Raw genomic sequence first — 72,089 nt, 5'->3', positions numbered from 1 at the left:
TCAAAGCCCCCACCCTCCCCACACTAAAGGCCACCCTGAGATTCAAGGGACAAACTCAAGGTGAGATCTTACACTGGAAATTCTCCTTCTATCTTTCGATTTTCTTCTCTCAGTTCTGGATGAGGCCTCATGGGGGAGCTGCTATCTCACTGTAGATAAGTATACTGTTGTTTCCAACAGGGACTGACCTTTACAGGTTGGAATGAAGCATGACTTTTGCTACAGAGAAAAGGGTTCCCAATTGTTATTTTCCTGCAGGTGTCTTTATTTCCTTCCCTACAAGAGCCCATAAACACGTTTTAATCAAGTTTAGAGCTCCATATTGCCTTAGCAAAATAAAATCTCAAAATACAAAAATAAGATGTTCATTGTGGAAAGATTTTACTTGTTGAACATTCAAATCAAAGGTAATTTCAAGCATTTTTTTTCTTCCACAGAGGGGTTTCACATGTAACGTCCTCAATAGAAAGAGTTCATTGTATATTAATTTTGTTGTTGTAGCTACATCAGATACGTAAATCTTAAAAAAATATCCAGGATAAGAAAATGAAAATGAATTATATGGGCATACCTTGCAAATTAATTTACAAATACAAATCTTGTCAATTTATTTTTTAAAAAACAAGTTCCAGGATAAAGTAAATGAAAGTGATTGCTGCAGAACATTTATTTGATGTATTTGATGTTCAGTCACTTGGGAATTCCTACAAATCCACATTTTCATGCAGCTCCAGTACATGAGCATTGATGTTCCTATTGATGATCCACAGGCACTGGAGATCGTCTCCTGAAGCATCAGAGAAGAAACAGTTTCATCTGGTAGAGCTTCATTGTTAAGCAGTGTTTTTTTTCCCCTGTGTCTGTATTTTTAAAATTTTTGATTAACCAGAACATTTGACAAGATTGGAGATTATTTAGTTCATGTTCCTCATCTTGTGTTTGAGGAAACTGAAGTCCAGGAAGGGAAAGGGACCTCCTCAGGGTTGCACAGTTGCTGTCCTTTTCCAACTGTGTTCCATGGAGTCCTTGTAAGTCCTGGGCATACATTCAGGGCCACCAGTAAGAGAGGGGTACTGATTGGCCGTCCCCTGGGTCTATTCTGTTTTTGTACCAGAGCATCTCTGTTTTTATCTGTGAGGTAGCCAATAAACTTGCCTCCTTGCTAATCTCTAGTTCACAGCCATCCCAAGATTTCTGAATCAAGAGCCATGCCTGACCAACACGGATCATAGGGTTTCTGCCATAATATGTGTAGGTTGTTTCTTCCACCATTAAGGCTTAGTCATTAGCCTTAGTGCCCACTGAAAAGGGAGTTGGCTATGACCTAAGGGAAATCTCTACCACAAAAGGAAAGGGAAAAGAAAGCCCAATCCTTCTGCCTAAGTAGACTTTGGGAAGAGAAAGAAGGCTGATGTAGAAGGTGGTGTGAGACAAACAAGTCCTGACCACCCTCTATAGGATCAAGTGCTGGAGTTGGGAGGTTATTACACAGGGAAAACTAAAAGCAAAGAGGCTTTTTCCTCACACCCTCTTTAGAGCCCTAGTGAGTGATGGAGAAAGGTGGCTAGATACATGATTTTGGCTCTCCATGGCCTGCACATGGTAGGCAGCAGATTCAGAGATTTCCAGGTGCCTCACCCACGAGAAGATCAATAGAAGCCTGGGGTCAGGCCAAGGAAATGGTTGTAGGTAGGGACTTCTCAGATTGTGACAAACGGGCTCCAGGGGTGAGTACATAAACCCCAAAGGCCAGATGGGACTGGTTACATCTTAGTGATCACCAGTTCGAGGACCAGACCAATGCAGCCATTCTCCTGCAGAGGCTAAAAAAGCATGAGAAGAGCCCAGGGAGATCTGAGGTCCCACTTCTCTCCCTTCACTGTTGACATGAAGTAAGACACCCCTTCTCAACAGGAGGAGGATCAAAGGTGTAAGGAAAAAATACAAAAGAACAAGAATTTACCCGGAAGAGACTGTTATCCCAAACAGATTCCTTATCCTTAAATTGGCCCTGTTTCAGGGGTTGGAAAAAGGCCCAGGGCTTGCAGGCCCTCATGGTTACTTCTTTCTTCTTTGTTCCCTCTCAACTGTGTTCAGGGTTCCATCACTCAGAGCAGCTGTGCACAGGAGGCAGTGTGATGAGGTGGAGAACCAGGAGAGTTTTGTTTCTGTTGTTTGTTTTAAAGTAAGCTGTACACTCAACATGGGGCTTGAACTGACGACCCCAGATCAAGAGGTGCATACTCTACTGACTGAGCCAGCGAGGCACCCCAGAGCTGAGTTTAAGTACTGGCTCTGCAGTTAGGTCCCTGTGACTCTGGGGAAGTCACATCACTTTTGTAGGCTGCAAATTCGTATCTATAAAATTGGGATGAATCGTCCTGTGAAATTCCTTCTAGCATTTGCATTCAATATTATAGAAATCCCAATGTTTCCTTTGGTGGAGCCCAAGAGCCCCTTCTAAATTCCTCCTCTGGTAGGTAAGAATAAATTTCAAGAGAGAGCCTCATGGGTGGCATTCCATGGCAGGGTCACCATAGCTCTGGTCTGGTTCCTAGCCTTACCTGTTCAGTACTTTGATGGGGTCAGTGAATGTGGAAGGAATTGAGCTGTGGGGACTGACTGACAGTTAACCAAATTCACAAGAGACTGATGGGGTTCTCAGTCTTTTCAGTGATCTTGACCCTTGGGGTCTAGAGGAAGCTTAAAAGAAAATAAATAACTGCCTGCTTTCCCAGTCTTTTCAAAAAGTCTGTGGATGTCACAGTGCCTTTAGCACCAGAGGAGTTTGGGTATTAATGCTTCCTACCTAACTCCAGAGTGATGTTTAATAATTGAAAGACATTTTTGTCGGGTGCTGTCATCTTGTGATGCTCTTCAGGTAGGGAACTGAGAGGAATAGGGCTTTCTCGGTCACCCTGGTGATCTATGTGGGCCCTTCCCCTTTATCCAGCATCAATTAGCCAAATTCCCAGGATTTTAGAATTCTTACATATCAAATGGAAGGGAAACTATTTTAGGACAAAAAAGCCACGGATAGTCACCCAGTGGCAATTGATTAGACAAAGAAATGCAAGAGTCCAGGAACAACAGGCAAGAAATAGTAACTAGGCTGGCTTTGAGTCAAGATTGTCAAGAATTAAGTGTGGAGCCCGAAGCAGAAATCTAATTCTCGCTGAAGAGACCCAACAGTATAGATCACAGTGCGACAGTGTCATTTAAATGGAAATACAACTGCGTCCTGTGCCCTTTAGGAAACCATACATGAGGAAGCAAAGCTTCTATCAGGAGATGTCTTGGTGGACGTGGACTCAGAGTAGAGGAAACCTGCTGTCCTCCATGGTCAGTGTCATTAGCTATCATGTCCTGATGACACTAGGACTGAGATGAGAATTGGTTTTTCAATGATCAGAACCCTGGGCTCGGGCAAAGCTGCAGACCTGGGAGTCAGTCCAACTCTGGCTTCTTTGGCTGGACTCCAAGCAGGCCTCACCCATCTGTTGCCACATGGTTGCTTCAGACAGTCCAGTTACCATGCAGTAGAGTAAATTACATCTTCACATCAGTTACATTCTAGTTCCCAGGAAATAGTCTGTGCTTTTATGGATGCTTTAGAAATCCCCCAAGCTTTAAGCAAGATATGTCTTCTCCTTGTGTCTTATCTCCTCTACCACATGCCGATTTGTAGTAGCTTCACCCTCAAAGGGTGGGGCTTGTTTTGTGGCTCCCTGTTCATAGAACTGTAGCTACCACTGCCTTTCTCCCTACCAGCAGCAGCCAGCTCCTAGATTCCCTTTCTTTACCGCATGCCAAAAGAACACCTCTTGTCAGGTAGTTGGCATGTGTTTGAGGTAGAAAATAGTCCATTTGGCTCTGCTGGGAATATGACTAAGTCTGAGATGTGACTGTAAAGGGCACATCCTAGATAGAATCCCCTTTAGCCCTCTTTTCATTGAGTATTCTTCTTATGTAAATAGGAAAGCAAGGTTCAGAGAGGTTAAGTAGCCATCTAAGGGTAATGTCCAGTGTTGACTGATGAATAGTCCTTTCCTGTCTGGGAGAATTGTTTTCTTTGAGCTCTTGATGGAGCTTCCAGTAGGATGCAAATGGTGTGGAAAAGGAGGAAGGCAGTATTTTGCCAGTTGGATCTGACACCTCTACCCTCATGGCCAGTGGCGTGAAAGAAAGAATAGCCAGCACTAGTGCACTAGCAGGTGGCAGAATGTGAACTAGAACCCCAGTCAGCCCGACTCTAAAGCCCAAGCTTTCCATACCATCCCATACTGCTAGTTACGCTCATTCTCAGGTCTAAGCATTCACTGCTTTTCCCTAGAGGCATCCATTTATTCTTGTGAGGATTGTTGCCAGCTGGCAACCACGTGACTAGGTCTTTGCTTTGCTGCAGAGGAATCCACTCCTAGCGTTGCCTTTTTATCCTTTTCCACTCCATTTGGATCCCACTGGAAACTTCATGGATAGGTTAGTGAAGGTATTTATTCCAGATACAGGGGAACCATTCATCAGTGAAGATCAGGGCAGCAGAAGTCATGCCTGTGATACGACCTCAGCCTTCAAAGGGAATCCTGAGCAAATTTATCTCCAGCACTGGTCTGATTCTGCCACATGGCATCATTAATCTCTTGTCCTCTGAATCTCCACTTGTGAAATAGAGGTTTTGGACATGATTGCAAGCTTTACTTTCCTCTTGAATCCCTCTGTCCCTTTACATTGTTCTTGAGGAACTATGCTTGTAAGCAGGATGGGAGACGTCAGCTGCTTAAGGAAGTTGAAGTGCAGTGAGAGTCTCCTGCACCCTCTTAGCAGCTTTGTGTGGTCCAAGGGGTTTGCAGTGCTCAGCTGCAGAGAGAAACTTCCTCACTGATCATTCATAAACAATAACCAGGCCACAGACTAACTGAAACCTTCCCTGACTGCCCTGTGTCTGAATGTGGGAAATAGACCTTCTTCCTTCTAGTGCCAGAAAGAAACACAGGGTGAGCAGTAGCTAATTATATCAGTTACCAGTTCAGGCATAGTCAGGCATGAGGACTCCCAAATTCATTCCCACAGAAGCATGGAATTTAATTGGGGGACTTGGAGGGACAGGTCAGAATGTAGTCAGCAGACAGATCAGGTAACTAACGTGTGGCCTCTTGGAGGTTTTTGGTCACCTTGACACCCTGTCCCTAGCCAACTAGTAGGTCTCAGTGGTATGTTCAAAGCAGAGGACCCATGCAAGCCCTGTCACCAAGCTAGACAGGGAGACTCATGGTGCCTTGTCTAGGCAAGGTGACTAAGAAGAAGAATCTAGGTCAGGAACCAGCACACACAGACTGTTTCTGACTTCTCCCTGTATGTGCACTTGTAATTTCTTTAAAAATTAAAAACGAACATCCTTAATGGTATTTACATATAACCAACAAATGATAGGAATGTTAATCATGGTTCCTAAGAAAGTGACAAGACAATGGCAACTGATGGAATAGAATGAAGGCAATGAGATTTCAAGCTTCCTTTTTTTTTTTTCTGGTCCCTTGAAAATTTCCCCCATTGAACAGACACTGGTGGGACGTGTGGTATACCACATATCTACCAGTTCCTTAGAGGGAAAAATTTTTGTTAGGGAGTTGCATTTATTCCTTTAAAATAGGAGGCACTATGGCAACTGAAAACATGATTTGCAATAACCTTCTGCCTTTGACTATTCATATAAAAGCACCAGGCAATAAAAATAGAGAAGAAAATATGGGGAGTGCTATAACACATTTGGACCCTAATGTGTATCCACCTCAACATTTTGTGAGAATATCTCTTCAGTTTGAGTCGCATTTCTGTATATTTCTTAACAGTGTGAAGTTGAAGGACAAACTCAGCAACTTGGTCAAGGCCTTAGGTTGAGCAGTGAACAATCACGAACAGTTTTCTCTATAATCTCATAATAACCCTCTGCCTGTACCCATATCAGGCACATTGTAAACTCTCTACAGAAAACAGTCTGTTTGCAAATTCTAGCGATTGTGGGTAATAGCAACAGTTTAGTAACAGTAACAGCTACTTTGAGAGTCAGTAAAATGTTATTTTAAAAAATCCCATCCTGTGCCTTCTTCAAAACCTATAGTTGCTGTCTACAAGTGTTTCTGAATTAGTATTGGGATTCTATTGTTGCAGCAAAATAAGTCTGCTCTGTTCTTCCTGGGCACTGATTTCTTTCTTGGTTAGAGCCTTGCTTGATGAACTGTCTCTTCAGGCCACAAAGGTATAGTTTAGGGTGAAGGTTTCCAGAGTGTGAATATGGACTATTGGGGAGGGGGGGTCCCTGTTTCTGTTGATGGGGCTTCCAGTCTGGCACTGACAGGTTTAAGGCTCCTGAGAGACCAAAAACATGTGAGACATTCTCACTAAGCATGTTTTCATTCCTAAGCCATGTTTTTTCCACGAAACCCCATTTTCTTTTCTTTGATGGGTTGGGATGGGCAACCTAGAGGGAAAACTTGTATTTCTCTCCTCTGTCTTCTTTAGAACCTGTACTCAGTCTGAGGGATCCAGCTCCCCACCATCTGCTATCTGGGCCCTGTCTTATTCTCTCTCGGCCAAAGACACCTCTCAGAAGATGACTTCCAAACAAAGCTCAGAAACACAAAGGGGAAAAAGACCCTTCACAACGTCCTTTTGGCTTTTAAAAAGTCTTTGCTTTAGTCTTCCCTGGAGAGGCTCCATCTAATCAAGCACTGTGATACCCTGTACTAGTGGGACTGTGAGAGCACGACAGAGCCCTTTTTTAAAAAATTGATGTAAAATTTTTCTTTTACACTTATTTATTTTTGAGAGACAGAGCACATGCGGGGGAGGGGCAGAGAGAGAAGGAGACACAGAATCTGAAGCAGGCTCCAGGCTCTGAGCTGTCAGCAGAGAGCCCGATGTGGGGCTTGAACCCACAAACTGCGAGATCATGACCTGAGCTGAAGTCGGACGCTCAACCGACTAAGCCACCCAGGCGCCCTGACAGAGCCCTTTACTCTACCCAGGGTGGGGCTATCCACAACCCCGGTCCAAGTGTTATCATTCTCTAGTTTAGGACCATGGTGCCCGCTCTCGAAAGAAGCTGGGATGGGACATGGGATTTGCCAAGGGCTCTTCTAATCATTCCTGGTCATTCTTATTTGACTATCCTCTGCATAGACTTTCTGAACTTCCAAATGGAGAGGAGATTGCCCAGTTGGATTTTAATGTGACAGTTGATTCTTGCCCTATCCTTGGGAGATGAAGAGCAGCTTCTCATGCATTTCTTGAAGGGACTGAAATAAGTATTTTGAAAAATATCATCTTTTAATTAATTTTCCCATAATTCTGCTCAGCATTGGAAAATAGAGAGTGTTACTTAAAGCATTTAATAAAGATAAATATGGAAACATCCAGTTGAGAAACTGCCTTAATGCAGGGAAAAAAAAAATGTCTGTATTAGCACAATCTACTGCCTTCAAGAGGTTGAAGCAAAACCAATATTATTGGCTCTATATATCAGTTCCACTCAATAATGGCCAAGGCCTGCCCAAGATACACAGTAATGTTTGCCTATGAAAGCATATCACTATGTACAAAATTTCCTCATCACTGTAGCATGGGGTGGAGTTGAGACTTGGATGGAAGACTAAGCTGGAGGCAGGTCAACAGAATGTCATTGCCAGGAGTGGTGTTGGTGGGTCTTATCCTTTAGAGTTTTTAAGATATAGCAGCAGGCTTTGGGGGTGCTTTTTGCCAAATAAACTGTGAAATGCAGCTTATTTTAATGTGTGGATGCTTGATAAAGGTCTTGTGGATTTTCTACCCTAATTTCTAGCCTAGGCCATCCTATTCTTCCTCCTTGAAGGTTATGCTTAGAGTGTTAATTGGAAACATTGGATCAGAGAAACCTTCAGATAGCAGAGCTGTTTTGCTACCAGACAGTCCTGTATTCTCTCCTAAAGTCTGTCCATAATAGTTTTGGCTCTAGGCCCCATATCTAAGTTCTTTCCACCTTTTCTTTTTACCCTGAGAAAGAAAGCCTTGCTGATGTTCTCCTGGGTTTTATATAATTTGAATCAATTTAACAGGCATGATATTTTCCTTGCTGTGCCATTTCAATTAGTTCAATTTAAGAGAATTAGGTCCACTCTGGTGTTTGTTATGCAGCCCTAAAAACATGTCACTGAAATGCTTAAAATCAAAATCTATTTTGTGTTCTATGGAACTGTCCTAAGGGATATATCTTTCCTTGTGGTGCGAGTGATTATTAGAATCAAACTAATACTTGATGTTGATATCTAACTTTCCACTGAGAATTAGATATTAAGAGCTATGGCAGTTCTTTCTGTTTGATGAAGAGAGAAACATTCAGAGCATCCAGTGCTGAGTACACTTTGTGAACTTGACCACTTGAGGACTTCTAGCCAAATGTAGATGCCATGGTTGTTTGCTCTCCAAATAGATTATAGTGAGCTGGAAATCTTTTCAAACTGGCATATCTTGAATGGATCTTTTACTCAGTGAGTAATATAGTTTCGCACTCAGTTTGTTTAGCTTCTGGAAGTCCTGTGGAAGTAAGTCTGCTATTGTTTACAGGTACTAATTATGAAAATTTATCAGGTAAAATTACACATGAAAGTATTTAAGGAATAACTTATTGATTTTCATGTAATTCACAATCATGTTTGCTTATTTGCTCTACATTTGTGGTATTCCTAGAATAAACAATAATATGTTCATGTTTAAAAGAAAGCGCATTGGGGGCACCTGGGGGCTCAGTCAGTTGTGTCCAACTCTTGATTTTGGCTCAGGTCATGATCTCATGGTTCGTGAGCCCGAGCCCCACATCAGGCTGTGCACTGACAGTGCAGAGCCTGCTTGGGATTCTTTCTCTTGGATTCTCTCTCTCTCCCTCTGTCTTTGCCTTTACCCTGCTCTCTCTCTCTCTCTCTCTCTCTCTCTCCCCCTCTCTCTCTCTCTCTCAAAATAAATAAAGAAATAAAAAGAAAAGAAAGCACATTGGAAACATAAGCAGTAGGAAAAAAGGAATTCACAATATAGACAAAATTGTACAGTCATTACATTCACCTGAAAGCAAAATGTCTCTCCTTTGCCCGTTACATTCTGTAGGCTCGCTGTCAATATTGGGGAACCTAGTGCTGGGTATGATATTTAGTTCCATGATGTATGGGATAAATCAGGTGAAATATTTTGGGCTCATCAACAATGCCACGTATGTGTTTTAATGTGAGCACCCTCTAGAGTCCTGGCTTATGAACTTCACAAGTCATGTCTTTTAGTGTGCTTTGATTTTTGGTCCTTGAAAACTGACAGCACATTTAATGTCCCACATTTCAAAGCCTGTTGAGATAGTGACTGCAGGGCAGAGCATTGTAGGTAGAGGGAACAGTATCAAAAAAGGCATGGGGTTGAGAAAGTATGTTCAGGGAGCTATAATATACATATAGCTTGTTTAGAAAATAGGGTTTATGTTGGTAAGGCTATAGATTTACGGTAGAGTTTTAATGCCAAACTTCTGGAAAGTGAATTTAACAGTTTCTCATTAAAATTTTTTTTTAATGTTTATTTATTTTTGAGAGAGAGAGAGAGAGAGAGAGAGTGAGTGGGGGAGGGGCAGAGAGAGAAGGAGACACAGAATCTGCAGCAGGCTCCAGGCTCTGAGCTGTCAACACCAGAGCCCAACGTGGGGCTTGAACTCACGAACTGTGAGATCATGACCTGAGCCGAAGTCAGAGGCTTAACCGACTGAGCCACCCAGGTGCCCCTTTTTTTCATTTTTTAAAATGTTTATTCATTTTTGACAGAGAGAGAGAGAGAGAGAGAGAGAGAGAGCGCGAGCATGAGTATGGGAAGGGCAGAGACAGGAAGACACAGAATCCGAAGCAGGCCCCAAGCTCTGAGATGGCAGCACAGAGCTACATGCATAGCTTGAACCCATGAACTGTGAGATCATGACCTGAGCCAAAGTTGGATGCCTAGCCAACTGAGCCACCTAGGCACCCCTGGAAAGTGAATTTATTCAGTCTAGGCCGGGGGTAGGCAAATTATGGCCCTTGAGTCAAATCTAGTTGGCTGCTTGTCTTTGCAAATAAAATTGTATGAGAACACTATAAGGCTCATTTGTTTATGAATTGTTTATAGCTGCTTTCATGCTACAAGAGCATAGTTGAGTGGTTGCAACATGTACCTGTATTGAGGCAGAAACTTCAACTTCATAATGTACCTTATGAACATAGCTTTTGCTACACAGATCAAGTGCAGAAGGCACTGGAAAATGAGCTTGTGCAAAAGAGTGCCAGTCCCTACAAGCATCCCCCTCTTTCCCAAGTGACTGCTGCATTTTGGGAATCTGAAACCTTGCTCACTTTGCAATTTTGGAAAGTGTTGCTTGTGGGCTCCATGTGTATTGTACCTACTGGAAAGAAGTGATTTTCTAGTCTGCCTTGTCCAAAGGCCAACTGGGTCAGATTGTATTACACTGGTCACTTGAGACCAGGAAAGTATCCGTTGGGCCATAGCAAAGCAGACAGCACAAACTGTCATTATGCAGCATAAATTAAAGTTGCAGAAGTTATGAGGAAATGAACACATGGGAGGCATAAGACAGCTAAATTTATATCCCAAACTCAGATATTTTCCTGGCTTTAAAATTGGAATGTCTGAAGAATGTCTGAATATGTCTGCAGAGAGTCAAACCAGGACTGATGGGGAGGGAGTTTGAGGGAAGCAGAATTCCACCTCGACATATGGAAGAGCTTTTAGACTCCTAGGATGCACGATTCCAGGAATTGTTGTTTAAGCATACAATTGGAAATCTAGTGGCAACTTACCTTTTGGCGTGCACCTGGAGAACATGCACAGGAAGAGCACTGCCCTGGGACTGGGGTTTATTCACCATGCGGGATCATCCACCCTTCTCTAGGCCTGTTTCCCTGTTTGTGAATTGAAAATGGACTAATAACCCTAGAGAGCCTTTTAGCTCTACTATTCCTAAATTCAGTGTTCTGGGTAAGACGCAGAGGTACGGTGCCTTTTTCCTCTTTTTTCTTTTCTTTTCTTTTTTGCTGGGGGAGGAATCTGATATTCCAATAACTTTTGTTTTTAAGGGTAGCCTTCATGAGGCAGACCTTGTAACCCTGTCTTTTCCCATTAAAGCTTAAAAAAAAACCCAGGGATCTGAGATACTGTCGTTTAATTAAGACTTCTTTTCATGTCTGTGAAGAACAAAGAACGACTAAAACCGTGTCAGATGGTTAAGAGCATAGACTCGGAAGTAGAAATGGGTTAGAATCCTAACTCTGATTCCTAATAGCTGTGGAGCCTTGGGAAACCTGCCTACTCTTCATGAGCCTCAGTTTACTTGTCTGAAAAACTGGGATGGGAATAGTAACTATATCTTAGAGTATTGTTGGAAGAATCAGACAAGGTCACATCGTTTTTAGGAGGGCTTTGGAGTGTGGGCAAAGACCATACAAGTCCATTTGTTCCCAGTGAGGTCATTTCCTGAAGGATCCAAAATCTCACAGGATGTGCAGTGGGTACACAGAGAAGGAGAGGAGCCCAAAGCCTGCTGCTATATCTTAAAAACTCTAAAGGATAAGACCCACCAACACCACTCCTGGCAATGACATTCTGTTGACCTGCCTCCAGCTTAGTCTTCCATCCAAGTCTCAACTCTACCCCATGCTACAGTGATGAGGAAATTTTGTACATAGTGATACGCTTTCATAGGCAAACATTATTTGTATGTTGTGACCGTGCTGAATTTGTTAGTTTTAGAACGTATTTTTTTTTCTAGATTCCTTGGGATTTTCTATATAAGACTATCATGTCATTTGCTAATAGTGATGTATTTAAGTTTATTTCAGCCTTTAAGATCTGTGTGACTATTATTTTCTTTCCTTATTACACTGGCTGGAGCCTTCAGCATTATGTTGAATCAGAGTCCTTTTATATTTGGGAGTCATTCCTAAAGAACTACCTCAAATAGTCTACCTACTAAATTTGCCCATTTCAAGGAAGGTTTGGAGACTTCTGGCCTTTCCTGGTCCTCAGGCCAAAACCAGGTAACAGCTTTTCAAACCTGGCTTATAACACAGAAATAGGCTCTCTGAGCTTCCTGAGCATTGTGTCCACGTCTAGCTCTCTTAGCATTCAGGAAAGCCCATTTCACCACAGGAAAATGTGTGGGGACCACTTAGCACAGAGCCCAGCAAGACTAAGCACTAAATAAATGTTGGTTGCTAGTATTATTACTATTAGACCAGGGCTTCTCAGACTTTAATGTGCATACAGGTCACCAGGGGATCTTGATAAAATGCAGGTCTGGGGAGCATTTTGCGTTTCTTTTCTTTTTTTTTTTTAAAGGTTTTTAAAAATGTTTTTTATTTACTTTGAGAGAGAGAGAGAGAGAGAGAGAGAGAGAGCGCGCGTGCGCGAGCAAGTGGGGGAGGGACAGAGAGAGAGGGAGAGAGAGAATCAAGCAGGCTCCGCACCATCAGCAGCACAGATCCTGACATGGGGCTCCATCCCCCGCAACGGTGAGATCATGACCTGAGCCAAAATCAAGGATTGTGTGCTCAACTGACTGACTCAGCCACCTAGGCGCCCCTCATTTTGCACTTCTTACAAGCTCCCAGGTGATACCAAGTCTTCTAGCCTGAGGACCAGACGGGGAGTAACAGGATATCAATTATTCAGCACCCTCCTTCTTGGGGAAACTACTTCTCACTTGGTGGCTATGACTCAGAACTCTCACAGGGTCCATGTCACCTGAGCTAGTTAAGCAAGAGACAAGAAGGGACCTATTTCTTATTGCCCTATTTATGCCTAAGACCTGCTCAGAGAAGTTATCTCAGCCACTTTATCTTGCACAGGGAGACCAAGTTAACTAATATGATGAAGCCAAGCTTTGGTGGCCAGACCTTATTGACCAGGACATTTGAAACTGAGATGTGGTCGGTACGATTTGTTTTCCCCATGGTCAGGGTAAAATAAACACCAGTATAATTTGAAGAAGTGTCTCATGGACCATTACTGAAATCAGAACAAAGCAATAAACAAGCTACTGTAGAGTTCTCATTTTCTAAGTTGACCCTTGGATCCACACATCTGTCTGATGAACACAGCCACAGCATCTGACGAGACAGGCATTGCGTGTGGCCTACTTGCCTCCTTTAAGTGCCACCGTCTGCGCTAGGACACAAACTAACCACTGACAGGAGGACAGTTTCAGACCATGCCCATCCTCCCAGGCTTAGCTCTGAACCACTTCCTAAATCTGCTGGATTTTATCCAGCTTCGGATCTTCTGGGGCTATTGACTTTTCAAGTTTCCTTTCCCATTTCCACCTTTGTTTTGCTCCTGGACTTGTGGGTTGAAATGCCCTGCAAGGCAGGCACTTACGGGAGTAGGGAGTATGTCGTCGAGTGTGTGAATGTTCGGGAGCTTGGTTGGGAGGCAGGGCTCAGCCCCGGGGCAGCATATTCCAGGTGAGACTTGCAGAGATAGGCTTCCAAGAAGTATACAAAGGGGAGCGGGGAGCAGTAGTAAGTAATTTTCCTTCTAACGACCTTGAGAATAATTGCAGGCATGTATTCACCTCGTCTTTTTGTGTTGGCTGGGCCTTAAGCTCCAAATGGGAGTTAAAAAGAGCAAACTGGGTGTCTGGAGTTCTGGGCTGGAGTCCCAACCCTTGCACGTAGCTCAAGGACCTGGAGTCTGCTAGTTTCCTTTCTCTGGGTCTTATTCCCCCATCTCCAAAATGAGATGAAGTGCTTGTGGACTCTGTCTCTGTGGGCTTGTTCAGCAGCGATAGTCTAGGATTTTATGTGCTACCTGGCCACAGAGCCTAAACCCAGTCAGCTCAGTACTTAAACTGCTAATCTGTTTTTTTTTTTCTTTTTATCACATTTCCTTAGGTGGCTTGACTTTTAAGTGAGTAATGGTGCTTGGGCTTACCCCAGGTCTATTAGCTTTGGTAATCTGCCAGAGCACCCACCGGGCAATAGATAGATTGATTTTTCTTTCTGAACTTTGGTGAAGACTGTTTTAAAGGCAAGTGCTCTGTGGGTCTCTGTATCATCATTTACCAACCACTTTCTTGTTGAAACTTGTTAAATTCAAAAACTATTTCTGCAGCCATTTAATTTCTTCCATTAATTCAAATATTGATTTTGCTTTTCCTAGACACATGAAATAGATGACATGTGTTTTTATCTGAGAGATTTAGAATGCTTTACACTTTCTCAATTAGAGCCCTCTCTATTAATTAAAAAGTACTTACACTAAGTTGGGTAGGGTAGATTTATGGAGCTAAACTCCTTCCCTACCTCCCTCTTTCCTTCCAAGTATAGAGAACAGACATATATATTGAGCACCTACTATGAATCAGCCCTTGTGCTAGAAGATGGCTTTCACATGCATTTAGTCATCACAAAATATTTTTAGGTAGGACTTATCACTATGTTGCAGATGATAAGACTGAGGATCCCTGAGGTTAAGTGATCCACTCAAGGTTATATGACTAGTGTGTCTGCTCCCCACATGCCTGCTCTCTCTCGTGTGCCAAACCCAAATCAGTTTCCCTACCCCAAAACTATTTCGCTGGATTCCCGAATCCAATTTATTAAATAGAAGCAATGTCTACTATTTGCATCGTATTTTCTAAGAGCATGTTCTTTTCCTCTCTAGCTTTCTGTGGAAATCTCGGAAGTCTACATGAGCATAGTGAAGAACGTAAAAAAAAAAAAAAAAAAAAAGAAATTATAGTCCCATTATGCAGAAATAACCTCTGCTATTATTACAGTCAATGCCCTTCCGATGTAAAACACATTCACACACATCATTTGTGCTTCTCAGCAACCCCATGCAACATCATCCCCACTAAACAGCAGAGGAAGCTGAAGCTCAGAGAAATAAGGAGCTTGCCCAAGGTATACAGCTGGAATGTGCTTGAGCCCACAATCACCCCGACGGTTGACATGAGTCCAGGGCTGGTTTTTACCACATAAACGATTAATGTTAAGGGAGAAGAAAGGAGAGTGTTTCAGGAATCATTTATCCTTCTCGTTTGAGCAGATGTCAATATTTGGTAAAATGCAAATTCTGGCAGAGCCCCACTAGTGATTATTTACTAAGCACTCAAATGAAGCCAGTCGTACTCATTTGAAGTTCTAGCAGGAGATCGAAGGATGGCCTCTGATAAAGGTGCTTCATTAGTGGTTACCAACAGACAGGACTCTAATGCCTTGTTTGTTCTGTAGCCTTTTGTCATACCTTGGCTGGCCACCAACTTGGAAGATGTCTGCCCTCATAGGAGTTTGGAAAACCCACTGGAGATCTGAATCCAAGCTGTGGTTTCCTCTAGGCATATGTAAACACTCATTTGAATACTTATGAATGGCAGGTACTTGAAGGTACCACCACAGTCTGACGGCTGTGAACAGAAGTCCTTTAAAAATGGGTATTTCGGCATCAGAGACTACCATTTACATGTGCCTCAAGCCAAGGCAGAAGGAGGGGCCTTATAAGCCCATGCACCTCCTCCACCTAGCTAAGGATTTTGCCCTTTGGGGAAAGTATCTGAGGGCAGGTGCTCTCTGAATTAAGTTTGAATAGAATTCAGGATTTTTTTGTAATGTTTATTTATTTTTGAGAGAGAGAGAGAGACAGCGAGCACATGAATAGGGGAGGGGCAGAGAGAAGGAGACAAAGAATACAAAGTGGACTCCAGGCTCTGAGCTGTCAGCACAGAGCCTGACATGGAGCTCGAACTCACGGACCACGAGATCGTGACCTGAGCCAAAGTCAGACGTTTAACCAACTAAGCCACCCAGCCGCCCCTGATCCCTGGCTACTTTTAAAGATCTTTTTAAGAAAGTAATGGAAGGTATATATGTTAATTTGAAAAGTTAAAAATGATGTTGAGGCTAAAAAAGTATAAGAAAGCGCCTTTTCATTCTACCCCCTCTCCAGTCTAACTCCCCAAGGGTAACCTCTGTTGACGGTCTGATGTGTATACTTAAAAACTTTCATCAGTGCACAGACTAAGTATAAATATACATATATATATTACTTTTTATTGAGATATATAAAGAAAAGTGCACAGGTATTAAGTATATGTTCCCTTTTTTTTCTATATTTGTATACACCTATATAACCATTATCTAGATTAAGAGAGAAATCACTGGTGTAGTTTTAAAAAAATACTAAAATAGGATAGTAGCATGCATGTAACTTTGTGACATTATTTTATCACTTGTAATATCACTATATGCAAAACTACCAACTCAGTGGACATAACGTTCCATAGTGTGGATGTATCACAATTTATTTAATCATTTGCCTGTTGATAAGCACTTAGATTGTCTCCCTAGATTTTGCTATTAGTAGCAATGTTTTGGTGACTGTCCTTATGTATACATTTTTGTGCACATGGCTCCAGACTTTTGCATGAAAGAATTTGAGGCAGTGAATGTAATAATCCCTAACATATGCACAGTGTTTCCTACGTTCCAAGAATGGCCACAGTTATTATCCTTTTGGCTGCTATTAACAACTCTGAGAGGCAGTTCTGGTTATTTGTATCCCTTCATGGAGTCAGAGACTGAAGTCAGAGAAGTTACAAATCTTTGGCACCTATAAGTCACATCGTCTTGAGTGGAGGCAAGAACAGAAGCCAAGCACAGATGTGTGATTCCAGATTCCATGATCCCTTCCATTGCTTCTCAAGTGCCTTCTAATAGAGATCTCCATTTGTGTCTGGACTCACTCCCCAGATTGTGTTACCAAGTTGCCTCTCTGATCAGAAGAGTTTACTCAGTTCAGTAAAGAGAGGAAGGGAAAGAGAGGACTCTGGTGCCAGGCTCACTGGGTTTGAATCTGAGGTCCACTGCTGATTAGCCAGGTGATATGGGATCAGTTCTAAGCTACAACTTCCTTTAACTATAAAATGGAATAAAACACAGCATCTGCTTATAAGGTTATAGTCAGACTTAAGTGAGAAGATGGGTGTAAATAATTTAGCAAAGTTCCTGCCATTAGAAGAGTTCAAGAAGATATTTTAAATAATAGCTTTATTTGAGATATAATTCACATATCACACAATTGACCATTTAAAAGTGTATAATTCAGTGGTTTTTAGTATATTCACAGAGCTGTGCAACCATCACCCTGATACAACTTTAGAATATTTTCATCATCCCAAATAGAAACCCTCTATCTACTGTCACCCTCCAGTTCCCCCCAACAACCCCAGCCCTAGGCAGCCACTCATCTACTTTTGGTCTCTATAGATTTGTCTCTTTGGACTATTTCATATGAATGGAATCATACTCTACTTGTCCATTTGTGTGGGGCTTATTTCCCTGTGCATAACATTTTCAAGGTTTATCCATGTTGTAACATGTATCAGGACTTTGTTCCTTTTTGTTGCAGTCATATTCATTATACGGCTCTACTACCTTTGTTTATCCATTCATCATTTGATGGATAAATAGATTGTTTCTACTTTTCAGCTATCATGAATAAGGCTACATTCATGTACAAGTTTTTGTTTGAATGTCTGTTTTTAATTCTTTGGGGGTATATATATATATACACACACACGCACCTAGGAGTATATATATAGCATTACTGCATATACTCCATAATTCATGTACTTTATTAAATGAACTTTAATAAATTCCACCAGGACTGGAATTGCTAGGTCATCTGGTTAATCTTTTGGGGAAACTATATTCCAAAGTGGCTACATCATTTTATAATGCTGTCAACAATGTGTGAAGATTCTAGTTCCTCTACATTCTTACTAACACTTGTTGTTTTCCATTTTTTGAAATTATAGCCATTCTGGTAGGTGTGAGTGGTATCACACTGTCTTTTAAAAAAAAAACTATATGTTTTTATTCATTTTTGAGAGATAGATAGAGTGTGACCAGGGGAGGGGCAGAGAGAGGGGGAGACAGAATCTGAAGCAGGCTCCAGGCTCTGAGCTGTCAACACAGAGGGCTCAAACTCATGAACTGCGAGATCATGACCTGAGTCAAAGTTGGACGCTTAACTGACTGAAGCCGCTCAGGCACCCCTCACACTGTGGTTCTGATTTGCATTTCCATTATGACTAATGATGTTTAGCATCTTTTCACGTGTTTCCATTGTGATTCTAACTATTGTTTATTCAACAGATATTTACTAATTCCTACTTTGGGCAACTCACCCTTATCCTCTTACATGGCTTAGAATTACCCAACTAGACCATGAGCTTTTTGATAACAAAGACATGACATGCCTCCAATGTCTTGCTCAGGGATGGCCACTTGAAAATACCTAACATACATATTGAGTAAATAAATGAATAAATCATCATTGGATATGGGAATTCATTGGTGAAGTCGAAAGAGACACAGATCAGAGGCAGGCTCCAGGCTCTGAGCTGTTAGCACAGAGCCCAACACGGGGCTTAAACTCATGAACCACGAAATCATGACCTGAGCCGAAGTTGGACGCCTAACCAACTGAGCCACCCAGGCGCCCCAAAGTGACACCATTTTAGGCCTGTGGTTTTCTTTTTAACAATTCCCTCCCTTTTGATCAGACTCAGCTTAACTGAGACACGTGATCAAAATTTAAGATGTTAGAGCCAGTCTCAGCTACTGCTCTGAAGTTCCCACAGCTTTGCAAGCAAGCATTTCTTAATCACCTACTTTGTGTGTGTCTCTTGTCTGTGGTTGGGCTTTAGGCACATTAACTTCAAAAGTGATTTGTCCTGGCCCCAGTCATCATTCTGCTCGACATTACAGTTTTAACTCTGATGAGGTTCTGCTAATACTTGTATCTACAGAAGTGTGGGTATTATAATCAAGTGCATGGTAAGAGGAAAAACAAACCCTGCTCCTACCAGGAAGTCAGTGTGCGCCTTTCTGGGAAATACTGTGAGGGTTGGGTGACTCCTGACAATTGGAGGCAATGTGTACCTGGTGTATCGAAACCCTTGTGCTATCTTCTGGTATTAGTGGATCTAAGAGAGTATTTTCTGTTTAAAGTGCTTTCAGTTCTGCCAGGAATAAGCATCTTCAGTCTTGGATGAATTTGCGGAATGATTCTGACAATTTTCATCTACATTTGTTGTGAAAAGTATGTGTATATTTAATATACACACTATTCCTTCAGAATATGGAGTGAAACAGCATTGAATTATTTGAAACTTTGTTTTGAGTCCTTTATTCCAAAGGTATAAGTCATGTTGAAAATTGGGAACAGACTGTATTTACTAAATACATTTCTGCTTTAAGACAGTTTTCCTCCTTTGTTTTCCTATTTATTATATACTCTAACAAATTAAACACATTAGAAAGGCAGGGTAGACACATGGGAAGAGGTTGAGCCTTAATGCCAAGTTGACCCAATTCGCATCAACTTTGGTCACTTGCTAAATGTGTGATCTGGGGAAAAGTGGTAGGTAGAATAAAGCCCTGCCACGGCATCCGTCCACATCCTAATCTTCAGAACCTGTGTATATGTTATCTTGCATAGCAAAATTGACTTTGCAGATGTGATTGAGGTTATGGACCTTGAGGTGGGGAGTGTCCTGGGTTATGCAGATGGGCCCCATCTAATCACGTGAGCCCTTAAAAGTAGAAAACTTTCTAGCTGAATGAAGTCAGAGAGATGCAGGAAGTAGGAGGCAGAAGGGAAAGTCTGAGAGGTTCAAAGTGTGAGAGGGACTGGACCCGCCTTTGTTGGTTTGAAGAAGGAAGGGCAATGAGATAAGGAATGTAGGGGCCTGAAGGGGCTGAGTAAAACTCCTGGCTGACAGCCAGTAAAGAAATGGGAATCTCAGACCTACAACCACAGGGAACTGAATCCTGCCAAGAAGCTAAAGTAACTTGAAAGCCCATTCTCCTCAGACCCCCTGGTAAAGAGCACAGCCCTGCCCCTACCTTGACTTCAACCAGTGAGACCCTAAGTGGGAGACCCAGTTCAGCAATGCCATACCTGGATTCTGATCTGCAGAACTGTGAGATAATAAATGGGTGTTGTTTTAAGCAGTTAAGTTTGTGGTAATTTGTTATGGCAGCCATAGAAAGCTTATATAGTAAGTTACTGACTGTAAATTGGGAACAATACCTACCTTGAAGTGTTGTTGTAAAGATTAGAAATTACATTTGTGAATTGCCTGGCATATAATAGGTAACTACTAAATGATAGCTTCATAGGTGGAAGGACCAGAATGAGAAATAGAGGAGAAGAGATGTTAATAGAAAGAAAAAGGATCTTTGTTCATATGTGAAACTACATTTGCGTAAGGTCAAGTTTAGCTGACTTGTATTACACTGATTGGCCATTGGTTGGTAACAGCTTGAGAACATCTGCTTACCTGCTTCTACTGCTGAGTATTAAAAAAAAATAGCATGTTCCAGTGACAAGTGATGCAAGGAAGTGTTGTGAGGCAATAAATATTTAAATGAACTTTAATAAATCACTGGAGATACTATGCTGGGTAACTGCATCAGTTTTCCACTACTGCTGAAACAAGTCAGCTCTGATTTCCTGTTTTTACAGTGAAGATGGTGGTAGTAGGAGGGAAAAAATCAATTCGTACAGGGCTCTACTGGCATGAATTTCCTCATCCAGGGGACCCAAGGAACAGGGAATGACCCCAAGGAATTAATACTAGATCCCCCAGAGATGGTAAAGCTCCAGTCCTGGGGGCAATAGCAAAAGATGTCATGCCATTCTACGATACAAGGACATAGAATTTTCCCAAGTGGACCTGGGAATTGAGAAAAAAACTATTGCAGCATACTTGTCTCCCGTGTCCTCTCCTCTACCCTCCCACCTTGTCTCTGGACACAGCCTTGGCATCCCTTGCGTATTAGTCAACTCTGTTGCAGTAATAAACAACCACAAACTCTTGGTGACTTACAGCAGTGATTTCATTCTTGTTCATGTTACATGCTGGTGGGTCTGGGTCTGCTCTTGGCTGTGAGGTGGCTTCATGCATTTTCTCATTCTAGGACCTAGGCTAAAGGAGCATGTTCATTCTGTTTGGGATATGTTACATTCATGGCCTAGGGAAAAAAAGTAAGAATCACAGTCATACGATGCAATTTAGCTTAAGACTTCTGCTCAGATGTGACAGATGTCATGTCCACTCACATCCCATTGGCCATTTACATCAATGGACTGAGAAGGTGTACCTCTTAGCCCTCCCATATGAGACATTGCAAGTCACATGACACTATGGGTGTGGGTCCATAATCCTTTTAATGGGAATAGAAGGGAAAATCCTTGAAAACCTATTATCTAATCTACTAGAATTTATCCTTCTGTGTCAAGACTTCCTACCTTACTTCATGCTTCTCTTCCATTAGACTTACTCAGAGTTCCTATCCTGCCTGCAAGGGACCTTGTCCTGGTGGTTTCTTTCCTTAGATAGGATACACTCTATTCCTACTGCCATGCAGAAAGGAATGCAAATTGTTTCAAGGGTATGGTGACTTATTGAGAAATACAAGTAAAAAAAAAAAAATTATCGTTTACTTTTGGGTGGGGTGAACTTGGCTGGGCAGATCCTCATGGCTTTAGATAGCTCAGGGGACCCAGGGATTGACCCTGCATATTTTGGACACAGGCCAGCCTCAAAGAGACTACTTCACTGAGATGCTATGCACTGAAAACTATTTTGACTCAAATTGAAAGAGCATCAAAGGAGCCTTGTGCATTAGAAAGCACTTTGTGGTGGAAAGAATCTTGCCATAATGAGCCTGTTTGTATTTTATGGGAAAGAGATAGGTTTATCTCACCAAATGGACACTTGGGAAAAGAGGAGGAAAATTCTTTATGGCAGTACTTGCTAAGGCATAATCAAAACTGAATTCTGACTTTCACCACAATTGGTCATAACCACACGTACACACGCACACATACACACCCCTTGCTGATTAAAGATCATGAACTAGAGTGACCCCTGTTAGCTAGACCTGTGCTAGATCTATACATGAAGGCTCTTTTCTTGATCCATGAAAATGAGACTTATTTTGAGTCCCATACAAAGACCTGTAGACTCAAGGCAAATTTTTACTGCCACATTAGCATAACCATCATGAGCCTCTTTTTTTTCTACTGCTTAAAGTTTCCTGATTTTTATACCTCAGAGAATTCCTTAGGAAATCTCTTCACTGGTGTGTCAAATAAAAAAAAAAATCTCAGCTTTTTTTTTCCCTTATAAAAAATCTCTGGGAGAGGGTCTGTTTTTGATTCTTTGTAAGGTAGTTCCATATAGGCAAAATTTACTTTATTAAATCTTTTGTTCCTTAATCTTTTTTCCCCATCAGTAGTTCTTTCAGTATAATCCCAGTACATTTAAAAATTATCATATACAAGACACACACATCCAAAATTATACAGATTCCTAAGAACTTGAGAAAGTCCATTCAGAACGTGACCTAGGGCATTGGTCAAGGATAGTGAGTAGTCACCACACTCTTTCTTACCAAGTCTGGAAAGAACCCACACATTAAGGGAATCTCTTTTGGAACAGAGTTATGTCATCAACTGGAATTAAAAAAATGCAACTCACCATTGTCATTCTGTGCTGGGTACGCTACTTACTACTTCCTGAACATAAAGGAAACGTAGTAAAATTACCACTTTAAAGTTTTAGGGTGGGGTGAGGATGGAAACAGTAATGTTTTCCTGTAGCTCTGGTATTCTGTGATTTTGTTAACCAGTCTAAGGTCACTCAAGCCATATTTTCAGTTTTATAGATTTTGAACCTATCCCTTCTCAGTCTTCATCCTTCCCTGCAAAGAATCTGAACATATTTGAATCTGTTTTCATAAGTCAGCCCTCCTGCAAGCATACATCCTTTTGATCATTTATATTACCCTTTCCTGTAGCAAAACCAAGTATAGTACACTTTTTTAGGGTGTAGCCTGACCACTGCACATGGTGTGCCAGGTGGGAGAATGCAAGTGAAAGGGTCTCTGAGGAAAGGCTTCTACCTTCCAGAGAAGTAAGATATCCAGAACAGTCATAGATGCCAGACCACATCTATGTCTGTGGTCCCTAGATAAGTGCACTTTGTGTTTTCTTTCCTATTTTGTCCTTAGATTACAATGACCCGGAACCCTTACCCATACAAATGCTCAAGCAGTCTGATCTTTCTCTCCGGGACCCTTCTCTCTGGGACTTGGCCTCTTATGGTTCCCAAAGTTCCCAGTGTTCTTGGTCCAAAGGCTTAATCCCTAATGATCTTATTTGTTGCTGAAGATTGAACAAACTGTGAAAAGAGGTGTTCTAGTTGCTGCTGCTATTCTACACTGAAGGTCTAGGATCTCCATGCAAGCTAAGCTCTCATTCCCGCTGCTGGCGCTGCTGTTGTCTCTGCCCCATTCAAACTTGGAAGAAAAGATAACATACTCCACCTCCTGGCCTTATGATCATCTCAGGATGTGCTACATCTTAATTGGTAAGGGCCTTAAGAGTTACAACTTGTGATAATCTCTCTCGGACATGGACACACACACATACACACGAGGACACGTGTGCACAAGCTCACCCGCCCACACCAGTTGTTTTCCCAAGGTCCAACCAGCAATAGAGTTAAGCCAGCAAAAGCTGGTAGAAACATCAACCCCCTCTAACCAGAACTAGCTTGACTTCTGGTGTTGCATTTGAGTCACTATTCCAGACTTTTTTTTTTCTCTCTCTCAGGAATCCTTTTTGTCTTTCACCATCTGGCCTCATTAGGGGCCATCCCACCCATCAGATTGGCTTTACTACTGTATTTTTGAACTGCAGTGTAGTGGGAGGTGGAAATTCTACTCATTCTGCCATAATGATCCTTGGTTCCTACATAAACTTGTGGGTACAAATCGATATGCATGGGAATGATAAGAAAAACACTATCTACTATCACTCAGTAAGATTATTGAAAAACGAAACCATTGTCTCGTTTACCTCTCCCACTCTATGGCAGTATCCAATTACATCCTTATTTAAGAACAATGGTAGAATACTGATTTCATTTATGTAATTTAAAGAGGATAGTTCATGATTTTTTTTCCAGAATGAAGGAAAACTGTTTTAGAAGTGAATTGCTCTCTAACTCTGGAAAAAGAAAAGTAACTTGTTAAGTGTTTATTTAACTTTCAGTTAGTTCACATACACTGTAATACTGGTTTCAGGTGTATAATATACTGGTTCAACACTTCCATATGTCACCTGGTGCTCATCACAAGTACACTCTTTAGTTCCCATCACCGATGTCCCCCATCCCCCACTCCCCTCCCCACTGGTAACTATGTTTGTTCTCTATAGTTATGAGCCTGTTACTTGGTTTGTCTCTGCCTCTCATTTTTGTTCCTTTGCTCATTTGTTTTGTTTCTTAAATTCCACATGTGAGTGAAATCATATGGTCTTTGTCTTTCTCTGACTGACTTAATTTTGCTTAGCATTATGCTCTCTAGCTGCATCCACTTTGTTGCAAATGGCAAGATTTCATTCTTTTTGTGGCTGTGTCATATTCCATTGTGTATGGATACCACGTCTTCCTTATCCATTCATCAGTTGATGGGCACATCGATTGTTTCCATAATTTGCTCTTGTAGATAATATGGCTATAAATGTCAGGGTGCATGTATCCCTTTGAATTAGTCCTTTTGCATCCTTTGGGTAAATACCCAGTAGTGCAATTGCTGCACTGTACGGTGGTGCTGTTTTTAACTTTTTGAGGAACCTCCAAACTGTTTTCCACAGTGAGTGCACCGGTTTGTATTCTTACCAACAGTGCCAAAGGGTTTCCCTTTCTCCACACCCTCGCCAACATCTGTTGTTTGTTGTTTTGTTGATTTTAGCCTTTCTGACCACGGTGAGGTGCTATCTCATTGTAGTTTTGATTTGCATTTCCCTGACGATAAGTAACATTGAGCATGTTTTCGTGTGTCTCTTAGCCATCTGTACATTTCCTTTGGAAAAATGTCTGTTCATGTTTTCTGCCAATTTTTAATCAGACTATTTGTTTTTTGAGTATCGAGTTTTAGAAGTTCTTATAGATTTTGGATACTCACCCTTTATCAGATATGTCATTTGCAAATACCTTCTCCCATTCTGTAGGTAGCCTTTTGGTTTGTCGATTGTTTCCTTTGATGTGCAGAAGCTTTTTATTTTGATGAACTCCCAATAGTTTATTTTTACTTTTGTTTCTCTTGCATCAGTAGACATATCCTGAAATATCTTGAAAGAAGTTGCTATTGCCCATTGTCAAAGAAGTTACTGGCTTTGTGCTCTTCTATGATTTTTATGCTTTCAAGTCTCACATATAGGTCCTTAAGCCACTTAATTTTGTGTATGGTGGAATAAATTGATCCAGTTTCATTCTTCTGCATGTCACCATCCAGTTTTCCAAAACCATATGTTGAAGAGACTGCTTTTTGGTTTTTTGGCCATTGGATATTCTTTCCTGCTATACTGAAGATTAATTGACCATATAATTGTGGGTCCGTTTCTGAGTTTTCTATTCTGCTCCAATGATCTTTTTTCTGTTTTTGTGCCCGTACCATGCGTACCATGCTGTTTTGATTCCTACAGCTTTGCAATATGACGTAAAGTCTGGAATTGTGATGTTTCCAGCTTTGCTTTTCTTTTTTAAGATCACTTTTTTAAGATCAATTTTAAGATCAAATTTTAGGATTGTTTGTCCTAGTTCTGTGAAAAATGCTGTTGGTATTTTGACAGGGATTGCATTAATGTGTAGATTGCCTTGGGTAGTATAGACATTTTGACAATATTTGTTCTTCCAATCCATGAGCATGGAATGTCTTTCCATTTCTTTGTGTCATCTTCAGTGTCTTTCATTGGTGTTTTATAGTTTTCAGAGTACAGGTCTTTCACCTCTTTGGTTAAGTGTGTTCTGAGATATCTCATGTTTATTGGTGCAATTGTAAATGGGATTGATTCCTTAATTTCTCTTTCTGAGGCTTCATTATTGGTGTGTAGAAGTGCAACAGGTTTCTGCACACTGATTTTGCATCCTGCAAGTTTACTGAATTCATTTATCAGTTCTAGCAGTTTTTTGGTGGAGCCTTCCAGGTTTTCTATATATAGTATCATGTCATGTGCAAATAGTGAAAGTTTTACTTCTTCCTTACTGATTTGGATGCCTTTTCTTTCTTTTTGTTGTCTGATTGCTTTGGCCAGGACTTCCAGTACTGTGTTGAATAAAAGTGGTGAGATTGGACATCCTGTCTGATTCCTGACCTTAGGAGAAAGGCTCACAGTTTTTCCCCATTGAGGATGATGGTAACAGTGGGTTTTTCATATGTGGCCTTTATTATGTTGAGGTATGTTCCCTCACAACCTACTTTGTTGAGGATTTTTATCATGAATGGATGTTGTACTTTGTCAAATGCTTTTTCTGTATCTGTTGAAATGATCATATGGTTCTTATCCTTTTTCTTATCGATGTGATATATGACATTGATTGATTTGTGATTAGTGAACCACCCTTGTAACCCAGGAATAAATTCCACCTGATCGTGGTGAATGAGTTTTTTAAATGTATTGTTGGATTCAGTTTGCTAGTATTTTATCAAGGATTTTTGCATCTATGTTCATCAGGGATACTGGCCTGTAGTTCTCTTTTTTAGTGGTGTCTTTACCTGGCTTTGGTATCATGGTAATGCTGGTTTCATAGAATGAATTTGGAAGTTTCCCTTCCTCTGTTTTTTGAAATAGTTTAAGAATAATAAGTATTAATTCTTCCTTAGATGTTATACAGAATTTCCCTGTAAAGCCATCTGGTCCTGAACTTTTGTTTGTCAGGAGGTTTGGGGAGGGCATTTTTATACCTTTATTTGAAAATCAGTGGGTACTTTTCATCCACTTTAACTATCTGTAGATTTTTTTAAAGTTGTGACAAGTACATAGGTAACCAACGTATAGAGCTTGTTTGGTGCATCTTCATTATTGATACATTTTCTGGACAACTTCACATGAATACAGTATGAAACATTCTTTATTCCTTTGGCCCAGACAGCTTTGTTGAGTCTGGTATCAATGTGTACATCTGTAGTTCCCATCTCCTTAATGGGAAATTTCCAGTTCTTTGAGTGCCCAAGGGACATGCTTCTTGAAACCCATTCCACGGATGCAGTTGTGAATGTTGATTGTATATTCCCTGGTCATTACCTTGTCGATGGCAGAATAGCCCTCCTCGCTATCCTTCTTTGCAGGAGCAATTCTGCAAGGCCCCAGTTGGAAAGGAAAAACACGAAGTATTGTGGGAGAAGCTATTGGGAGGTTTTGATTACTGACTCAATTTCTTTGCTGGTTATTGGTCTGTTCAAATTTTCTATTTCTTCCTTTTTCAGGTTTGGTAGTTAATATGTTTCTAGGAATTTATCCATTTCTTCCAGGTTGCACAATTTGTTGGCCTATAGTTTTTCATAATATTCTCTTATGATTGTATTTCTGTGGTGTTTGTTGTTACCTCTCCTCTCTCATTTGTAATTTTATTTATCTGAGTCCTCTCTCTTTTTTTCTTGATAAGTCTAGCTAAAGGTTTACCAATTTTATTGATTTTTTTCAAAGAACCAGTTCCTGGTTTCACAGGTCTGTTCTATGGCTTTTTTAGTTTCTATATCATTTATTTCTGCTCTAATCTTTATTATCTCCTTCCTTCTGCTTGTTTTAGGTTTTCTTAATTGTTCTTTCCCTAGCTCCTTTAGGTGCAAGATTAGGTTATTTGAGATTTTTCTTGCTTTTTGAGATAGGCCTGTATTGCTATAAATTTCCCTCTTAGAACCACTTTAGCTGCATCCTAGAGGTTTTGGACCATTATGTTTTCACTTTTATTCAAAATATATAAAGAAGTTATAAACTTAACACCCCAAAAATCAAATAATCCAATTAAAAATGGGCAGAAGGCATGAAAAGACATTTCTCCAAAGAAGACATTCAGATGGCCAACAGACACTTGAAAACATGCTCAACATCACTCATCATCAGGGAAATGCAAATCAACCCTACAATGAGATATCATGTCACACCTGTAAGAATGGCTAACATCAAAAATGTAAGAAACAACAAGTACTGATGAGGATGTGGAAAAAAAGGAACCCTTGTGCACTGTTGATGGGAATGCAAACTGGTGCAGCCACTCTGGAAAACAGTATGCAGGTTCCTCAAAGCGTTCAATATAGAACTACCTTATGATCCAGTAATCACACTACTGGGTATTTACCCAAAGAATACAAAAACATTAACTCAAAGGAATACATAGGCCTATATGTTTTTAGCAGCATTATTTACAAAAGCCCAAATATGGAAGCAGCACAAGTATCCATCACAGAAGTGGTGTGTGTGTGTGTGTGTGTGTGTGTATACACACATGCATACATACATATATGTATATACATACATACAATATATATATACAATACATACATTATACACACACACAGTGGACATTATTCAGCCATCAAAAAGAATGAAATCTTGTCGTTTGCAATGACGTGATGCAACTAGAGAATATTATGCTAAGTGAAATAAGTCAGTCAGAAAAAGACAAATACCATGATTTCACTCCTATGTGGAATTTAACAAACAAAACAAACATAAACAAAGGGGAAAGAAGACAGAGAAACCAAGAAGCAAGCTCTTAAGTGTAGAGAACAAACTGATGGTTACCAGAGGGAGGTAGAGGGGATAAAGGAGAAATAGGTGATGGAGATTAAGGAACGCACTCATGATGAGTACCAGATGTCATATGGAAGTGTTGAAACACTATATTGTACACATGAAACTAATATGACACTGTATTTAACTAAATAGAATTTAAATAAAAACTTTAAAATAATAAACCGATAAATAAATCCATAAACCAACAAACCAACAAACAGATGAACAAACAAAGTCGAACTTCCTTAGGTCCTTTATGATCCGGTTCCTACTGGCCTTCCCACCTTCACCATGGTTCCTTCTTTCATCTGGATTCCCTACTGCAGTAGCACAGAACTACTTTCCGTTCCAAGACAACTTCATGTTCTCCTTCTCACCTCTTAGGTTTTGTGCATGCTGCTTCCTCTTTCTGAGGCATTCAGTGCACTCCTTCACCTCGCTAACTCGAAATCAACTTGCAGGTTTCAGCCTAGATGTCATTTCTTCCAGGAAGGCTTCCCTGACTATCCTATCCAACTAGTCTGAGTTATATGGCTCTCCTATATGTTTTCTTAGCAACTGGAGTTTCCCCTATCATATTGCTTACCACCCTCTACGTTAATTCCCTGTTTATTTTCCTGTATCTCCCCACCAGCTTGTAAGCTCCTGAGGGCTGGGGTCATGTGTGTCCATCTGGTTCCCAGCTATATCCCTACTATCTACCACAAAGTTTGGCTTATAAAAGCCAGTAAAGAACTCCTTACTGATTGAGTGAATAACATGCATGAGATATTTTATAAGTTATGAAACACCTTGTCTCATTTTAACTTCACTGCCCTGGGAGACAGTATCACCGCAAAACAAAGCACCATGTTACTGTTACATTTAAGCTGACATAGACTATATTTGTGAAGTTTTATTTAAGTAACAATTAACTGAAATATTAACAAATCACACTTTTGGACAACTTTAAAGGAAATCTGACTTATACAAATCCTTCAAAAACAGTGTAATAATAACTAACTGCTTACAAAGTATCACAAAGGAAACGTTACCCTGTTATGCCTTTTAATGAATATAGGACACTCTGCTATGCATAACAGAATATTTTTGCATTCATAAATGTGCTAAAGTCCCCAAAAATGCTTAATACTCTTAAGTGGATTAAGCATGCCTTCTGTGATCTGATTTATATGGTGAATGTGCCAAGTCAAACCTTTCTCCACAGAGCAATCAGACTGTAAACTTCAGCTGAACTCTGATAAAATTATCATATTTCCAAACTAGTGGAGCCCAAATTAATGAGATTTTGCTTTAAGCTCTTCCTATGAAAGGGCCAGCCAATCTTTGTTGAACATTTTAAATGTATCAAAATGTTCTAAAATCATACTATTTAATATAGTAGTCACTAGACACGTGGCAGAACGTGGCTAGTGTGAATGAGGAATTGCATCTTTAATTTTACATCATTTTAAGTAATTTGAAGTTAAAAACTAAAGCAGTATGATTTTTTACATTGATTATATGTTAAAATTAAGATATTTTGGATATACTGCGTTAAATAAAATATTAAAATTATTAGAATTATTTTTGCCTATTTATTTTTACTTTCTGACATGGCCATTAGAAAATCTTAAATTCCATACCTTAGTTAACATTACATTTCTATTGGACTTCACTGTTTCTATTGGACTTATACATGCTCCACTGTTCAACTCAGATAGGAAAAAGAAATGTACAGTTTAGGTAAAATGGTACTTGCAATTTATTTTTAAGTTAATTTTTTTTAAAGATTCAGAGACAGCATGAGTAGGGGATGGGAAGAGAGAAAGAGAGAGAGAGAGAGAGACAAGATCCTAAGCAGGCTCCACACTGTCACCGCAGAGCCCAATGTGGGGCTCAAACTCACAAAGCCGTGAGATCATGACCTGAGCCAAAACCAAGAGGTGGACGCTTAACCGACTGAGCCACCCAGGTGTCCTGGTACTTGCAATTTTTAAATGTTGTGTTATTTATCCTCAAAACTGAGTTAAACTCTTTGGACTAGATGACATCCTAATACCTAGAAAATGCTAAATGCCTTTCCAACCCATAATAACAGCAGGTTATAAAGCATGCTCTAGGAGAGTGTAACTGAGCATTTATTTACCTAATTATACTACCACATTAGTCATACCAATTTATCTTTTTTCTTTATGTTTATTTTTGAGAGAGATCATGTGAGTGGGGGATGTGCAGAGAGAGGGAGGGAGGGAGGGAGGGAGGGAGAGAGAGAGAGAGAAAGAGAGGATCCCAAGCAGGCTCCTCACTGTCAGCACAGGGCCCCAAGTGGGGCTTGAACTCACAAAACCACGAGATCATGAACCCAAACCAAGAGTCAGATGCTTAACCAACTGAGCCACCCAGGTGCCCCCCCCCCTTTTTCAAGGAACATAAATTGTTTTATTTTTGTAATTGTTGCTTTTGTTTTGTTTTTTTATCATCTGTATGTCTGTTGATGAATCTTACCTTCAATGTGCAAAATATGTAAAGGGATACTGCTCTGGTTAGAATGGACACAGAGTGTGATCAATGGCCTCCCTCTGCAATAAGCCACAACCCTAACACTGCAACCGTCCCCCTACACACACACACACACCTCTCGTGCCTCTGGCACCTCAGCAGAATCCTAGGGCCCTGCCATAATAAACAATGTAAACAACACTTCTGTACAACACAGCCTAGAATTGGGAAGGAGACAAAAAGAAACCTTGAGCATTCAAATGGGATGTGTCAAATTTCAGATGTTTCTGTTCCCACGCTTCCTTCTTATTAGTGATCTCTGCAACCTTACAGAATCTGTTCATTCCCTCTTCCTGCATACACAATTCTAACATGCTTGGTTGTTGTTTCCCAGTGAACAGAATATCAGCTGCAGGAAACTGGAAGATGGACACGGTGTAGTTGGGAGGGGGAGGGGGAAATGCCGGGGGACCATGTAGCCAATGAGGAAAGAAGAGATTCTTGCAACTGGTAGCTCCGAGGAATGAAAGCAACATGGATAATTTCCCAAAGCAGGAACCAGAATTTACATACTCTAGTATGACAAGCTGGGGCCACTGAGTATAGGGAGTTGTCTCACACCCCTTAATAGTTCCTTTGGAAAGCACTGTCTCAGGACACAATAAAATCACTGATGCTCATATTCACCCTTAAGCTTTAACAACAGGATCAGTATGGTCTATTCTATTCAGTGTATAAGTCAGAGGAGTATACAATTCATTTAAGCAACCTGTCCATAAAAGAGACTAAAATAGGGGTGCCTGAATGGCTCAGTCGGTTAAGCATCTGACTCTTGATTTGGGCTCAAGTCACGATCACCTGGTTCGTGGATTTGAGCCCTGCATCAGGCTCTGCACTGACAATGTGGAGCCTGCTTGGGATTCTCTCTCTCCCTCTCTCTCTGACCCTCCCCAGCTTGTTCTCTCTCTCTCTCTCTCTCTCTCTCTCTCTCTCTCTCTCTCTCTCTCAAAAATATATAAATAGGGGCACCTCGGTGGCTCAGTCAGTTGAGCATCTGACTTCGGCTCAGGTCATGATCTCACGGTCTGTGAGTTCTAGCCCTGTGTCAGGCTCTGTGCTGACAGCTCAGAGCCTGGAGCCTACTTCAGATGCTATGTCTCCCTCTCTCTCTGCCCCTCCCCTGCTCATGCTCTGTCTCTCTCTCTCTGTCAAAAATAAATAAACATTAAAAAAATTATATATGTATATATATTTTTTTTAAAAGGAGAGAAACTAAAATAAGTCAAGCTTTAGTACTTAAAGAGTAACATCCTACCTGAATAACTCACATATGTGAAATAGCTCATTTCCTACCAAAGTTTGACAAATGAGGTGTTACAAGGAAGGAAGGATGCCTCCATGAATCACAACATATAACTAACATACATCTCCAGTCAACACATGCTTGAAAGCATTCTGTGCTTATGGACTGTGAACTTGGCAAAAGAACAGAAGACTTGCTCCTGTAATTCATTCATCCCAAATGGAGATAAGCTGAGTCTGCGTTCTGACAAGTATTTCCTGAATCAAAGTATCTGTCTGGGAGCTGGGTCCAAACTGCTGTAACACTGCAGACTTGTGTAATACAACAGATAGCTTTCAAGGCTGGGGGGGGGTGCAGGGAGTGGGGAGAGAAAGGGATGGGGGTAATCATGGGAGGCCCAAAAGGGAGACCATTTGGGAATGGAAAAGAGCATGCAAGGAAAGTAATAGCAACTTGTCTGCCAATAAGAAATCATTGTGGGTCTATGCATTTAGCCCTGGAGCCCACCAGCCCACCACAGCTATTGGCATAAAAGGAATATGTTCAAGAAACAAAATGTCCTTCAGACAGCACTTATTATTCTTTCCCTTGAGAGTATGCTGAACATGTGGGCAATATTATGCAACCTTTGATATGATTCAGATTAGAAGCAACTGGCAATAGAACTTGACATTTCTCTTTTGCTGGACTTATATTTCAAGACCTCTCAGGTGGTGTGACATAAACAGGAAAGAATGTGTTTGGTAGAAGGGTGTTGGCACACAATGAGTCAAGATAATTGGTCTCCTTAATAAAGCTACTATTCTTTTGGATATGACCACCACAGCAGCCTAAGAAAAGTGCTATTATATGGCCACTGTGATGGCAATGATTTTCCTTCTGTATTGATTTTCCTTGTATATATTAAACATACAGTTTAAATGCCTTATGAGGTATGTTTAAGGAACACAAGCAAGAATCAAAATAAGTTATTTATTATAGTAGGAAGATCATCAGACTAAGAAACAGGAGGTTTGTTGTGCATCTTTGGGTAAGACAGCTTGCCAATATCTCCTGCCATACAATGAAGAGACCTGATAAAATGAACTCTGTGTGTCTCCTGTTACAGTTCTGGTAACATCTAGGATACGGTGCTCAGAAACCCTCATGACTGCCATAAGACAGAACTTGTGCCATGATCCCACTGACACACTACCATTGCTACATGGTGTCGGCTTAGGGTGTCTAGGACAGAATGTCCTTTGTGACTGATGGCAGTATACTTTCTGGATGTCTAGATGTGGCTGGTAACATGCCAAGTTTTAATGGACTGTCCAATTGTTCTGATGGATTTTATGAAAAGATTAAGAATATCCTATCTCATAATGCCTTCCACATTCCCCTCCCTGGGAGTCCCCTCAGTTACCTTGTTTGGGGACAGTCTTACTTCCCTTGTGACTCACATCTCAATCATTAATTCATACAGGGCAAGGACAAACTGCTGCTAGTATCTTCTGCCTCCATCCAAGCAACACTCACATATGAAGAGGGCTTGTTTTGCCATTCGTACATTTTAACTCTTTATCCCCTTCCTGAATTGAACAATTCCACCGTAAGACAACAAAACTACAACTAACAGTTAATGGAATGCTAATGCCTAGGCTTGTACATGACACCAATTTACATGAACACTTACTTCCAATTGAAAGTTTATTTTAATACAATAAATTAGAGAAATCCTTCCTTTGTCTCCCCCTAAACTGATTAGCACCAACAATTCCCCAAACCCTAGTCAGTGAGGGTGAATTTCAAGAGAAATTCAATCCATGGCAGCCAAAATTCATCTGAGAGCTTTGAGCTTCCTATGAATTGATACACCATGTTCTTATGATTGTTTTCAATATAAACCTGCATATATGTGAGTAGGTATAACATGGTTGACATTAGTCAAATAATTAGTGAGGGGGCACCTGGGTGGCTCTGTCAGTTAAGCATCCAACTTCAGCTCAGATTATGATCTCAGTCTGTGAGTTCTAGCCCTGTGTCAGGCTCTGTCCTGACAGCTCAGAGCCTGGAGCCTGCTTCGGATTCTGTGTCTCCCTCTCTCTCTGCCCCTGCCCCACTCATGTTCTGTCTCTGTCTCTCAAAAATGAATAAATGTTAAAAAATATTTTTTAAAAAATCAGTGAGGCTCTCGTGCTGAATAAATGAGCTCCCAGATGGGATTAATTATTTCAGGAACTGCCTTAACTCTTTCATTCCACTAAGTTTCCATGTCATAATTAGTAATGTTCAATAAATTATATATCTTTTTAATTAATTTATTTTTTAATTTACCTCCAAGTTAGCATATAGTACAACAGTGATTTCAGGAGTAGATTCCTTAATGCCCCTTACCCATTTAGCCCATCCCCCCTCCACAACCTCTCCAGCAACCCTCTGTTTGTTCTCTATATTTAAGAGTCTCTTATGTGTTGTCCCCCTCCCTGTTTTTATATTATTTTTGCTTCCCTTCCCTTATGTTCAGCTGTTTTGTCTCTTAAAGTCCTCATATGAGTGAAGTCATATGATATTTGTCTTTCTCTGACTAATTTCACTTAGCATAATACCCTCTAATTCCATCCACATAGTTGTGAATGGCAAGATTTCATTCTTTTTGATTGCTGCATAATACTCTATTGTATATATATATATATACCACATCTTCTTTATCCATTCATTTGTCAATGGACATTTGGGCTCTTTCCATACTTTGGCTATTGTTGATAGTGCTGCTATAAACATGGGGGTGCATGTGTCCCTTCGAAACAGTACACGTGTATCCCTTAGATAAATGCCTAGTAGTGCAGTTGCTGGGTCATAGAGTAGTTCTATTTTTAGTTTTTTGAGGAACCTCCATCCTGTTTTCCAGAGTGGCTGCCCCAGCTTGCATTGCCACCAACAATGCAAAAGAGATCCTCTTTCCCTGCATCCTTGCCAACATCTGTTGTTGCCTGAGTTGTTCATGTTAGCCATTCTGACAGGTGTGAGGTGGAATCTCATTGTGGTTTTGATTTGTGTTTCCCTGATGATGAGTGATGTTGAGCATCTTTTCATGTGTCAGTTGGCCATCTGGATGTCTTCTTTGGAGAAGTGTCTATTCATGTCTTTTGCCCAGTTCTTCACTGGATTCTGTGTTTTTTGGGTGTTGAGTTTGATAAGTTCTTTAGAGATTTTGGATACTAACCCTTTATCGGATATGTCATTTGCAAATACGTTCTCCCATTCTGTTGGTTGCCTTTTAGTTTTGTTGATTGTTCCCTTTGGCGTGCAGAAGGTTTTTATTTTGATGAGGTCCCAATAGTTCATTTTTGCTTTTGTTTCCCTTCCCTCCAGAGACGTGTTGAGTAAGGAGTTGCAGCAGCTGAGGTCTAAGAGGTTTTTGCCTGCTTTCTCCTCGAGGATTTTGATGGCTTCCTGTCTTACATTGAGGTCTTTCATTCATTTTGAGTTTATTTTTGTGAATGGGGTAAGAAAGTAGTCCAGGTTCATTTTTTTGCGTGTTTCTGTCCACTTTTCCCAGCACCACTTGCTGAAGAGACTGTCTTTATTCCATTTGATATTCTTTCCCGCTTTGTCAAAGATTAGTTGGCCATACGTTTGTGGGTCCATTTCTGGGTTCTCTATTCTGTTCCATTGATCTGAGTGTCTGTTCTTATGCCAGTACCATACTGTCTTGATGAGGACAGCTTTGTAGTACAGCTTGAAGTCTGGGATTGTGATGCCTCCTGCTTTGGTTTTCTTTTTCAAGATTGCTTTGGCTATTTGGGGTCTTTTCTGGTTCCATACAAATTTTAGGATTATTTGTTCTAGCTCTGTGAAGAATACTGGTGTTATTTTCATAGGGATTGCTATTCATATTTTTAAAGGCTTCATAATTTACAAAATCAATTCCCATTTTACAGATGAGAAAATCAAGGTACAGAGAACTGGTGAATTAATTTCTTCCATTTGTTAATGTTCTTAATATCTTTTGTACCTGGAACAGTGCTGACTGCTATTATCAATACCTCAATACTTCACAGCATGGAATGGCACCAGCTCATTTTAGATTCTTGTTTTTAGAGGTTTTCAGTTCCTCATCCCGCTTCAGTCAGTTAATAAGCTCTACTGGAATAAAGCTCTCCTTATGACATTACCAGTATTAATACAACAAAGAAAACAGCCAAATCATATATTGGTATGAACTGTGCGACTCAATGGCAATGTTCCTACTATATTGCATGGCTCTGTGTCTTTACACAATGAAGCCATTTCCTCTGCAGCTTCTATCCATTCCCAAACAACAGAGGGCACAAACAATCAGTCCTCAGTGCAAGTGTGACGACACCGGCAAGTCTTTCCATTGCATCTCGGTGGCATTCCTCCACTTCTTTATGTTCCCTGAACTTCCTGATCTAAACTTTCTTTCCATCAAAGCAGAAAAGGACCTGATATTGTTTTAGGAGACAATAGAGATGTTCTGGAAAGGCCCTTTCAGCCTTGGCTTATGAGGAACCTCTCTCCAAATGTATAAGCCAGAATCCAAGGCCTACTGGCCAGCTCCTGTTCCCTAAGAATGTTAGCAATATTAGCATTTCTGTATAAAGGGCTAAGGAAAGGGAAAGTAAAAATTAGCATATCAACTATTTTTCTCTCCCTGGTCTGTGCGTGGATGCTTCACTGACCCAAATTTTGCTTATCAGTCAGTGCTATGCTCCTCTTAGGGCAAAATATAGCCACAAGAATTTTCATAGTAAGGGGTTTAGAATAGAAATAGAAATTTTGAGCTAGAAATGATTGTAAAGATGTTCTAGTCCAGGCTCTTCATTTTAGAGATGAGAAAATGTGAGACTCCCAAGATAGAGAGTAGCCTGCCCACACACGGCCTAGTGAGTGGCAGGGAACAGACAGCATTTGGGTGACCCAGGTTTGCTCTCATACCCTACCTACTCTGACAAGTCAGAGTCTCTCTGGGGCTTGGTCACGAGCCAACTGAGGCTCTGGGGACTGCTGCAGATCCATCCTAAGGATGGAGGCCATCCTTAGGTTTGTCTTGTCTGGCAAAAGAATTATGTTTATTATTAAACAAGAAAACAGAAAATATAGAGAAGCAAAAATAAAAGTAATTCCTAATCCCACCACCTCTGGAATTGCCACTGCTAACATTTGCAAAGTTTTTCTGACAGTGATTTGAATCTCTATAAGGCTTTTCTCCAGTTAACAGTGGCAGGGCCATTAGGTCATTGCATCATATTCTATCCAAAAAATAACACTTAACCAATCATCTTTCCAACACCTTACAGCACTAAGTTTATTTCTGCCTCAGGACCTTTGCACTAGCCATTCCCTTGGTCTGGAATACTTCTCTTACACCTTCTCAGGCTGGTTCCTTCTTGTTATTTCAGGTTTCTGTGCCTTCAGAAGAACCTTCCCTTACCAGCTCCTCACATTATAGCTCAATCATTCCCAATCAGATTACCCTATCCTATTTTCAACATAATATTTATCATCACCTGATATTTTCTTCTTTATTTCTTTAGTCCTTTATTGTCTGTCACCTTAACTAAGCTGCATAAAGACAGAGATTGTATGTGTCTTGTTCATCATGAGACTGTCCAGCACCTAGCACAGTACCTGATACACATTACGTAGTCAGTAATGGTTTGAAAAATATGAGTGATAGTTTGAAGTAAAAGGTTTGAAATAAATGAGTAGACATGTACTTTGGGTTGTACTATAATTTAATTTAAATTAGCCATAGCATTGGAAACATCTTGAATTCATGGAATACCACACAATACAGGCAACCTGAATAAACACGAATGGTGAAATTTGCCTTTTGTAGTACTTCTATATTCAACTGAAGCATTTTTGAACAAGCATGTTTCTCATAAATAGTTATAATTGCTACACCTTTTAATCAAAACTATTATGGTATGAGGTAAATATGAAATTCTATCCCTAAAAGTGTACTGTAAGCCTAAACATTCATGGGCAAATTTGACCTGATCTCTAGCACAAAAAGTACTCAAACAGTTTCTCTTCCTTCAGGAAGCAGGACTTTTTTGATATATAAAGCCCACTTGTCTAAATCCAATCTAATATGAGGGAAAGACAGGATAATTTTACCTTTGAGGCCTATATTCAATTCGACTGTAATCTTTTAAAAAGTAACAAACATCAGAACTTTCTTTAAAGGCACAAAATTATCCCATTGTAGGCAGGTATTTGGGAGTCATGTCTAATCTAACCTTTAGAGAGTAAATGGCCAATAACCATTGGCAATAACTGAAGGCATGGGCTTTGTAATCAAGAGTCCTGGCTCAAGTCTAACATTCACCATTTACTGATACCTTGGGCAAGTGGCTTTAACTTCTTTTAAACTTAGTTCACTTATGTGTAAAATGAGTAATAGTGCCTACCTCCCAAATGGGCTGTAAAGATGAAATAACATATACATCCCTCTGGAAGGTACCTACTACACAGCAAATACTCAACAAATAGTAGCTAGTATGACTCTATGGATAGAATATATAAATATATATACATGTATATATATATATAATATGGTAAAGAAGTTATATATATATATGTGCGTGTGTGTGTGTATATATATATATATATATATGTATATATATATGTACATAATTTGGTAAATTAAAATGCTTATTAAGACCCACTTGGGGGGCGCCTGGGTGGCCCAGTCGGTTAAGTGTCCGACTTCAGCCAGGTCACGATCTCGCGGTCCGTGAGTTCGAGCCCCGCATTGGGCTCTGTGCTGACGGCTCAGAGCCTGGAGCCTGTTTCCGATTCTGTGTCTCCCTCTCTCTCTGCCCCTCGCCCGTTCATGCTCTGTCTCTCTCTGTCCCAAAAATAAATAAATGTTGAAAAAAAAAAAGACCCACTTGGTATGAAGTAGGAATCATCTAAGACATAGGAAGAGTCTGTCGTGATTCTATTTCTCAAGAAGTTCACACCTACGTGCAGGAGATAAGATGAAAACACAAATAACTAGAATCCAAGGTAGATCATGGCTAAATGCTCTAAAAAGTAAAGTTGTATGGTTAGAATTCTTCTGGTTGCAGATGCCAAAAACCCAATCCAAACCAGCTTAAGCATAGAATGATAGATTGGCTCTCAGAACCAAAGAATCAAAGAATGGGCTTAGACTGGAGACCTCATACTACTGAGTTACATAGGTTCTCTCCCTCTCCTATTCCTGCCAAAGATCACAGATTTTTGCTTGACTCCATTCTTTCCTAATACAGTAAGAATTCCTCTTTGTTACAGAAATTAGAGCTACAATTGGCCTTCAATTCTAATCCTTCTAACTTACTCCTGACAGATCAATATGGCCAGGGTGATGGAATATTATGATTGGCTTGGTTTTGATTATCTATCCACCTGTAAACTGCAATGAGGGCAGAAAAAAATTCCCCAAAGGAAGGTGGGACAGGTTCCTGAAAAGAGATAAATAACAAATGTGTAAACAAAAGACAAGTATTGGTAAAAATGTGAAGCAATTGGATGCTAAATGGTGTAGCTGCTATGGAAAATAATGTGGATGTTCCTTAAAATTTTTTAAAGAGAACTAACATATGATCCAGAAAGCCCCCTTCCAGGTATTTATCCAAAAGTATTAAAATCAGAAACTCAAAAGGTAATAATAGCACTCTTATGTTCACTGCGGCATTATTCACAACAGCCAAGATGTGGAAACAATCTAAATGCCCATCATCAGATGAATGGATAAAGAAAATTTTGTGTATACATATAACAGAAAATTATTCAGCCTTAAAAAAAAAGGATAAAACTTCAGGACATTATACTAAGTGAAATAAGCCAGTCACAGAAAGACAAATATTGCATGGTTCCAATTACATGAGATATCTAAAATAGTCAAATTCACTGAATCAAAGAGTGCAGTGGTGGTTGCCAGGGGCTGGGGAGGGGAGAAAGGTGGGAGTTACTAATCAACAGGTATAAAGTTTCAGTTAAAGAAGATGAATAAGCTCTAGAGATCTGCTGTCAAACATTTTACTTATAGTCAACAATAATGTGTTGTTATACTGTACACTTAACATGGGATCTATTCACTCAAATTTTTAAGTATTCTTAGCACAATAAAAGTTTATAAAAGAGGAAATGTCAACTGAAACAATGACCGGATAATACTAGTCATATTACATCATGCCAAACAGTCCTGCATTTTTAGTATGAATATATTTGTTATTATTATATCACTGGGAAAATGCTTAATATCAAAACAAGTGATATTTCTCTCATTTTCTTGTCCATTATTTATCTGGGAGGAGCTGGAGAGAAATCCAAAATTTAAAAAAATATCCTGACTATAATAGACTCAATCTCTATCAGATTCTTGGTGATCTGGAAGTCCTGTGTAGTCAGTGTGTCAATTAAAAGGTAGAAATAGGTTACGTTTCTCTTAGAAGACTTTTAACCAAACAGAAAAACCAGTTAATTCTCTCCAAAATCAGTCATAAGCCAGCTAGCTGATCATGAAGAATACTGCTGAGAAATATTTATGCCCAGGATGTGAAACAAACTTCACATGGTCATGAAAGGGGGGGAAAAAGTCCAATCACCCCAGAGGCATTGTTGGAATTCAATAGAATCCATTGTAGCTCTGATGAAGATTAATGAAATCATCACGTAAAGACAACATGAGGCACGCATTCTTTTCCCAGCAGTCCACTTGGATAAGGGACACAAAGGCCTTCCTTGGATAAGGGAAAGACCATTTGCCTTCCATTCTCTCCTTTCTTAATAAAAGAATCCCAATTTTTAAGCTGGATACATTGTTGCTTAGCTAAGAAAACTACATTTCCAAGACCTCTTTGCAGTTTGGAATAGCATTGTGACTGACTTCAAGACAACCAGAAGTCTGCCATGATACTTCCAAGAAAAATGGAAGTGGTACCCTTCTTGTTCCCTCTTCCCCTTTTCTGCTATAGGTAATGTGGATGCAATGGCTGGAGCCAACTTGGTCTCTGAGGTGACATTGGGAATCTAAGTCAAGCATGGCTGAGCATCAAAATAAGAGAAGTTTGGGTCCCCAACACCATGCAGCTGCCATCCTAGCCCTGAAATGCCTCTGTCCAGACTGAAATAAATCCACATCTTGTTTAAGGCACTGATTTTCACATATTTGTTACTCATAGACAAACCTAATCCTAATTGATGTAAAAGATGTCCTTAATCAGTATACTTTATTTCATCTGAATTAAAATTCCTAATAGCCTTTTCTCTGTGAATACACAGCCTTATACCATCTTGAAACCAGAAGACAAGTGCCTAATATTCTTTGTGCTATTACACATCTTTTGTAAGTTTAATGCTATTGTTACATGAATGAGAAACCTAAATTAATACAAATGTTTCTCATGAAGAATGTTTTCATTTTTTATTTTAATAATGTTAAAATGCAAAGGTAAATATAAAAATGAAGCTTATATTTTATGTCAGCTCTTTATAGATTCATTGTATAACTAAGTCGTTTAACACCATTTTAGATGAGTCAGCTCCCAACAAGCTAGCCCTAAGAGCTGAATTAATCTAATTGTTCTGTCAATGCTTACACATTTTATGTTAATATTAAAAGGTTCTTCTATGGAAATATTATATTCTTATTTTTAATATGCTGGCAGCCCTCCCATGGAGGGAATATAGTTTGCACCCATGACAATGAATGAATGGAAAAGCTGGAGTTAGGGAGTTTTTGAATTATCTAAAAAGAGTGACAACGCTGAGGCTATAACCATGTTAAACTAGGAAAGTTACATTCCCTTCTTCATAGATGAAACTGTACAGGCCAGTATCAGTGAAGGATACAGCATGAATCCTTCAACAGTGTAGATGGATTTAACTTTTGTGTATACCACATGGTCAGGTGAAGTTGACAAAGCAATGATCTGACTGAATTTAATGAACATTTCTAGTACATTGGTGACTCGTTATTCATTCGCCAACCCATCCAAACTACTATGAGTACTTACTACATGACAGGCAAAATGCTAGGTGTTAAGGGTATAAGGATAAATAATACATGAATAAAGGGAAATAACCCAGGGTGACTGGAGGAGAAGGCACATGGGAACATAAATCAGGAGATTTTTCTATTCATCCATTCAGCCAACTCCCTCAGTCGACCAACAATGATTGAATATCCACTATGCATCTGGTTAGGAGCTACAGATACAGAATCAAATTCAAGCATAAATTTGTCCTACAAAGTATCTAATTGACTCTAAGGCTCAATTAGAGCCCACTACTACCTGTGTAGTAGCTAAAATATTGTTTATATATGAAGAGGACTTTATCTGGGTCTTAATAAAAATATTAAGTCCTTATCACCAATCCCCAAAGGAAAAATCCTCCATCTAACTGGGAGCAGACAACCCTTGCTCAGAAAGTTTTTTGGCACCTATCATATGTTCAATAATGATGACAAATAATTATCATTTGTTGTGTAAGGCCTAACTCTTCCTACAAAAATGTGCCACAGACCTCATTCTCAGGAATACAGGCCATTCCTTCATTCAGGAAGTAAATACCAATTGAGCATCAGTTATGCAAGGGGCACAGTTTTAGACAGCTGGAATACAATGGTGGACAAAACAGACAAAGATCCCTGCACTCAAGGAGCTTATATTCTAGTGGGGAGAAGCAGGCATGCATAAACAACAAATTATATAAGATATTTTAAAAAGGATAAATACGATGGAAAAATAAATAGAGAAGATAAAGGGGGTGAGAAGTGTCAGATTGGGGGCCAATTGCATTATTAAAAAGGATGGTCCAAGATGCCCCCACTGACAAGGTGACATTTGAGCAAAGCAAAGGCAGGAGTATCTGAAGAGCACCACAAAGTGTGGCTGGAGTAGAGTGACTGGGGGAGTGGGAAAGAATAAGATCCAATAGGTGATGAGAGATCAGATGACTTAAGGCTTTTAAGCCATTTGGAAGACTTTAGGTTTTACTGAGTGCACAGTGAGCCACTGGAGGGTTCTGAGTTAGAAGTATGGTATGGTAAAACTTAGGTTTTTAAAGGACCATACTGGTGTCAAAACATTTAGAATAAATTGAAGAATAGAGGAAAAGCAGGGAGACCATTAATAGGCTATTATAGGAATCCAGGGAGATAATTATGATGGCTTGAACAAGTATAGAAGTAGAGGTCGTGAAAAATGGTGAGATTCTGTATACATTTTGAAATCAATAAAATTCGCTAAAAAATAAAAACTGGAGGCAGGATATAAGAGGAAATTCAGGAAGTGATCCTTAAATTTTTGGCTTGAGTGATTACAAAGATGGAATTGCTCTCAATAGAGAAAGGAAGGCTATATTGGAAGAACAGGTTTAGTGATGGAAACAATCAATTTAGGTCTGAACATGTTGAATTTCAGACGTTTATTAGCCAACAGTTTGAATATATTAATTAGAAAGTTGAGTGTGGAGTTTATGAGATGTACAGGCTGCAAGCATTCCTTCAGTCTTTGGTATTTTGTTATGGCAGCCCTCACAAACTAACAAAGAGGGACCACCAGTCTATCCCCCTCCTGAAGGTAGTGGCTCACCCGGTGTTGTCTAGGTTACTTCCTTTGGTTGCCAGACAGTGGGGGCCAGTAAATGTTGGGTTTGTGTTGCCTATGTTGTTGGGTAAGGGAAAACGTGGGATGTTGGGGCCCAAACACCAATTTCTGTTCTTTTTACCAAATCTCCCTACTTTTCCAAGTTCCTGTTGGTTGCCTCTTACATTATTTCCAGAGATTAAAGCTGTACTTAGTATAGAGAAGCAGGAAGAAACCTGCTCCAGACTGAAGTCCAAATCCAATCATTTACTCAGTAACATATATATAAAAAAATAAAGACAAGCGCAATGTCTTCCAGTGCCCTAAACACCTAACCTAGCGTTGGACATCTAGTGCAGTCTCAATAAATACCCTTTTTTTGAAAATTGATGTCAGTTTTCAACTGAAAACTGAATTTCAATTGAACTCAATTGAAATTGAATGCCAGTAAATGACTCTTGTAACTTTCTGCAGCCCAATCCCCTAATAGCTAATACATGTTAATAGCTCTTCAGTTTATGAAGCTATGGTTACTTAATCCTAAACATACGCTCAGCCCCAGCCAAGGCTTTGGGACCATGTAATTAACAACCTATTCTGATCAGGAAATGTAAGGAGCTGTGTGCCAATAACTGGATATGAATAACTTTGTCTCTGATCTTGCTTTAACTTTGTACCCTGGTTATAGTAGCTGAGACCTTACCATATATTCCCACTCTAAAAACTCGGCTCTGTTCAATTACTACCTAACTCCTGTGGGCTGCCTTGAGGCAGTATCCTTATTGCTGGATCACCATGGTCATGCCTGTCTACCTGCCTGAACACCTGTCTATAATACTTACTGTCATACTTTCTACCTGCCACATGCTACCTAATGTCAAAATGTCTTCCTGCTGTTGGACCAGATTGATACCAACTGCCTGCTAACTGCTTGCTCCTAAGACTTATACTAGCCACCTAGCCCAAGAGACCTAGCAAAGCTAGGAGTAGGTTTGCCAGATAAATACAGAATACCTAGTTAAATTTGAATTTCAGAAAAGTAATTTTTTTGGTAAACGTATGTTGCAAATATTACATGGAATATACTTATACTAAAAACTTATTTGTTCATTTGAAAATAAAATTTAACTGCATCCTGTGTTTTTATTTGCTAAATCTGGCAACCCTAGCTGGAACCATGAAAACCAGAGCTCCCGGGTGCTTAATGATATTTTTATTCAAAAGTGTTGTTCTCTTCAGGCTTTAAGATGAGGTTTTCATTTATTCCAATTGGTAATAAGAAACTGAATCACCATGCAAGTGGATTTAAAATAATGTTTTCATTTTCCATTTAAGAAAACCCTGAAAAACAGACAACTGCTTGTATCCTTCTAGGCACTCCTCAATGAATTCATTATGGGTAACAGTGTAAGTAGAATTGCATTTGGTTCCAGACTGAAAACTGAAAATTAATGAAAGAGGATGAGGGGTGAAGCTTGACATCACCTTCGAGAGGGATGTTCTATTTAACTAGTCAGGTTCATTTCATTTTATACAGCAATCTCATTGATTAGAGGACCATTCAGGGTACATTAATGTCACCTCATCACTGTAGTCCTAAAAAGCTAGATGTGCACATATTTGGACAACACAAACTATACTTATACCTCAGATTCCAACTTGCGAAAGAGATCAAGAGTTATAGACTTTTCCCAAAGACAATGTCCCAGGAAGTTATATCATAAGGACCTTCATCAAAAATGCCTCAAACTATGATCCTTCTCTTTTATAACTGGTAGAAAGCACCTAGTAGAGAAAACATTTTACTCTTTTTTGAAGGATAATTAGCATACATTGTTAAATAGTTGCAGATGTACAATATAATGATTCAACAATTCTATACATTTCTCAGTGCTCATCAAGATAAGTGTGCTCTTATCTCTTTTATCTATGTTACCCATCCTGCCACCCACCACCCCTCTAGCAACTACCGGTTGGTTTTCTGTATTTAAGTGTCTACTTGTTTGTCTCTTTTTTCTTTGTTTGTTTGTTTTCCTTCTTAAATTCCACATATAAGTAAAATCATATGGTATTTGTCTTTCTCTGGCTGATTTCACTTAGCATTGTACCCTCTAGCCCCTTCCATTTTGTTGCAAATGGCAAGGTTTCATTCTTTTTATGGCTGATGTGTATATATATGTATACATACACATACCATGCTTTCTTTATCCATTCATCTATAAATGGACACTTGGGGTAGTTCCAAATCTTGGCTATTATAAATAATGCCAAAATGAACATAGGAGTGAATTATGTTTTGGAATTATCGTTTTCATTTTCTTTGGGTAAATACCCAATAGTAGATTTACTGGATCACATAGTAATTCTATTTATAATTTTTTGAGGGAACTCCATACTATTTTCCACCATGGCTGCACCAGTTTGCATTCCACTGACAGTGCTCAAGGGTTCCTTTTTTTCCACATCCTCGCCAGCATATGTTATTTCTTGTCTTTTTTATTTTACTCATTCTTACAGGTGGAAAGTGATATCTAATTGTGGTTTTGATTTGCATTTCCCTGATGACGAGTGATGCTGAACATCATTTCATGTGTCTGTTAGCCATCTGCATGTCTTCTTTGTAAAAATGTCTATTCAGGTCCTTTGCCCATGTTTTAATCATGTAGTGTGTGTGTGTGTGTGTGTGTGTGTGTGTGTGTGTGTGTTGAATAGTACAAGATTTTTATATATTTTGGATATCAACCCATTATCAGATATATCATTTACAATTATCTTCTCCAATTCAGTCAACCCATTATCAGATATATCACTTACAAATATCTTCTCAAATTCAGTAGGTTACCTTTTTGTTTCCTTGATAGTTTCCTTTGCTGTGCAAAAGCATTTTATTGTGGTATAGTCCCAATAGTTTAATTCTTCTGTTCCTCTTACCTGAGGAAACATATCAAGAAAACTGTATCTGTGACTAATATCACAGAAGTTACTGCTTATGTAGTCTTCTAGGGGTTTTATGGTTTCATATCTCACATTTAGGTCTTGAATCAATTTTGAGTTTATTTTTGTGTATGGTGTAAGAAAGGTGTCCAGTTTCATCCTTTTGTACCTATCTGTCCAGTTTTCATAGCACCATTTGTTAAGGAGACTACCTTTTTTCCATTGTATATTCTTGCCTCCCTTGTCATAGATTTATTGACCAATTAAGTGTGGGTTTATTTCTGGGCCCTCTACTCTGTTCTACTGGTCTATGTGTCCATTTTTGTGCCAGTACCATACTGTTTTGATTACTACAGCTTTGTAGTATATCTTGAAATCTGGGATTGTGATATCTCCAGATTTATTCTTATTTTTCAAGATATCTTTAGCTATTCAAGGTCTTTTGTGGTTCCATACAAATCTTAGTATTATTTGGTATAATTCTATAAAAAATTTTGTTTATATTTTGATAGGGATTGCATTAAATCTATAGATTGCTTTGGGTAGTATGGACTTTTTTATGTATGTATGTATGCATGCATCTATGTATTTATTTGTTTACGTATTTTGACAAAGTACAACATCCATTCATGATAAAATTCTCAACACAGCAGGTATAGAGAGAACATACCTCAAGATAATAAAGGCCATATATAAAAAACCCATAGCTATCATACTCAATGCTGAAAAACTGGAGCTTTTGCACTAAGATCAGGAATAAGACAAGGATGTCTACTCTTACCACTTTAATTTAACATGTATAGTACTGCAAGTCCTAGCCACAGCAATCAGGTGAGGAGGAACAAAAGGTATCCAAATTGATAATGAAGTAAAACTTTCACTATTAGCAGATGACAGGATACCATGTACAGAAAACTCTACCAAAATACTAAAACTAATAAATAAATTCGGTAAAGTCACAGGATAAAAAATTAATGTACAGAAATCAGTTGCATTTCTGTACACCAATAATGAAGTAGAAGAAAGAGAAATTAAGAAAAAAAATCCATTTATAATTATACCCAAAATAATAAAATACTTAGGAATAAACCTAAACAAGGGGGTAAAAGACCTGTGCTCTGAAAACTATAAAACACTGATGAAAGAAATTAAAGATGACACAAAAAAATTAAAAGATGGAAAATTGAAAATTGAAAATTGAAAAATGGAAATGCTGATGGATAGGAAAACATTTTGCTTTTGTATGATGGAGGATTATCATTTAAAAATTCACAGCAGTTGGGGAGGCAGGAGAATGGCGGCAAAGTAGGAGGACCCTAGACTAGCCTCATCCCACAAACACAAGTAGATAATCATCCTAAATATCCCAGAAAGCAACCTGAAGACTGAAAGAACAAACTCCACAACTAAAGGGACAGAAGAGGCCACATCAAAGAAGGTAGGAAATGTGGAGATGTAGTTTAGGGGAGACATAGATCACAGCTGCTACAGAGGGGAGGGAGCTGTGGTTGCAGAGAAGGGCGAGAGAGAGGAGAGCACACAGGGGAATGCACAAGGAGAACATTTTCCCAAAGGCACTTGCTTGGAAAATGAGAAGGACTAAATTTCTTGAGTTCTTGCAACCAGTGGGGATTAAAGCCTGGAGGGGGGCTTGGCTGGGATAGAGCCCAGAGGGCACTATCCTGATCCTAGAGAGAAGGCAGGCAAACAACCCGGGATCAGAGAGTATGGAAAGAGTGATCTGAAGAGCACCTGAGGCACAGGGGGAAGAGTATTTGCTCTTCTTGAAGCATGTCCCCGAGACACAGCATTCACAGAGACATGTCACTGAGAACAGAGGAGCTTACAGTGCCATTATCCTCCCCCACCTCTTAGCATAAACACAGAGTCACATATTGGAACCAGCACAGCACCAGCACTGGCTGCCTAACTTGCTTACATTAATCCCACCACCCTGTGCTCCAGTGGGGCTGCCCTTCTCTGTACCGCTTGCTTCAGTCCCAGTTCAGTGGGCTCCTCTCCCAGAAGAACAGTACAAACCCCTGCCCACAACACATCTCCCAACCAGAGAGTTTTACAAGGCCTCAGCTCTGGTGGAAGTGATGACAGGTCTCATTTCACAGGCAGACCAGAGAACGCCTAGTTAAAATTCCCCCACATTCAGGTCAGGTGCCAAATACTGCCCATAGCAGGCAATTAGAGCCTCTGCTGATGACTGGCATGAAGGAGAGAGCAGCCAGAACACAAAAGCAGAGCACATACAGCACACACCAGAGGCAATTCCTGAAGTGGTAGGCCCTGGGCACAATAAGACATCTTCTTCATAGAGCCATTGCTTTCAGGAGCAGGAGACATAACTCGCTTCTCTAACAGAGAAGAATGCAAAACCTTAGACAACATGCAAACATGCAGGAATTTATCCCAAAGGAAAGGAAGAGATAAGGCCACAGCCAGAGAAACAGATTTAAGTAACATTCTTAAAAGAGAATTGAAGGCAACAATCCTAAGGATATTCACTGGGCTTGAGAAAAAAATAGAAGACATTAGTGAAATCCTTACCTCAGAGATAAAAGACATAAATCAATCAGATAAGAAGAATGCAATAAATGAGATTAAAAACACACTTGATGCAATGAACAGCAGGACTAAAGAAGGAGAGGAATGAACAACCAGAAGACAAAGTAATAAAACATAACGCAGCTGAACAAAAGAGAGAAAGAAGAATTATGCAACACAAGAATACACTTAGGGAACTCAATGACTCCATCAAATGAATAACATTCTTATTATAGGAGTCCTGAAAGAAGAAGAGACAGAAAGAGGGCAGAAAATTTATTTTAAGAAATAATAGCTGAAAACTTCCCTGATATGGGGAAGGAAACAGATATCTACATCCAGGAGGCACAGAGAACTCCCATCAAAATCAACAAAAGCAGGCCAACACCAAGACATATTATAATTAAATTTGCAAACCATGGTGATAAGGAAAACATCTCAAAAGTAGCAAGACAAAAGAAGTCTGTACCTTACAAGGAAAACCCATAAGGCTGGCTTGAGATTTCTCAACAGAAACTTGGCAAGCCAGAATGAAGTGGCATGATATGTTCAAAGTGCTCAGTGGGAAACATCTACAGCCAAGAATACTCTATCCAGCAAGGTTATCATTCAAGATAGAAGGAGAGATAAAGAGTTTCCCAGACAAACAGAAACTAAAGGAGACCATGACCACTAAACCAGCCCTGCAAGAGATATTAAAGGGGAATCTTTGAGTGGAAAGGAGAGACCAAAAGTGACAGTATAAAGGCAAGAAACATGAAGTAGCAAAAATGAATATCTGTGTAAAAATCATCAAGGAACTCATGGAAAATAAGGATATAAAACATAATAACATATACCTAAAATGTGTGTGTGGGGGGGAGAGGAGATAAGAATGGGTTCAAACATGAAGGGCCAACTTAATATAGACAGTCTATATTAAGGTTTATATACAAACTTAATGGTAACCATAAATAAAAACCGTTAATATACATGTAAGAATAAAGGGAAAGAAATCCAAATATATCACTAAAGAAAGTCAGAAAAACAAGAAAGAGAGAAATACAAGAAAGGATCAGAGAAGGTCTTTAGAAACAACCACAAAAGAAGTTTAAAACTGGCAATAAATACATACCTATCAACAATTACATGGACTATAAATGGGCTAAATGCTCCAATCAAAACACATAGGGTGTCATAATAGATAAAAAAGACAAGACCTATCTACATGGCGCCTATAAGAGACTCATTTTAGACTAAAAACACCTGCAGATTGAAAGTGAGGGGATGGAAAAACATCAATCATGTAAATGGATGTCAAAAGAAAGGTGGAGTAAGCAATACTTATATCAGACAATCTAGACTCTAAAACAAAGACTATAAGAAGAGACAGGGGTGCCTGGGTGGCTCAGTCAGTTGAAGATCTGACTCTTGATTTCAGCTTAGGTCATGATCCCAGGATTTGGGACTGAACCCCACTTCAGGATCCATGTTGAGCATGGAGCCTGCTTAAGATTCATTCTCTCTATCTCTCTCTCCCTTTGCCTTTCTTTGTCTCTCTCTCTCACTCAAATAGAAAAAAACTTAGAGAAGAGACAAAGAACACTATATAATAATAAAAGTGACAATCCAACAGGAAGATATAACAATTATAAATCTTTATGAACCCAACATGAAAGCACCCAAATATATAAAACAATAACAAATGTAAACAAATTAATCAATAATAACACAATAGTAGGAGACTTTAACACACCACTCACATCAAGCCACAGGTCATCTAAACAGAAAATAAACAAGGAGACTATGGCTTTGAAAGACACACTGGATTAGATGGACTTAACAGATATATTCAGAATATTCCATCCTAAAACAGCACAACACACATTCTTTTCAAGTGCACATGGAACATTCTCCAGAATAGATCACATATTAGGTCACAGAACAAGTCTCAACAAATTCAAAAAGATTAAAGTCTACGATGCACTTTTTCTTACCACAATGCTATGAAACTAGAAGTCAATCATAAGAAAAAATCTGAAAAGACCACAAATACATGGAGGTTAAACAACATGCTACTAAACAATGAATGGGTCACTCAGGAATCAAAGAAGAAATTAGAAATCACATGGAAACAAACAAAAATGAAAATGCAATGGTACAAAACTTTTGGGATGCAGCAAAAACAGTCCTAAGAGGGAAGCTTATAGCAGTAGGGGAATACCTCAAGAAGCAAGAAAAATCTCAAATAAACAACCTAATTACACTTAAGGGAACCAGACAAATAGCAAGAAACAAAGCCTAAAGCCAATAGAAGAAAGGAAATAGTAGAGATTAGAGCAGAAATAAATGATATAAAAACTAAAAAAAAAAAAACAACAAAAAACAAAAGAATAGATTACTGAAACCACAAGCTGGCCCCTTGAAAAAATTAATAAAATTGATAAACCTCTAGTCAAATGTATCAAACAGAAAATAGAAAGTACCCATGAATAAATAAAATCACAAAGGAGAGAGAAATAACACCACAAAAATACCATTATGGGAGAATATTATAAAAAACTTTGTGCCAACAAATTGGGCAACCTAGAGGAAATGGATAAATTTCTAGAAACATATAATATGTCTAGAAACATATAAATTACCAAAACTGAAACAGGAAGAAATAGATAATTGAGCAGACTGATACCAGCAATGAAATTGAATCAGTAATCAAAAAAGTCCTAACAAACAAAAGTCCAGGACCACATGACTTCACAGGCAAATTCTACCAAACATTTAAAGAAGAGGGAACAGTATGGTGGTTCTTCAAAAAACTAAAATTATAACTACCCTATGATTCAGCAATTGCACTACTAGGTATTTACCCAAAGGATACAAAAATACATTTTTTGAATTTAAGGGGTATGTGCACCCAGGTGTTATATAGCAGCATTATCAACAATAGCCAAACGATGGAGAGAGTCCAAATGTCCATCGACTGATGAATAGATAAAGAAGTGGTATATATATACAATAGAATATTACTCATCCGTCTAAAAGAATGAAATCTTGTCATTTGTAACAACACGGATGGAGCTAGAATGCATTATGCTAAGTGAAAAAGTCAATCAGAGAAAGACAAATACCATATGATTTCACTCAAATGTGGAATTCAAGAAAAGAAATGCAGGTATATATGGGAAGGGGAGGGAGAGAAGAGAGGAAACCACACCACAAGAGACTCTTTTTAAAAAATTTTTTTAATGTTTATTTCTGATAGAGAGAGAGAGACAGAGCACTAGCGGGGGAGGGGCAGAGAGAGAGGGAGACAGAATCCAAAGCAGGCTCCAGGCTCTGAGCTGTCAGCACAGAGCCCAATGCAGGGCTTAAACTCATGAACTGTGAGATCATGACCTGAGCCAAAGTTGGATGCCCAACCTACTGAGCCATCCAGGCGCCCCAAAGCACAAGAGACTCTTAATGATAGAGAATAAACTGAGGGTTTATGGAGGTGGGTGGGGGATAGGCCAGATAGGTGATGTGTATTAAAGAAGGCACTTGTGATGAGCACTGGCTATTATATATAAGTGATGAATAACTAAATTCTATTCCTAAAACCAATATTTTACTATATGTTAACTAAAACTTAAATGAAAAATTATTTTTAAAAATTTATCCAATGAAGGGTGCCTGGGTGGCTCAGTCAATTGAGCGTCTGACTTTGGCTCAGGTCATGATCTCATAGCTCCTGGGTTCAAGCCCCACATCAGGCTCTGTGCTGACAGCTCAGAGCCTGGAGCCTGCTTTGGATTCTGAGTCTCCCTCTCTCTCTGCCCCTCCCCTGCTCATGCTCATTCTCTCTCTTTTAAAAATAAATATTTTTAAAAATTTTTAAAAATTCATAGGGAATCATAAAAAAAAAATAAGGAAGAGTGATACCTATTCTTCTCAAACTATTCCAAAAATAGAAGAGGCAGGAAAACTTCCAAATTCATTCTGTGAAACCAGCATTACCATGATACCAAAACCAGGTAAAGACACCACTAAAAAAGAGAACTACAGGCCAGTATCCCTGATGAACATAGATGCAAAAATCCTTGATAAAATACTAGCAAACTGAATCCAACAATACATTTAAAAAACTCATTCACCACGATCAGGTGGAATTTATTCCTGGGTTACAAGGGTGGTTCACTAATCACAAATCAATCAATGTCATATATCACATCGATAAGAAAAAGGATAAGAACCATATGATCATTTCAACAGATACAGAAAAAGCATTTGACAAAGTACGACATCCATTCATGATAAAAATCCTCAACAAAGTAGGTTGTGAGGGAACATACCTCAACATAATAAAGGCCACATATGAAAAACCCACTGTTACCATCATCCTCAATGGGGAAAAACTGTGAGCCTTTCTCCTAAGGTCAGGAATCAGACAGGATGTCCAATCTCACCACTTTTATTCAACACAGTACTGGAAGTCCTGGCCAAAGCAATCAGACAACAAAAAGAAAGAAAAGGCATCCAAATCAGTAAGGAAGAAGTAAAACTTTCACTATTTGCACATGACATGATACTATATATAGAAAACCTGGAAGGCTCCACCAAAAAACTGCTAGAACTGATAAATGAATTCAGTAAACTTGCAGGATGCAAAATCAGTGTGCAGAAACCTGTTGCACTTCTACACACCAATAATGAAGCCTCAGAAAGAGAAATTAAGGAATCAATCCCATTTACAATTGCACCAATAAACATGAGATATCTCGGAACACACTTAACCAAAGAGGTGAAAGACCTGTACTCTGAAAACTATAAAACACCAATGAAAGACACTGAAGATGACACAAAGAAATGGAAAGACATTCCATGCTCATGGATTGGAAGAACAAATATTGTCAAAATGTCTATACTACCCAAGGCAATCTACACATTAATGCAATCCCTGTCAAAATACCAACAGCACTTTTCACAGAACTAGGACAAACAATCCTAAAATTTATATGGAACCATAAAAGACCCCACATAGCCAAAGCAACCTCGAAAAAAGAAAGCAAAGCTGGAGGCATCACAATTCCAGACTTCAAGTTATATTACAAAGGTGTAGTAATCAACACAGTATGGTAGTGGCACAAAAGTAGCCACACAGATCATTGGAGCAGAATAGAAAACCCAGAAACGAACACACTTTTGTATAGTCAATTAATCTTTGACAAAGCAGAAAAGAATATCCAATGGGAAAAAGACTATCTCTTCAGCAAATGCTGTTGGGAAAACTGGACAGCAACATGCCAAAGAATGGAACTGGACCACTTTCTTACACTATAAAAAAAATAAATTCAAAATGGATTAAAGACCTAAATGTGAGACCTAAAACCATTAAAATCCTAGAAGAGCACACAGGCAATAACTTCTTTTTCATTGGATGGAGCAACTTCTTTTAAGATATGCTTCCTGAGGCAATGGAAACAAAAGCAAAAATATTCGGACTACATCAAAATGAAAACCTTCTGCACAGCAAAGGAAACAACCAACAAAACTACAAGGTAACCTATGGAATGAGAGAAATTATTTGCAAATGACATCCGATAAAGAGGAAGTTGGACTTTATTTTATCCCCAGGACAATGAGTGATCATCCCAATATTTTATGCAGGGGGGTTTCATGATCTGGTTGTATTTTGGAATGAACACTTCAGTGACTTCAAGGTTAAGGGGCTGTGGAAGGGTGAGAATGGAAGCATTGAAATCAGTGAGGTCTTGGCTGGAGACACTGGGGGCTTGAACCAAGGGACTGAAGGGAGGAAGTCAGAATTTAATAGGTATTTATGGAAGTAAAAATAATAAAACTTAGTGTTTGATGAGATGTAAGGGGAGAGGGATACGGAGGAGTGACATGGAAAACTGGGTAAATGGTGGTAACTGCCATTCATTAAAATACAGAAAAGTGCAGGTGGAGCAGGTTTTAGAGAGGGTGATGAGTGCATGAGGTCACTTGTGGACGTTCTGCAGCTGGTGTCCCATGGGCAGGCTCCAAGTGTGTATGTCCTGCAGTTGGTTGGATTTCTGTGTAACTAGAGTCTGCTGAGATACACTGACCTTTGAAATTCAAATGGAAATGATTCAAACCACATTCCACATGCAGTGGGAGCTCTACATCCTTCCCTAAGTCTCGGTAGATTCTTGAGGGGGTGATTAATGTTTTTCCTCCTTGCCTCTAGACCTCAATTCTTGCCTCTGCTGAGTTGGTTCAGTTGATGGATCATTTTTCTGCCCTGGTTTCGTGCCACATTACCCCAGCTGTTGAACTCAGCTACTCCGCCTTAATTTTCACAAAGCCCAGACCAAAAACTCAATCACACAAGGCCATTGTATATGCAGCAGGTTTGACTCAGTGATTTGTGGAGATGCAAGGGGGTTCGGTGGCAGCAATGCAGAGCAATTTTAAAATGAATAACTGTCATCCTTGTTCTTGAGAAGCCCTGGGCCAACCTGTCAACCTCAGTGGCAGCCTCCTCCTAAATTGCTTTGACCTCTCTACTTTGTCTCTCTCAGTGCCTCCTAGCAATGGAAACAAACAAACACAAGTAAAACAAAACCAAGCCTCCTATTTTATTATGCAAAATTTCTTTATAGTTGCTTTCTTCAAGCCATATTTGAACATCCAAAGATTCATAATGTCTTCTGCTAACAGTGGTCTGTATGTTCTGAGTTCTCCCCAATCGTCCCTCCTCTCTTCCTCCAGCCACCACATCTCTGTATGGAGAAGAAGGGGTATGAGTTATTTCACCACTGATAGGAATAGTACTCCCTAGAAGAGAAATGGCCACAGCTCGTTTTTATTTTAAATATTCATTTGTTTCCCTTCGTTATATAACTCTGGCTCTTGACAGTGGGCTGGAGGTAGGGGTTTGACAGTCAACAACAGAGAGCTTCTATTTGAAGCAGTACAAGTAGATGTGAGCACCCATCGAGAACGTGTAAAATGAGAAGAGCAGGTGGCCTAGGACGAAAACCTGTGATCCAAAGACATTTAAGCCTTAAATTCTAAGGGAGCTACAGAAGAAAAGGGGCCATCCAAGTGAATTAAGGAGGGTCAAGAACCAGGAAGAAAAGCAGCAGAGTGTTTTGTCATGAGTACCAAGGCAGGGAGGTGCTATGTCTTCTTAGAAAGGAAGTGAAATCTGGATTTGTGTGTCTTTGTAACCTAGGGCCTGTCAGAGTGCCTGGGCTGTAACAAAGGCTCGAGGAATATTTGTTGAATTGAAACAGGCAACTTGCTAATCTGACTTCTACTTTCTCATAGTTGACCCAGCCGCTTTCTCAATTATTTTCCATATATTTTCAACATATTCCTCATACCCTCATCACATGACTTAGCTTGAGGTCCTTTGACAGTGTTTCCTCAACATCTTTTTTCTCATGCTTACAGCTTAAATTTGTCTCTGTGGGTGCCCTCTCTACCTCAACATTTTGTCTCTCTTTCCATTGTGTTTTAGAGAAGATGATGTTTTTTTTTCCCCCTTTTGCCAGGGCTTAACTATACTGCTTACCAACTGTTCCCTTCAGGGGAACTCTGATTTGTGATAATGAGAAGCTCTAGTGAGCAACTAGCCTAGATTAAGAAAAATTATGAACTCCATTATCATTAAACAGCATTTGATAAACAGTAACTTTGCAAACATTGCCTCCAGGGTAGTGGTGCTAGTAAGGGGAGAGAAATATGAAAAAGGCTCATGGTGCGGAAAAAAATGGGAACTCTGGTCCACGTAACTTCTTTACTTCCTTTCGACTGGAAACTTCTGGAGAGAGGACTATACTCAGTTCTAGCTCTTCACAACTCACTTGTACTTAACCCCTTGTAGTCTGACTTCCTGTGTTGCCAGAACTGCGGTCCACAGGATTTGGCTTACCAAGTGAGTGGATTTTCCTTCAGACCTTATCCACCTCATCTGATTTGCAATATTGGATACTGTCAGCTTCTTTTTTCCTTCCTTTGATTCACTAAAACTCCATTCAATAGCTTCTCATCTCTTTTCTCCCCTTTCTTATGGAAGCTCATCATTTTCTAATGTCCTTTCTAACTGGAGACTGCCTTTTGAATGAACTCCAGGCTTGCACTTTGAACTGTCTGCTGAACATCTAAATTTGAACAGTAATTCGAAACTACATATCTAAAAACAGATATTTTACTTGATTGGATCCTGATTTAAAAATCAACTATAACAGACATTATTTGTAAAATCAGGTACATTTGGATATGAACTAACTCCGATATTAGGGAATTATTAAATTTCAAGGTGTGATAGTAGTATTGTGGATTTATAAGAAAACAACCTTATTCTTAGGAGATGCATGCTGAGGTATTGAGTAGTAAATTGTCATGATATCTGCAACATACTTTTAAATAGTTGAGAAAAGATATACGTACACACAAACACGCATAGAGACAGGAAGCAAATATAACACAATGGTAACAATTGTGGAATCTAGATAGTTGCTATAGAGAGGTGCTCATTGTGCCATTGTGTGACCTTTTTTGGTATGTTTAAAACATTTAATAATAATTAATTGGGCAAAATGTTTATAATCTCTTCACTGGTCCCACACCAGCTATTCCTTCCTGATTTGCCAATAGGACCATAGTCTTCAGTGTAGTGGGCACCTATAAATTTCTCGCCTAGCACACTTTTCCAGAAACTACTTCTCTCAGCCCTTTACATGGCTGTGCAGTGACATTCTGTGTTGCGTGGCCCAAAGCACCTGACCAAATCTTCAATAAATCCATTCTCTTGGATTTTTGGATTTGGGACTTAGAGGGCCTCTTAATGGCTGAAGCTACAAGATGTAAAACATCTACAAGATGTAAAACATAGGAACATTGGTTGCTAGGTTTTCTGCCATATGAAAAAATAGAGTTTGCAGTGAGAGACGACAATAGATGAGCAAAGAAGGCCAGAGGCAGGGAATAGAGAGGGTCCTGTTGATACCTTTAATGACCTCTTCTCTGTGGGCCATAAAATTCTTAATTGAGAACATTCAATCTCCGTGGTTGCAGAGGTATCCGGTATATGGTAAATTCAGAGCAAATTCTGTTAAATAGAGGATAATCTTCTTATGTTTTCATATTTAATTTTGTAAATATTTTCATCCAGACTTTTTCACAGGTACTGACTTTTTATCTCTTCTCAGAGATGCTTTCTTAAGCAAATATTTTATAAGACAAAACTTGTTAAGTAAGTTGTCTGAATTTATGATATTTTGGGAATTCTTTGCCAATTTTAAATGGTACAAGATCATAGACCTTCTAGGTTTCATTCCATTATGGTACATAATGTATATTTATCCAATTAAAAAAGGAATTCCTTGAAAATAACTCTTCTTACAAATAAGAATAATCCAAAACCCAGTTATAGAATTTAAAAATCAAAATTTGCTCACCATATGCCCTGCCATTGTTTGATTTGTTTCAGTCTCTTCCTTGCTTTTGTGGAAATATATTTTAGTATCTTTTGCAGACTTCGTTTTCAGTAAATAGAATTCACGAAAAGCTTCAAAAGGTAAAGTTTTTATCAGTCCCCTTAAAGACTCAGATAAAATTTTTAGATGATTTTGAACAAAATTCAACCAAACTCTAGATAACTAATTTATAAGAAAGTTCAATTTGTAGAGGATACTTAGGTTGATTTAAAATGTAGTTCTTTAAAGGCTCAAAAATGTCTAAAATGTAATAGATGAAGGTGTTCAAAGTGAAAAAGCACATACCAATATAGTGGAGTAACTTTTGGTGTTACAGTTGGCTTCTTGATGAAAATGCTATAGTTGACTTGTATAACTGTGTATATGTAAAACTATTTACACATTTTGAGAAGTACAGCTTCTAGTTCAACTGGAAGACATCTGATTCCTTTGGGTGTACATATGAATGATGTGTGTACCACAAATAAATCAGAGTACATTTTATCCTCCATAGGTTTCTTTTTGAATTAGTGAAAACAACGTTTTTACAGTGACATTGTGCCTTGTGTATTGCCACTCAAAAACAAATATTTTATGTTCAATCTTGAAACTTCTAATGGAATTTACAAATTCACAATGAAGTCAGATGTTTCACCAGAATCACTTTCTATATCTTTAATGTGATTCTGTGAATTGAATGAAAGAAATCAAATAATTATTGGATATTCTATTTGAAGCATTTGGTGGCCCAGATACAACTAGCGTCTTTTAACTCTTTGTGAAGTTTTTCTGCTAATGGAACTGATATATTAACAGCTATACTTTCCCTCAAAGTATTAGGAAACTTGGAATGGAAAATGATTTATATGAATTAAGAGCAGTCATTGGATCAAAATGAAAATTACATTTCACAGTGTTATGTAAGTCTACCTTCTGCAGCTGCACGTTTTCTTTGGGCAGATTCTTCTTAAAATAACTACTCATTTTTGAAGGAGATGCTGATGCTTCTTCAGCATATTTGTGTCTTCTGGTTGTCATTGTGGGCACAGTGATATCACTTTGGCTTCCATGGTGGAGAGTAAAATGCTGTCAAGCATTTTGTGCAAGTTTCCCATTCATCATCATTTTTTTGGAGAAATAGAAATTTGGTACTTAATTTTTCATTAAATATGCACTTTGATATTTTGAGTTTATTGATTCCCAGAAGGATTCTTGCAAAATAAAAAAAAAGCATTGCCAAACAATATTACACCATACAATAAATAACAGATTCACTGTAGCAGGAGCAATCAGGCTACTTTCCATACACTAGTGCAAGGCTACTGTCTCTATTCCCTGTTTATATACACCTAACATATTCTGCTTTGAGCCACTTGCTGGTCAAGGCCTGGGCCACAGCAGAACTTGCTTGTACATCAAGTTGTCTGGCTAGGCCGAAGGAGCTGTTACTAAGCCCTTATGTCAGAGAACACTTCATTTCATCAATGATTGTGCTCCAGTTATGTCCTTGAATAGGAAATGTTGATCATGGATCGGCAGAGATGGTTATCTTTGAGATTTAACAGTTTTTAAATTTTTTTTAATGTTCGTTTACTTTTGAGAGAGAGAGAGCGCGTGCACACACACGCACACACACACGCACACACATGAGTTGGGGAGGGGCAGAGAGAGACAGAGACATAGAATCCATAGCAGGCTCCAGGCTCCGAGCTGTCAGCACAGAGCCTGACGTGGGGCTCAAACTCACGAGCTGTGAGATCATGACCTGAGCTGAAGTGGGACGCTTAACCAACTGAGCCACCCAGATGCCCCGAGATTTAACAGTTTTTTAAAGTGAGCACTCCATGCATGGTACATGCCTCTCACACACTTCGAGAGGAAACCATGGCAGAAGCTGGATCCACAAAGTAGAGGGTACCAAACACATCCCAGCTTATTTTAATGCAACTACTACTACTAATGCTTCATTTAAAAATCACCAGAGCAAATGCTAAACTACATGGGGGTTCTGGAACAATAGGTATATACTATGACTGCCCTGGACAACGGGGCATCTTATGTTTGACTCAATTTAGGAAAACCCATTACATTCACGGATAAAGTTCCTTTAAACTTGCATTGAACGTGGACTGTATTTGTTTCTGATTGGGGTCCCTGTAGCCTCTCACATCCAGTAAACATGATCACTGGCTGGTCTTCTTTTTGAGAAAGACAGTTTGACAAAATAGGAAAAGACTGGTCTTAACTCTATTGCTTTCTAGCTGTGTGAGCTTTGATATTTACTTAGTTTCCTCATCTGTCAATTGGGGTCAAGATGCCCATCTTATAAGTAGGTTGGATTGTTTGTTGTCAACCTAGCATCATCCTCGCCACTCTCTAAAATTTCTCTGGCTCACAGGGGAGACACTTAGAGCAACATTTCACAGAATGCCTTTCTGGTGTGAGTCTGGGTTTGTAATGTTCCACTGGGAGGGACTTGTGTGAGCTTTGAAAGGCGAAAGAGGAAGAGAAGCTGGATCCTTTGCAGATGCTTCCCTCAGTTTTCTTTGTCCTCCTGAGATTCCCACCCCGAAGTGCTGTAGCAGCTGACATCATCACAGTGGCCTTCGTGAGATTTCTGCGCTTTTGGATTTCTGGGAAGTGGCCTTCCTGACTTTCACTCCCTTAGCCCTGGCAAAGGTTGCAAAGGTGCTAATTCCCTGCATTCAACCTTTCTATTTAGCATACAGAATTTCTGTTTTCCTGGTAAGCTCTAACAGATACCTGGAGTGGTTGTGAGGATGAAATCCATACTATGTGTACAGCACTCACCACAGAACCTGACAGGCATCAAAGCAGATGGTCAATCCACAGTAGCTGCCTTATTGTTATAATCATCAGGAGAATGCCTTGATTTATTCTGTTTCTCATTTTGGTACTGGGCGAACTGGGGAGACCTCTGGACCCTCACAACTCTGCTAGTCTATCCCTGGGACTTTTCTGGAGGCTCTTAGTCTGATAGATGAGAAAAGAATTCAAGGATGGACCGGACACAGCGTTTGAGTGGAACAAGTGAAGAGTTTATTAGAGAGAGTACACTCTCGAGATATGAGAGCACTGAGGTCAAGGGAGGGTTGTGCCTGGGGTTTGGCTCTTTATCTTTTATTGAGAGTTGCTAACTAAGGGGAGGAATATTTAGTATTTGGAAAGGAGATTTCTTTGCCAGCAGGGGTTCACACCTTTTCTCTTGTACTTGGTCAAGGATTCCGTGGCCTTCTTTGTCTTGGGCCTGTCTGGTTTGATCTGGCTTCTTGTGACTTTGTAGAGTACTGCCAGAACAGGCTGCTAACTTCTTCAATAATGGGGCTTGACCCTCCCTTTGTTGGCTCCATGCATCCTGTTAAAGCCTAACTAATGTGCATCCTGTTAAAGCCTAACTAACTACTTACTCTAACTGTTCTGTCTCAGAACAAAAGCCCGTGTTCTATCTTTGTACCTTTGAATCCATTCTCTGTTCAGAAGCCTCTGAAGTATGGCCATTGGTTGGAAGATGGTTTGTGCTTTCCATGGCTCCAACCTGCTCCAGTTCTGACAGTTGGCCATGGTTCTCTGTCCTGACTGCTGGACCAGGCATAGTAGGTCCAGTTAAAGAAGCTTCATAAGGATGAAGTCTGAACTTCAGAGGAGGAATGTAGAATAAGGAGAGGACAGCCTAGGGCCTTCCGCTTCATGAGCAGCTGACATAGAGAGACAGCCAGCTACCAAAGGGATGACTCCACCTTGTCCTGGTGCTAAAATCCATGTAGTTCCCCAGTACTGTTCCAGACTGATTTCTGCTAACAGTGCTCTGTCATTACAGACAGTGGATGGCACTGCCTCTACTTCTTCCCATGTACACAATTTGGGACTTAATTTTTCTCAATATTCTGATCCGTCCTCACCCGAATGGAAACTGACAGGATAAAGAGAGAGAAGAATAGTATTTTCTCTAAACTCTAACATCTTCACTTCTCCTTTCCCACCCACAAATCACCTCTTGGAAGTATAACTGTCTTCTTTGTCTCTTGAGAACATTAAGGGAACAATGGGGATTAAGGGAATTGGCTTCTTTTAACCTGCTTTTCTGTTTCTCAAATGATGCAAGACAAATTTCTCTTGCAAGACACCCCAGGTATGTAGCATGGTCCATAGGGTGGTATCATGGTATAGTGGAGATAACATTGATATAATGAATAGGAGAGCTGAGTTCTCAATCTAGCTATGATACCTTAAACAATTCATTTCCCTTTTTTCTGGAACTTTGGCTTCTTCATGTGTGTAATAAATATGGAGTTATACAGATCTGTTGTCTTTTACCCAAAGCTCTTGCCAGATATGAAGAAGATTTCAAAGTTTTTCAGAATACTAAAAGGTAATACATCTTGTATCATGTAACACCTTCAACAGGGTTAGGGACAACATCCTGTAATCAAATACATTAATATTTCTGCAGCAAAATGTATGAATATTCACAATGAGTGAGATAGACATTATAAATAGCCTAATGTGTGATCAGGTCACATCTTTGCTTTGTGGAGGAAGTAACACTTGAGCTGAGATCTGGATGACAAGATGGCACCTGCCATGTAAAGATCACGAGGAAGGTAGAGGATCAGGTAAAGGATCAAGCTAGGGCAGAAGTCAGGAGGTGAGAATGAGCTTGGCACACGTGGAACAAAGGGAAGGTCAGTGTTGCTGAAGACAGACAAGGATGAAAGGGGCAGAAGGGAGTTAGTGAGGGAGTTAGGACTCAGATCACAGAAGGCCCTGCTGGCCTAGCTAAGGAGTCGGGATTGCGTTCTAAGTGGAGTAGGAAGATTTTTGAGGGCTTCAAGCAGGGAAATAACATAATCTAAATGAACTCTGAGCAAGTTTCCACTGACTGGCATGTGAAGAAGGGAGCTGAGCAAAGGAGCAGAGAAGCCAGGGACATTGGAGGGAAACCAGGAGCTGAAGAGGCCACAAAAAGAGTTTCAAAAAGAAGCATGTGGGCAACTGTGTTGATCGCTAGTGAGAGGTTACGTCCAATGATTGATTCTCAATCAGAAACTGGTATCGGACTTGGCAATATGGAAAAAGTCATTGCTCTGGAAATGGTTTCAATGGCGAAATGGAGACAGAGAGCTTGATTGGAGCAGGTTGAGGAAAACATGGTCCTGCTGTTAAGGGGAGCACAGAAGTGCAGCTGCAGTTGAAGAGAGGTGTGGGATGAGGGACAGTGGGTGCTATACTCTGAATGTGGGGCTAGGATTGCGGGTTGGGACAAATGCTACGGATATAGAGTGAGGAGGGGGTGGAGGAAGTCACATAGCTTGACCCCCGTATCGCAAAATGTGACTAGCCACAGCTGATGGACTCCGGTCCCAACCGATGCTGCCAGGATTGCCAATAATATTTCCTCTTAGCTCCGATGTCTGCTTGAGGCTTTCTCTTGCAAATGTACTGGGAAAAACGATAATTAAAAGTGTTTGGGGAAAATGTCAATGCCTGAATACAAATGCTCCAAGCTCATCATTCCCACGAGATTACCTCTTTCCTTGGCCACTTTTTATCTGAGGTAATTTATCTGTTACTTAAGAATTTCCAAGCTTATCTTAAACCTGGCTGGTTTTCTGCTTTGCTCCTGGTTAAAAGCTCATTCTTATGAAACTGGAATAATCTGGCACTTCTCAAAATGAACAGCGGCTCGCTGGAAGCCTTCACAGTTGTTTGTGAAATAGGAAGCGTCAAAGGCAGCCTGGTCTGCTTGGGTACAGTTTGAAAAGGGCAGTTCCATTTCTTACCAACTGTTTTGTCTAGCAGGGCATCCTGTAAATATTTGCCAAGTGTGTGCCCCATGCAAGACTCCGGAGAACATGCCAGTGAACCAGACTGCATGGTATTTGCTTTCAAGGATTTTTTTAGTTTACTTAGATGATTGATGATTTGTTATTATTTATGTGCCGCACATTCTGCTGAGTACTTCACTTTTGTGACCTCACTGGATCCTTCTCTGTGAGTTTGCTTCTCCTCCTACCTTTCTTCACAGACAAAACTGAGGCTCAGAGAGCCAAAATCATTTGCCCAAACACATAATTAAGAGGTGGCAGGGCTAGGATTTCAGATTCTGGAGCAGCACTGGCCAAAAGAACTTTCTGCAATGATGGGAGATGTTCTATCTTTACACTAACTCCTGTAGTGCTTATGCACTAGTTAGTGCAACTGAGGAACTTCGTTTAAAATTTGAATTGAATTTCTTTACATGTAAATAGCTCCTTGTGGCTCAGGAGGCTGTATGCTTTCTTCTAAACCATGCTGGGTCACCATAAGAAAGGTGGAACCAGGATGGCCATTCCTTTGTTCTGCCAGTTTTGGGGGCACTAGTGTTCTCCAGTCCATCCCTAGAGTGTGCAAGGTAAGCTCCAGCCCCCAACACACATAGCGACTAAGGGAAACAGTGAACACGGCCACCTAAGTACAGGCACGGGGAGGTAGCGACTGCTGATGGGCTGGCTTTGTCTCCTGCAGCTGCCCTGGTTGAGGGTCATTATGGTGGTGGACTGCCTCGGCGGGCTATGACCCAGGCTGTGATATTGCTCAGCACTCAGCATAGGTCCCCTCCCCCAGGTGCTGGCATCTGTCTCTGGGGCCTCAGCCTACAGTGCAGGGCCAGATGCACTCAAATGCCCATCCTTTACTGTCCTGAGCAATGCCCTGCATTCTTGCCTCAGAATCCTATTATGTCTTCTTAAAAGATGGGACTCACATTTTCAACATGTTTGGGTGAGGGAAGAAGGGCACGGTGGATTCTCTATCTCTGCCTATCCCTGTTTTGTTTGCTTACTGTGATTGTCTTTTGAGATATGACCAAGGTGACTTCTTGATACCCTTCTCACTTAAAGCCCAGGTTAAAAATCTTTTTGTATTCATCTCCCTCCTTAGTTTGTCTTCAGGGAATGGAAAACATTTTTCCCAAGGTCTTCCTAGCTCTGTTTTCCATCCGGATCCTTAGAATGGAAATTTGCACATAGAAAGCAGTGCTCTGGTATGTGGGTGGTATTTTCCCCAGGCTTCCCAAGTGCTGTGTAGCTGAGCCTGGATGCTGGATGATTTTCTTGCTTTCCTTTGCCACTTGGGGCCAGAATTTTAATTTATATGGTTCTCCGTTTACCTCTATAGCATTCCTATAATTCAAAGGTAGTTTTCCTACCCTAATCTCCTTACTGATTTATTAATTTCACTCCTCTTTCCCACACCCTCAGTCTGGAAGCACACCCTCAAGTTCTGCTTGGGTGGCTGCACCCAGATACCTCCCTGACTCTGATTCATCATATATGGGTGGGGGGCAATTTCCCCTACTAGTTCTCCTTGGGGCGTGAAGCAATTTCTGCGGCTGGCTCTCACCTTATTCGCTCACTCCTTAGTATTTGAGCACAGGAAGGCTCCTGAGGCTACCTGAACACAGGAATTAGATGTGTTCTTTCAGAAGTTGGCCAACATGAGTCCTATAATTGGTCTCTAAGGTCCTACGTATTCTGAGTCAGGTACCCAGAAGTCTCTCTAGCCTTACTTACTCCAAAGTAGAAATTGAATAGCAGCCACAGATTCCCCCCTACATATCAAGAAATATGAGGTAAATCCTGTGGTATCATTCCAGGTACTTATCAGTCATGTTCTAAAATGTCATGTTGGTTTCTTTTTGCTCAGTCTGGGATTGTGCCCACAATTTAATTTGCAGGTTTTTTTTTTTCTATTTTTTTTAACGTTTATTTATTTTTGAGACAGAGAGAGACAGAGCATGAATGGGGGAGGGTCAGAGAGAGGGAGACACAGAATCCGAAACAGGCTCCAGGCTCTGAGCTGTCAGCACAGAGCCCAACACGGGGCTCGAACTCACGGACTGTGAGATCATGACCTGAGCCGAAGTCGGCCGCTTAACCGACTCAGCCACCCAGGCGCCCCTAATTTACAGGTTTTAAGAAAAACCTTTGTGTTTGGAGATTTCATATGTGTGGTAAATAGTGACCTTGGATTTCCATACCTTTTCTAGCCGAAGTATTTCTCACAGTGAATGACTCTCAGTGCCTTTCCCTTTGTCTTAGTGGCTGAGCAACCCATCTAAACTTTCAAATTTGGTGTCTATGTGCACAGTACAGGACTTAGTAGAGCCATTAGTGCTAGAACGTATGCCTGTATACAACATCCTATCACTGTCTGAACCTCTGATCACAGACCTCTCTCTCCCTCTGAAGAAGTTGGAGAGAGCCTGAGGAGGCTGAGAATCTTGTCCTGGGGACTTCTTCTTTTATTGGTTTACTGGTCTCGCCCAGATAACTTTGACTTAGATCTATTCAGGAAAACCAATCCACTTTAGGTGTTTCAAATAGCAGGGATTTAATATGGGGAACTGGTTATAGCAATGTTGGGGTTCCCAAATAAGCAGGATGCTAGACCCAAAGCTGTTCTCTATTGTTGAAGCCATGCCAGTGGTAAGCACAAACAATAAAGAAGTGTGTTCTTCCCTCCTCCTACCTTCTAGTCTCTTGCTAGTTCTCCTCATCAGCAGAACCATCAAGGAACCAGCTGGCATGGAAATCTGGAAAATATGGTATGCAGACTCCCAGCCCCAGAATCATAGAACCAACTGTAGAAGGGTGGGCTTGGAGATCAAAGAAAATTGGGAAATAATGAATACAGTCATGAAATGGTTTGGCAAATCTGGATTGATTGTTCATAATTATTTCTTAGAATACATTAAATTCAGGAAGATCTTTAGTTTTCTATGGTTAGTGGAATTCGACCAGTATCATGTTGAGGTCTGTGGCTTGCCATGTGCTGGGACTCTGTATATCTGATGTATTTTTTACTGAGGCTTTTGGAACTGCTATTTACCAAGGGACAGCTTCAGACATGCCTTTCCCAGATACTAGTATCTTAAGGGGGTGTATCACCTTCAAGGTCCACTGAAAGGTCATGTTATTTAAATAACCTAATACTTCAAAATACTTTTTGTCCCCATTCACTAGCAACTGAGACAACTTGAGGCATCATTTTCAGAACATATGAAAGCAGTTTTTTCTTTGTTTTTAGTTGCCATAAACATTTGATAGGGAACAGTGTGAGACGTTTGAACTCAGGGTACAGTATATATTTTGTCATGCCTGTTCTGAATATGGCATTTTATACATACCTGTACCTTGTGTGTTATGGGCTATATATGGGACATAAGACTCTTTTAATACATTCTAAAAGAATAGAAAGAGTAGTTGAAAGGGAAAACCAAAGTCAGGAGTAATATTTTCTCTTTCTATAAATTGGGCCTGAGTTGGGCTTATAGTACAAAGGTTAAGATAGATCTTCAAGACCCTCAACCATTTTGGGAAAGGTCTAGAAAACTGGATAGTAGAACTTACTCACCCCTTGAAAGCCTAGATCTATGGAAAATAATAGGATTATTTAATATTTCTACAGTGAGTTGTCCTTCCCAATGTGAGAATTTTCCATCACCTCTTCTTCTAGGAAAAGGAGAGATAAAATGCAAAACATTCTATTGCACTAGCTACTGTTTATGAAGAGACAACTATGTTCCAGGAACTGTGTGAGGTTTTAAATATATTTTGTATATAATCAACAACTGTGCAAGGTAAATGTTTTGCCCTATTGTAAAAATGAGAAAATCTCCTTATGGAACTTCCTCAGACACAGGGGAAGTCTTCAGTGAAGAACCCAACAAGCAGTTCAGAGTTCTAAATCCTCACTACCCAAGGGGTGGTCTTTGGACTAGCAGCACGGATGTTATCTGAGAGCTTGTCAGAAATGTAGAATGTCTGCTTCCACTTCAGACCCACTGACTCAGAATCTACATTTCAACAATATTCCCTAGGTGAGTCATAGGCTCATGAAAGTCGGAGAAGCATGGCTCTGGGCTGATGTCAGCAACTTTATTTTTTTCTGTAAAAGGCTAGATAGTAAATATTTGAGGCTTTGCGGGCCATATGGTCTCTGTTGCAACCACTCAGCTCTGCCTTGTAGCATGAAAACAGCCACAGACAACGTGTAAATGAAGGGGTGTGGCCGTGTTTCAATAAAAGTGTATTACAGAAATAAGCAGTGCTGGGCTGTATGTTGCTTATAGGCTGTAGTTGGCCAAGCTGTGTCCTAGATGGACTGTAGTTTATTTTTTCCTACTATGTTAGATTGTAAACTCCTTGAGGGCCATGACTATTTTCTCTAGCATGGTCTTTGACACATAGCAGTGCTCTATGCATCCTTGGTGCTAGGTGGCTTTGCCATGGGGATAAGATGCTTCATTCATTAAAAATTCAAATGAGAGGAAAATTATGTGTGCTGGAGGCAAGGCTGTTGTTCTAACACAGGAGGCTTCACAGTGTTTGGCATTAGTCCAGTGCCATCTGTCAATCTTGCAAGCACAGGAACATGCTTAGTTAGCTCACTGAGAGCAAATTCAGTCCTCAGAGCTGAACTCATAGTAACCAAGTTCATAAGACTGATGTATAAAGCCAGAATGAGCAGTTACTAATATACAATGAGAAATAATCTTCACAGGAGTGAAAATATGGAATGGCATAACCAACATATTCTTTTCCCTTAGGTTGGCACTTCTTAATCTGGCGTCTTGGGGTTCAGATGATCATAGGACATCTGAAAATGGTATGCAAAATATATGTCTATTGCATTTTTCTTGAGGGAGGGTCTATAATTCTAGTAGATTCCTAAAGAGGTCTATGAATGATGTAAAGGTTAAGAATCACTGTAGGTACACTGACAGGAAAATCCAAATTATAATTTAAATTCCTTTCTTTATTTTTTTAATATGAAATTCATTGTCAAATTGGTTTCCATACAACACCCAGTGCTCATCCCAACAGGTACCCTCCTCAATCCCATCATCCACCCATCCCTCCCTCCCACCCCCCATCAGCCCTCAGTTTATTCTTAGTATTTAAGAGTCTCTTATGGTTTGCCTCCTTCCCTCTCTGTAACTTTTTTTTCCCCTCTTCCCCTCCCCCGTGGTCTTCTGTTAAGTTTCTCAGAATCCACATATGAGTGAAAACGTATTGTATCTGTCTTTCTCTGCCTGACTTATTTCACTTAGCATAACACTCTCCAGTTCCATCCACATTGCTACAAAAGGCCATATTTCATTCTTTCTCATTGCCAAGTAGTATTCCATTGTGTATATAAACCACAATGTCTTTATCCATTCATCAGTTGATGGACATTTAGGCTCTGAACAAATCAGGAGACTATAGATGCTGGAGAGGATGTGGAGAAATGGGAACCCTCTTGCATTGTTGGTGGGAATGTAAACTGGTGCAGCCACTCTGGAAAACAGTGTGGAGGTTCCTCAAAAAATTAAAAATAGATCTACCCTATGACCCAGCAATAGTGCTGCTAGGAATTTACCCAAGGGATACAGGAGTGCTGATGCATAGGGGCACTTGTACCCCAATGTTTATAGCAGCACTCTCAACAATAGACAAATTATGGAAAGAGCCTAAATGTCCTTTCTTTATTTTTTTAATGCTTATTTTTGAGAGAGACAGTGTACAAGTGGGGGAGGGGCAGAGAGAGAGGGAGACACAGAATCCAAAGCAGGCTCCAGGCGCTGAGCTGTCAGCACAGAGCCCAACGCAGGGCTCAAACTCATGAACCACGAGATCATGATCTGAGCTGAAGTGAGACGCTTAACCGACTGGGCCACCCAGGCGCCCCTGCTTTCTTACTTTAATGAGAACTGTTAATGGTATGACAAGATAATATTTTTGAAAAATTAACCTTAGCTTATTTTTCTGGTATTTTCAACATTCCCTCTCCTCTTCATTTTGTTTGCTCCAGCTGTACCATTCTTTGCTTTAGGGGAAAGATGACAGACTAGGTTGGAGAAATTTATTCTTGGCTTTTGAGTTTCAAAAAGTCTAGCCCTGGGTAGGGTGGTGGGTGGGAAATAAGTACCAGAGCAGTAACAGTGAACACTAAATTTGGCTGTGATGAGAGTACTATTTGCCTCAGCTAAGGATTCTTCAGACTGAGGGACAGGAAGTCAGTGTGAAGCCAGAGTTTCGATTTTGGTGGGTTCTTTGAGTAAGTGGCATTATGCTTGCCTCTTTAGGTTGAGCCCTCCAGGTAGAGGAGCACAGTTGTCATTGTAAATAATTTTGGGTTATTGGAGAGCAGAGAGGACCTGCACTTTCCACTCCCTTTTCCCAGATAGAGTCCAGTGAATCAATGACACGCCAAGATAGAAATGTCTGAATGGTATGGCTAGTGGGTGGGCTTGAGACAGCCTCATAGACTGTCCAGAGTCCAGAGTCCAGTGCAGTGCAGGAGCAGCAGAATATTTATTGAGTACATGGGAGATACACAGATCTGGCACAGAGAAATGGTAAACCTGAAGAAGTCTTGTGGTCAGGGCAAGGAGGATGTGGCAGTGATCTGTGTGGACGGAGGGAGGACCAAAAGCCAGTTGGAAATGAAGATGGCTCAGTGGACGTGAGTGAGGAACATGAGACCAAGGACAAGACTGAACCAATCATGCTATTATGTTCTCACCAATTTAGCAACTCAGGAGAAAGGGATGCAGCCAAGATTAAATACTCCCACCTGGGATTCAAAATAGCAATTAATCATAGCTATGGAAAAAAGTAAAGTCAATTATTTTTTTTACCATACTTCTGAGTTTGTGGATAGTAATTCATACCTGCCACCTGTCACAGCGTATACTTCGAGTACCTTAAGTCTGTAGAAGTACATATTCTTTTTTATTAACTCAGTGATTCACACCCCTGGTCGCATATTAGAATAACCTGGGGAGTTTTTAAAATCCTCATCCCAGGTCATTTTGCAGATTAAACTAAATCATTTTGCAGATTAAATTAGAATCTCTGGGGTAGGTCCGAGACATCTGTATTTTTTTAAAGTTCCCAAGGCAATTCCAATTTGCAAACAAGGTTGAGAATGGCAGCTATAGGCCAGTCTCCAGGGGAAGTAGACCAGAATCAGAAAGTTACATGATGAGAATGGAACCAAAACCTAGTGGATGAGTTATGTGAATTGAATGAATAATGCTTT

At 40.0% G+C, this 72,089-nt stretch overlaps 1 pseudogene; it reads right to left on the bottom strand.

The window, feature by feature from the left end:
• Positions 1 to 26,878: 26,878 nt before the first annotated feature.
• Positions 26,879 to 62,582, bottom strand: LOC106973028 (60S ribosomal protein L31-like; annotated as a pseudogene).
• Positions 62,583 to 72,089: the final 9,507 nt, after the last annotated feature.

Source organism: Acinonyx jubatus, chromosome X (assembly GCF_027475565.1).
Source record: "Acinonyx jubatus isolate Ajub_Pintada_27869175 chromosome X, VMU_Ajub_asm_v1.0, whole genome shotgun sequence".
NCBI classification, from domain to species: domain Eukaryota; kingdom Metazoa; phylum Chordata; class Mammalia; order Carnivora; family Felidae; genus Acinonyx; species Acinonyx jubatus.
This window is presented reverse-complemented; position numbering and strand designations above follow the sequence as displayed.